Source organism: Peromyscus maniculatus, chromosome 10 (genome assembly GCF_049852395.1).
Source record: "Peromyscus maniculatus bairdii isolate BWxNUB_F1_BW_parent chromosome 10, HU_Pman_BW_mat_3.1, whole genome shotgun sequence".
Classification (NCBI taxonomy): domain Eukaryota; kingdom Metazoa; phylum Chordata; class Mammalia; order Rodentia; family Cricetidae; genus Peromyscus; species Peromyscus maniculatus.
This window is the reverse complement of record NC_134861.1, coordinates 48,916,492-48,988,363: the sequence shown is the minus strand read 5'-3', so window position 1 is coordinate 48,988,363 and position 71,872 is coordinate 48,916,492. Positions and strand designations below refer to the sequence as shown.

General features: G+C 42.7%; 1 protein-coding gene across 2 annotated transcripts; it reads left to right on the top strand.

Moving 5' to 3' along the window:
- The first annotated feature begins 32,625 nt into the window (after nt 1–32,625).
- Nucleotides 32,626–61,497, top strand: Sepsecs (Sep (O-phosphoserine) tRNA:Sec (selenocysteine) tRNA synthase). Of its 2 annotated transcripts, none has more exons than XM_006976090.4 (11): nt 32,626–32,787; nt 33,375–33,529; nt 36,202–36,320; nt 36,825–36,983; nt 38,625–38,778; nt 42,401–42,503; nt 47,181–47,310; nt 47,445–47,536; nt 55,517–55,610; nt 57,447–57,537; nt 60,869–61,497. In XM_006976090.4, exons 1-11 carry the CDS (start codon nt 32,674–32,676, stop codon nt 61,179–61,181), a joined length of 1,524 nt encoding a protein of 507 aa, XP_006976152.1. In that variant the 5' UTR covers nt 32,626–32,673; the 3' UTR covers nt 61,182–61,497. The 2 variants fall into 2 exon arrangements, with proteins under 2 accessions (XP_006976152.1, XP_042141926.1); XM_042285992.2 differs by lacking the exon at nt 32,626–32,787 and adding an exon at nt 32,806–33,209.
- Nucleotides 61,498–71,872: the final 10,375 nt, after the last annotated feature.

Genomic DNA, 71,872 nt, shown 5'->3' with positions numbered 1-71,872 from the left:
GTACCTGCTGTGCGCATTTGCTATGTTTCCTTATAAAAGGCAGGCCTTGTACACCTCCTGTCTCTCTCTCTCCTTTCTCTTTCCCTTCCTGGTCCCTAGGGACCAGTCCCTGTCCCCTTCTCTGCCCATAATAAACCTCCTACGTGGGCCCTGTTGTATGGTGTGACTCCTTCCCGCCATTTTTAAAATATGACTATCAATTCATACCTACAGTGCCTGCCTTAACTGCTGGCAGCATTTTAAACTTGGGTAAGTAATTCTCTCCTTTTGCAGCTTTCCCACCAGAAAACCAGAGACATTAACATTTGCTTTGAAGACTAGAGTCAGTATTAAGTGAAATGACTGAATGTGGGGGCACGTGATAGGGATCAGTAAATGCTAACACTCTTTCTTGGTACTCATCCTAGTCCCATGGTGCTCCATCTTCGTAGAAATTCCACTAAGAATCAAGTAAGCAAGAGGCCAGGGGGAAAAAAAGCAAAGAGAGACAGAGAATGCATTTCATGTTACAATACAAATCTGTGCAATTTATCAATGATGTGGGTGAAGAAATCAGAGTTTATTAGTCCAGGATGCCAGAGAGAATGTGGAAATTTGAGCCAGTTACAGGGAGATGGATAGCAGTTAACCAAATTGTGCGGCTCCACACATACATAAAAAATATGATCGGGCAAAGGATATCAGATACCAAATGGGTTTTATTTTTAACTGTTTGTTTTAATAGTTCATGAAAATATGGTGGTGCTTTTTATGGGTGTAATGAATTTTAGGCATGTGAGACTTCATGTAGCTTTCTAGTGCTAAATCTTTTTAGTGGAGCAATAGGAGACTTAGTGTACAGTTGTCTCTCTGTGTCTCCTGGCTGCTGATTCCTCCAGCTTCTAAACTCTGCAGGGTGTGGGTGTGGGTGGAAAGGTGATTAGTTCAGGACTTAAGACCTGGGGAATAGATCAATCCCTAATGAGTTTAATTTGCCTTCTTTGGATTGAGTCTCATTTCTTCTATACAAATCTTTCCCCTCTCCTGTGTAAGGCTCATGCGGCTATTTTGGTTTTTGGAGTGTTTCAGGGGCAGCTGCTAATATGTGGGTCACAGAGTAGGTGACTATTTAGAACTGGGAGCTAAGTCCTTTATATCCTAGGAAGACACAAATTTGAAAGGTTACAGGTCATTGATCTGGCTTATAGAGTGGAGTTTCACATGCTGGAAGTTTGGAGGTGATTGGCTCTTTAAGAAAGGCGTGGTGGGAGGCAGTTGGGTCATTGGAAACATTGCCTCTTAGGTTTCAATATCAGAAACTCAGCTTAACTTCTTGACTATAAAAAGAGAATTAATTGGTCCCAACAACTAAAAATGTCTAGGCCACACTGACTTCAGATATGGCTAGTTCTAGAACAGTGGTTCTCAACCTTCCTAATGCTGTGAGCCTTTGATACAGTTCCTCATGTTGTGGTGACCCCCAAACCATAAAAGTATTTCACTGCTACTTCATAACTGTAATTTTGCTACTGTTATGAATCATAATGTAAATAAATATTCGTGTTTTCTGATGGTCTTAGGTGACCCCTGTGAAAGCGTCGTTCAACCCCCAAAGGGGTCGCAACCCAGATTGAGAACCACTGATCTCGAAGGGTTAGTTTGCATGTCTCCTGTCTTGCCTGTTTTCCTCTATTTTGGCCTCAGATAAGGCAATCCCTAGTTCTGACAGGGTAACTGTCAGTACTTAGTCTTAGCAAATCCAGCAGGAATAAAACAAGCATAAACACAAACAAACACCATATTGGAACTTTCCCAGTATTTCCAGGGAAAGAGATCCACTCTAGATGAAAGCAGGAAGGACAAAGCTGATGCTGAGCCAGCCAGTGCCAGTGCAGAAGGACCATGATTGACAGTTGGCATCAGATTGGCAGTGCTACATCTCATACTTGCTATTTGGGGGGAAGAAGTGGCAAACGACTGATCCTGTTGGCTCTTTTGTAGAATCTTGTTCCCCTCATCTTTGTTTCCCTTCTTTGATGCTGGAAACTCTCATGTAGCATCTGGGTGAGAGGTGATATTGCTTGGGGGGGATGAGGTTGGTAGCACTGCTGAGATGAGCCCGTGCCTGAAGTGAGAGAGGAGAGCGTGTGACATTGCACGTTCTGTCTAGTCAGTGTTCATTTGTTAGAGGCCATGCTGAGTTGCTTGGATGTTTCTGTTTGAAAACTGAGGGAGCAAAGATGTCCCTGTGTGTCCTAAGTGAGAGAAGAGAATACTAATCAGGGTGACGGCGTTCAGTTTCACCCTGGAGGGAAGTCAGTGGAAGAGGTAAGGTGGTTCCCATGTCAAAAGAAAAGCCAGCCTCCAAGGTCTTCAGAAACAGACCTACAGGACACCAAGAATCTCCTTCTGGAAACACCCCCAAATCACTGGGTTGGGGGATCTCTGAATCGAGGGAAAGGTTTAGAAAACTTGTAAAGGCTGTTTGTATTCTGCTTAGAATTGAATGTTGATTCTGATATTTGCGCATTGCAATAAGTCTAAGGAAAACACAGCATTGTGGTCAGTGTGGAGGTGGTTAGGATGAACCTTAATATATCAGTATATAACTGATATGTCTGTGCTGTAGTTTGTTGTCTAAAGTCTCATGATGCTGGACGCCTTGCCTCTGGGGTAACAGTGGGTATTGACATCTTTAGGAAATGGTCTAAGTGGAGGGTATGTCAGTCAGGGGCTCTACCTTCAAGAAGAGAATGATGCTTTCTCATGGGACTGGGTCAGGCCTTGTGGGTCTGGATTTGTCACTGAGAGGATGGGCTGACAGTAAGCCTGGTACTCCCTAGGTCTTCTTACATGTGTCCCTGCTATGTGATGCTATCTTCCATGAGCTCCTCACCAGAGTCAAATAAATGTCGGGCCATGTTTCTTGGCCTCCAGATCCTTTCTTTAATAAAACACCTAGCCTCTGGTAGTTTGTTATAGCCAAATACCAATCAGGCTAACACGAAGTATTTGTAGAAAGAGAAAGATGTCTGTAACAAGTATGAAAATAAGGAGATTCATGATGTTAATTTGCTTGATTATAACAATTATTTTGCTATGTATATTTATTAAGACATTGCATTGTACATCTAAAACATTAACTCAAAAGGCTAAACATACTATATATTGCATATGAGCCCCAGGATAGCTGTAAATGTGACCCAACATAAAACTGTAAGCTTATTTAAAACTGATGTTTTGTTTTGCTGTTGTTTGTTTTGCAGTTCTTATGCATGAACTTTTTAGATGATGTTGTATTGTAATGTCAATAGGTTGGACACACCTCGTTTACTTCGAAAGGTACAAGTATTTACATAGGAAATGTTTCAATGGCTCTATATAAAGGATAATAACAGAGGATATTACTCATTGGGTAGTGTTTTCAAAGATACTTGTTTTTTCTCTATATATCATTTGATATTTGATACTTTTCAGCAATGGGTGTGTATTACTTTTATGAACAGAAGAAACAAACTGTCTTTAATGCTGTTTTGAAAGTATCCAGAAGTATCATCAGTCTCAGGAGATGGACTTTGGAGCCTGGCAGTAGGTTATCCATGACACAGGGAAGTCCTATAGCACAAAGGTTATCCCAGATAGCAGGACAACAGTGTTTACTTCCTGCCCCAGTTGACCTAGCTAGATGCTTGCTCTGGTGTCCTGTGTTATGTAGAAGTTAAGGGGCTTCCTAAGCTTGACTTGCCTATTGGATTGTTATGGGCTCAATCCCTCACCTGTAGCCCCATGCTTTCTTTAGAATGTGATTCTGTTTGGAGATAGATAATTGTGTGTGTGTGTGTGTGTGTGTGTGTGTGTGTGTGTGTGTGTGTGTGTAGGAGTCTGCAGAGATCAGGAGGGGAGATGAATCTCCCGAAAAGCTGGAGTTTAAGGCAGCTGTGAGCTGCCCAATGAGTCTTCTAGAAGAGCAGCAAATGCTTTTTGGCTTGTTTATTTTCTTCGTGTAGACCAGGCTAGCCTGGAACTCGGGGACGTGCTTGTCTCTGCCTCTCAAGTGCTTGGATTAAAGGCATGTGCTATCTTGCCTGGCTACAAATACTGTGAGCCATCTCTCCAGTCCAGGAGACAAACTTTTAAAGAGGTGTTAACTCATTAGAACAACACTCCAGTCAATCTGACAAGTGCTTCTATAAGAAATTCAGATAGACAGAAAGACCCAAAGTGTCCTCATATACAACAAAAGCCACTGGAGATCGTGAGGACAACACAAACATCTATAAGCCAAGAGAGAGGACATCAAACAGGCTGGCATCTTGACCTTGGCTCCCAAGCCTGGAGAACTGTAGGAAGTATATTTCTGTTGTTAAAGTCAGCTGGGCTGTGATATTTTGTTACAGTTGTTCTAGGACACAGGGCACCAGTACAAAGATATCCACTGTCTTCAGTGTTTGTCTCATGAAACATAGAAATATTTTAGCTAGTCACTGTCACATATGATCTCTCCTTCATTCTGAATACCTTTCTTCAACAAGTATTTCCTAGACAAAACTGTCTCCGTTTATGATCTCATGTAATTATATGCCTCCTCCATTTCACTCCATCCCATTTCAGAACATACATTTATTCAATTAAAAATAGGTGCTTAAGTCAATGATTCATCCTTGAAGTCGAGACATGCGGTAGCATCATGGCAACATTACCCCGTGTGCACTGTTAAAGAGCCCTCGGTTAATTTGTTTGGTATTTCCTGCAGCTATATTGGGCAAGCCTGGGCTTATTTATTTGATTTTTATTTTTTTGGATGATGCCTTGAGAATTTTAGGCAAGCACTATCCTACTGAGCTATATCACCAGGATAAAGTTTAAGTTTCCTTATTTACAGATCATGCTTCATTGACTATTTTGGCACTTTGTGTGTTGAGTTATTGATAGGAAGAGGCGTTCAATTCTATTACTTAACAGGAAAATGACAATTCAAATCCACAATATCACTATCCAGTAGAGTGGACAGGTCATAAAGATGAACACTACTAAATGTTGACGAGGGTATTATACAACTGGAATTTGTCATACATTGCTGGTGAGAATGCAGAAACTGCAGCGACTGGCAACCTGTATGACATTTTTGTTTTAGGGCTTGTGGATTGAACCCAGAGCCTCACATGTGGTAAAGCAAGAACTGAGCTACATCCCCAGCCCTTGACATTATCCTTCAAAATTAGATGTGTCGCTATCCAATCTGGAAATTCTACTTCCAGGTACCTAAGCAAGGGAGATGAAAACATAGGTCCAAACAAGAATGCATGCATAGCTGCTTTATCCTAACAGCCCCAAGTGGGAACACTCAAATGTCCATCACTGTTAAATGGGTAAACTGAGTATAACAGATCCATGCCACAGAAAACCACCCATCAGGAGCAGAGAACAGCTCAGTAGCTGAGCAGGAGCCTAGCAAATGCAAAGCCGAGCTCCATCAGCAGAAATGCAAATAAAATAACATCAAGAAGCCCTCCCAGCAGTAAATAAATATAAATAAAATAAGAGCTGTATTGACATAGATAAAATCAATACATCTCAAAGGTATGGTTTTAAGAGAAAAGTCAATCACGAAAACCTCCACACAAGATAAATCCATTTATATGCAAAATATAGTAGCTGGGTGTGATGGTGCATGCCTGGAATCCCAGTGTTTTGGAGACAGAGGCAGGAGAATCAGAAGTTAAAGGTCATTCTTTTTTTTTTTTTTTTTTTTTTTTGGTTTTTCAAGACAGGGTTTCTCCGTGTAGCTTTGCGCCTTTCCTGGAACTCACTCGGTAGACCAGGCTGGCCTCGAACTCACAGAGATCCGCCTGCCTCTGCCTCCCGAGCGCTGGGATTAAAGGCATGCACCACCACCGCCCGGCAAAGGTCATTCTTAGTGTGGTGATTTATATGTCATTGGCCCCCATAATCTCACAGGGAGTGGCACCATTAGGAGGTGTGGCCTTGTTGGAGTGGGTGTGGCCTTGTTGGAGGAAGTGTGTCACTGTGGGGGCAGGCTTTGAGGTTTGCTGTGCTCAGGATACCACCCAGTGTCTCAGTTGACTTCCTGTTGCCTGCAAGATGTAGGACTCTCAGCACATGTCTGCCTGCACGCCTGCATGCTCCCCACCATGATGATAATTGACTGAACCTCCAAAACTGTACTCGAGGCACCCCAATTAAATGTTTTCCTTATAAGTGTTGCCGAGGTCATGGTGTCTCTTCACAGCAATAAAAACCCTAAGACACTTAGCTACAGAGTAACTTTGAGGGTGGTCTGAGCTACAAAAGACCCTGTCTCAAAGTTAAATTAAGCCCGAAAACAAGCAAACAAAAACTTTATAATAACAAGAAGAAGATGAATGATTGTCCACAGCCAAAGTGAGGGAATTAAATATGTTCTAGTCAGGTGTATGTAGCAGGTGCCTGAACTAAATGAACTTATCAAGAGCAAACAGGCGGCTCATAGTATTGACGGGCCCAGTCCATGGTCAGCTGGCCCCATTACGTATGGCTGGGAAGCGAGAAAGAACAGAGATGAACTGAATGGTGGTGGCTCTCCCCACCTCCCCCGCCCCTTGACCTAAAACCTCTTACCAGGCTTCATATTTTAAAGGTTCCAAAGAAAATAAAAGGCCAAAAGTAAGAAGCAAAACCATCCATTCTCTGACCTTAACCAGACCTTAACAGCTGGAGCCCGACCCAGTGACTCGTGATGCCCTGTATGATCAATTAAAGCCTGACTTCCAATTGTCCCTAGTGCCTTGCCCCAAATGGCCAGTCTCGGGAAAGACAAATGGTGTCATAAAATTTACTACCTGACGAGATAGCGAGCTGCCCATATCTTCTCTCCTCAAATGAAAAGCCCAGGAGCCAATGACAGGTAACTTCATCTAACTGCTATAAAAAGGACCCCCTTCCCCTCCAGCAGGATCTCTTTCTCCTTCTCCCTCTCCTCTCCCTCTCAGTATTCTTCATTTCTCTCCACAGTGTCTATTCTTTCTTAAACCTTTTGTATCAGTTTTGGTCTGGTAAACACTCTTATTCCTGTGCCCTGAGCTTGTTCCCAGCACAAATTCTAGCACCTTCCAGTAGCTGGGGACCAAGCATTTAATACATGGACATTTGAGGGACTCTCTAGGCCCATATATATGCAAATGTGAGCAAAGTCTCTTCCTATTTTGATTTTTGCTGAAGTATTGCTCAAAAATTTGTGTGTGTGTGTAATGTGTGTGTATGTGTGTGTGTATGTGTGTGTATATGTGTGTGTGTGTGTGTGTGTATTATGTGTGTGTATATGTGTGTGTGTGTATGTATGTGTTGTTGTTGTGTGTGTATGTGTGTGTGCACAAATGTGTGGAGGTCAGAGGAACAGGTTTTCTCCTTCCACCATGTGGGTTTGGGAGATTAAGCTCAGGTGATCAGTCTTGGTGGCAGGTGACTTTACTGCTGAGCCATCTTGCTGACCCCAAAGTATACTTTTGTATGCAACATCATTGTTGTCAGAATAGTTTTTGATTCAGTTACTTTGTGCATGTATAAAAATATTTACAAATTTTGGCAAGTATAGTTTGTTTTGGGTAGCTAAAATTATGATTTTTTTGACAGAATGCAATTATGAGTTACGTACATTGTAGCTGAAGTTTTCCTGGTCCTGCCAGACTCCCACGGCCCTGCAGCTGCTTGGACCCAAGTAAACACACAGAGGCTTATATTAATTATAACTGCTTGGCCATTAGCTCAAGCTTATTACTGACTAGCTCTTACACTTAAATTAACCCATAATCCTTATTTATGTTTAGCCACATGGCTTGGTGCCTTTTCTCAGTTCTGTCTTCACATCTTGCTTCCTCTGTTTCTGGCTGGTGACTCCTGACTCAGCCTTCTTCTTCCCAGAATTCTCCTCTCTGCTTATCCTGCATATACTATACTTCCTGCCTGGCTACTGGCCAATCAGAGTTTTATTTATCAACCAAATCAGAGCAACACACATTTACAGCATATAGAAAGACATCCCCAGCAATATGGACCACATCCAATTGGAGACCTATCAAATAAAAACAAATTTTTCAAAATTTGTGTTTGTATTAGAATCATGAAAATCCTTCCTTTTTTTTCACTCTGGAAGTTTTAATTAATAATAGTGTGACAACCATAATTTAATCTTTGAGAAGATAAATTTCAAAAAAACTTCAATTCTATGGGCTGCGTGGGAAAACACAAACAGTGATTAAGGTGAGCTGGTTTTCTATCTGAAGCAAGTGACAGTGACATACAACGCTGATCTGTGAGGGTTTTTTGAGACAGGGTTTCTTTGTGCCTTTCCTGGAACTCACTCTGTAGACCAGGCTGTCCTCGAACTCACAGAGATCCGCCTGCCTCTGCCTCCCAAGTGCTGGGATTAAAGACATGTGCCACCACTGCCCGGCTGTTGTTCTTATTAAGATAGGATCTTGCTATGTGGCCTAGGTTGACTTTGAACTCATGATCTTTCTGCTCCTGCCTCCAAGTGCTGGCGTGCTTCATCGTGCTTACTAGGTTTTTCTTCTTCCCACAAACTATCACTTTTTCTGCACACCTGAGAGTAAAATGGGAGACAATAACAAAGACGTCTGTCACAGAATGATAAACAAGCTCTCCCTCTGCAGCCACCCATTCTGAGTGCCGTACTGGAGGTCTTTACATAGTCTGAGTACACGTCTTTGTTAGATATGTGTTACAATTTTTTCTCCCAGACTCTGGCTTCCTTTTCATTTCCTTGATTGTGTTTTTTACAGTAGAAGTGTAGAACAGTGATAAAGGTAAATATGTCAGGTTATTTTTACACTTACCACTTTTGGTGTCCTGTTTAAAAATGAGTTATTTTCTTTAAGAGAAATGTTTAGTGTGTGTGTGTGTGTGTGTGTGTGTGTGTGTGTGTGTGTGTGTGTGTGTGTGTGTTTGTGTGTGTGTAGGCCATAAGGTGCCCTGGAGTTACAGGTGGTTGTAGGCTGCCTGACATGGGTATTGGGCACTGAATTCAGGTCTTCTGGAAAGAGCAGTAACCATGCTTTGAGTTGTGTCTCAAGCCCCTAAAACAGGTCACTTTCTTTCTTTTCTTTTTTTTTTCCAGAGCTGAGGACCGAACCCAGGGCCTTGCACTTGCTAGGCAAGCGCTCTACCACTGAGCTAAATCCCCAACCCCAAGCAAGTCACTTTCTGAAAAGCACTTGGTGATAGGAATATTAATTTTGATGGAGTCTAGGGTATAATTTTTTCTTTTGAAGTGAGTGTTTTTGTGTTTCTGCTAAGAAATTTTGCCTACCCCAAGGCTAGAAAGTTATCGTTCTGTCTTCTTTTCTAAAAGTATTGTAATTCTAGCTTGTATGTTTGGTGTGTGATTAATCTCCAATTACTGATTGTAAATAATGTGAACCTATATTATACCAAGCAGCTTATTTAATAACTGTGTCTCATTTACTGTCTGCAAAGTATTAAAAGTCTGCCTCTGAGAGCAAACATTGAGTTAAATAAGTCAATAGAATTTGTCACATAGTAGGTGTTGAATTAGCAGTTCAATCAAGATCATTTTTTAATTTTTGTGCATCCCTGGAAAATGCTCCAAAATCATCCCCCTGCCCATTTTTCTCTTGTTCCCATTACTAGACAAGACCACCAATTAATATAAAGACAGATCCTAAAGCTTCCTCTGGCCGGGCGGTGGTGGCGCACCCCTTTAATACCAGCACTGGGGAGGCTGAGACAGGTGGATCACTGTGAGTTCAAGGCCAGGAACCAAAACTACACAGAGAACACTATCTCAAAAAACCAAACAAAGAAACAAAAAAACAAACAAACAAAAGCTGCCTTCTGTGTCACACGATAAACTTGGTATATGTTGTGAAACACCGTGAGAGAAGCCTTGGTGGGTTTGAGCGGAGGAGACATGCCATGTGGGCAGCGGCCAAGGGGACAAGGCAGAAACTTATACAGTGCAGGCACGGCATCCACGTGGGAAGTTTATTATTAAAGGGGGAGGGGAGAGGGAATAGATAGAAAGAGAGGGAGAGAGAGAAAGGAAAGCAGAGGTGAAGAGAGAGAGGGAAAAAGGAGGAGGGGGAGGGTTTTTTCCTCTTAAAGAGGGCTTTATGTCAGGCGCCGGGCTGGTCCCCAAGGGGCGGGCTAGAATGCCGACAGTATGCACTGCCCCAGCTTTTGGAGGCAGTACAGTCTATAGTTAAGATAAAGCTCAGCGGCAGTATAGGACTAACTTGCCCAATATGGTATCCAGCAAGTATTGAGACTTGGTTCCAAATTAGACCAAGTTCAATGCTCACATCCTTTCCTAACTTCATAGTTAGACTTGACATTTAAGCTGGACTTTTGGAGTCCTTTGGACATGCTATGATCGGTGCCTATCTCCACCTGGGTAGTGATGCTCTGTCTGGGGTGTGCTGAGCCTCAGGTCCCTCCCCTGATACCCCGAGCTCCTCAGTCACGTCATGTCTCACATTCCCCTTTGCTGTCCACTAGTGGTTCACACCTAGTGAAGTACAGTCCTCCGGGAGTATTTGAACATGCTGGGGTGGAGAGGTACAGTTTGCACCAACTGGTACTTGGTGGTCAAGACTCACTGAGGCTAAAAAATGTCACACAAGACCCTGGGGTAAATCCTCCAGCCCTGGGTGCCACGAGTTCTCCCTCCAAAATGCTGGCTGAATCCTGATTATGTCTACACCCATTTCCAACTCACCTCCTCTGCCAGGCTTTGTGCCCTACCCTCGAGCTCCCTCTCTGTCGCTGGCCCTCCTGCTTCCCTGCCTTCCTTCTCTTCGTGGTATAAAATCGTGTCAAGGAACATTGGAGGCACTCTGACCTCAGGAAGCAAGTCTGCTTAGTGAACTCCATCTAGCTCTCCCGGAGCAGCGCAATGTTTCATTGCTGAGCCACTCAGTCAAAAAAAAAAAAAAAAAAAAAAAAAAAAAAAAAAAAAAAAAAAAAAAAAGATTGCAAAAAGCTTCAATCAGTAGAGCTATCAGGATTTCTATAGAGGTCGTATTGAGAGAGACGTGAACAGTGGCTCTTCTGTTAGACCGAGTATAAATATGTATGGCCCAGATGCCTGTGAGAGAGCTGGGGACAGGGGAGGTGGGATGCGGCACTTCCCTGGTAGCTGCTCCTCGCCTGGGGCTCAGGATGGTGGTGGCAGAGTCAGGAGAGAGCAGAAACCAACCTCCGGTCAGCACTTTGTTCTGCTCTGGCAGTCACTGTGATTCATGGACCAGGCCATTAATCCGGTAAGAAGCCACTAAATGGGCAGATGAACAAAAACAGGAGGGCCCTCCGAGAGCTGTCAATCATCTCTCCTAGCACCTTTATGTACTTGAAAGTGAAGGGTATTCCAGGAGCGTGTGGAAAGTACCCAGAACCCCAGTCTCTAATAGGAACCTGGGAAATTTGATTCAACTGCTAATAAATTGAGGACTTATTTTATACAAGTGGCTGGGCAGGCACAGCGATAATAGAAAGAGTGGGGTTGATCTTTCAGGAGTTCAAAACGGGTGAGAAGTCTCAGGTTCTGCTTTTCCGTGCTTTGCTCTCAGGCAGCCCTAAGACGCAGCCCTCCTTCATGTGTCCTCCAGAGCTTCCTCATTCCCTGGCTGGTGCCTCTTTCCTGACACCGACAGATTGGCTGCATCGGCCTCTCACCTGCTTTCCCTCACTGGGCCTGTCCCAGTCTCTGTTTTTTAGCACTGGGCATGAACCCAGGACCTTACACACGCTGGGCATGCACTCTGCCACTGAGCTGCACCCCAGCTCTTCCTGTCCCATTCTTATCTGGAAGAGAACACCAGCATGTTCTCATTCCCTGAAAGCAGTATGATCCTATCACCTAACTGGCAAGAAGGCTTTCTCGAGCTCTCTCTTGTTTTAAGGAAGAAACTCAAGCTCCTTACCAAGGCCCTTCACCTTCCTTACCCTGTTGGCTCTCCCAGCCTGCCCATAGTGGAATTCTCTAATCCAGACATCCTCTTGTTGTTTTTCAGATGTCTTAGCTTCTGTTCCTGCTGCTGTGATAAAATACCCTAACAACCACAACTTAAGGGAGAAAGAGTCTATTCTGGCTCACAGTTCGAGGTCACAGTCCATCATGGTGGTGAAATCACAGCCACAGGAACTTGGGGCAGCTACTGTCATGACAAGAAGCAGAGAGCAATGAATGCTTGCGCTCAGCTCACCTCCCTTGTATACAGCTCAGGGAATGGCGCCACCTGCAGTGGCAGTGAGCAAATCTCATTTCAATTGCCCTAATCAAGATAATCCCCCACAGGCATGTTCGCCCATGTCCCAGGTGATTCCAGATCTCCTTAAGTTGACAATAGAGACGAAGACCACACCAGACCTCTATGTTCCAAGCAGCTGCTCTACAATATACCCCAAACCCTCATCCTGCTGGCCAAGCTTTCAAGACAGTCCCACCCCACCCCAATCTCCTCCTACTGCATCCCAGGTAAAGGTGTCTCCTTTCTCTGCTTTCTCCTTTATCACATGCACTACACCTGAGTCCTACTTGTCTGCTTTCTCCTTTATCACATGCACTACACCTGAGTCCTACTTGTCAACCATAACTGTCTCAGCACTGCAAGAACTCTGATTCCTCTTCGCTCACTCAGCACCTGGTAGAGTCCCAGGCACCTGCTAGATGCATAGTGTTTGCTGACTGTACTTGAATGAGTGCTTCTGCAAGGTCATCATAAACAAGACAGGAACGGCTTATTCAGGGACAACTGTAATGTGCATTTATCTCTGTGTCATCTCTGCGTTGCTTCTAATACTGCACTTAGAAAAATTGTCATGGGCAATTGAATGCCTCATTGTTCCTGACTGATGGTTGGGAGTGGTTTGTTCTCAGAAAGGAGACAAAGTTTATTATCTGTGAGGAAATCAAAACACAAGTCTTCAGTAGAACGCTGCCACTCTGAATGCTGGCTCAAATGGTCCATGTACAGAAGGTCCATGTGCTAGCAGGTTGAATATTTACATACGTGCTTGAGTTTGAAACTTTGTGATTTGATTAAACAATCCGCCTTACTTTGACTCTGTTTTACTTAACAGATTATACATCTTTTTCCAAGGTCTGTTATAAAAAATGCCACAAATTTGGTTAAGTTACACAAACCTGTTCTTTGGGGCTGCAGAGATGGCTCAGCATCAAGAGTGCCTGCTGTTCTTCCAGGGGATCTGAGTGCAGGTCCCAACACTCATGTGGAGCAGCTCACAATCACCTGCAGTTCCAGCTCTGGCGAATCCAACACCCTCTGGGCTCCGGGGGACCCATCCACATATAGTAGATGCTCACACATACACACACACATGTACCCACTCAAACAAAAACAAACCAGCCAACAGGCAAACTGTTCTTTCACAATTCCGGAGGCCAGAGAGCCAATATCAAGGTGCTGGCAAGCTGTCTTTCCCCATGGAGGGTCCAAGAGAGAAAGTTCCATTGCCTCTTCCGGTTTTGGTGGCTTGAGGCAGCCTTTGGCCTATGACTGCATCACCCCGGTATCTGACTATGTTTTTGCAGAACTTTCTCTTCCGCTTTTTACAGGGACACTTGGCATTGGACTAAGGCAATTATCTGAATAGTCCAGAGTGACCTCAGCTTGAGACACTTGCAAAGATTTTTTTTTCCTAGTGAGGTCACACTCACAGGAATTGGCATGTGAACATATTTTGAGGGCCACTCTACCAACAGTAGCCATTTTGTGTGTGTTTGTTTTGAGACGTGGCTCATAGCCAGGCTGACCTTGAACTCCCTGTGTGTCTGGGGATGACCTAAGTTTGTGACTCTCCTCTTTCTACTTCTCAGGTGCTGGAATTGCAGGTTATGCCACCCCACCTGGCAAACAAAAAAAAATTCACAATTTGTTTTGAATATTATACTTTCGTCGAGGCCACTGGGATGATGCCAGTTTGCCTTGTTATTTTACCTTAACTGGGAAGAACTACCTGACATTCTTGAGAGTGGTGGTCTTCTATTTGGAAGGGGCCACAAACTGGGAAATATAAATAATATAAATATTAAACGTAAATATAAATATTAAGTACAGTGCCACCTACTGGTTGGTAAGAGTACCACATGGCAGTGCTTAGAGGAGACTGAATGCAGAGACAGAGCAGCACAGAAAAACCTGAGCTTGTGGCACCGGCCAGCACACACAGCAGCACAAAGGGCTGTTCAGAATCAGCTCCTTTTCAGGGCTGAGCCTCAGCGTACTTACCTGTCAAAGTGGGGAAACCCACGCTTTCATTAATTCATCGAAACCCTTATTATTTGCTCCTCCTCTGGGTGATAGCAGCTGGGAATACAATGGCTGGCCCGCAGGACCACAGTCCCGTCCAGTTATTAACTCCCTTTTGTTGGATTGTTGTATGGGTAGAAGGCACTAATTCAAAGAAAGGGTCCCCTATGGTAGTTAGGACATTATTGCTAGCCTCACATTCGGTCAGATCCAAATGTCTAACTACAGCATGCTTGACGCTGTTCTTATCTGTTGGAGATCTCCAACTTGGAGGTGGCTGTGGGACAGTTCTTACAGTTCTGCTAGGTTTTCTGTCCTCATCTAGCTTAGGTAACTCTTCCCATTTGAACAATTACCAAGTCCCTGGATTTTCAAAGCAAAAAGAAGGAAGGGGTCCTAAATACACTCTTTCCTTTGTCCACCTCATTCTAGATGCCCCTTGGCTAGTGCATTCCAGGAGGGACTTTCCTGGTCTTGCCACTACTGAATATCATCTACACATTGGATAACGTACTTAATCTAGAATATTCAAAGACAGTGGACTGGTGTCCTTAAGACTCAAAGAAATTCCAAACTCTAATTCCAAAAATGGACCAGACAGACCTCAAACTCTCTTGGACAAGAGCTGTTCTTCATTGGGTGTGGAGGCACCATTGTCTAAGTCTCATGGTTTAAAATGTTTTTATATTATCTATTTTCCGTGTACGAGTGTTTTGCCTCTATGCCTGTATGGATGTGTACTACCTGTCTACCTGGGGGGGGGGGTCAGAAAAAGCCTCCAGGGGATGCTGCTGGAATTGAACTCCCCGGTCCCCTGCAAGAACAGCACACGCTCTTACCCACTGAGCCATCTCTTTAGCCTCAGGTCTCAGGAATTTTAAACCTAAACACAATTTCTTCTTCTTCTTTCAGCTAAGATCAAGCATCCTTCCTCTTCTTATTTGCTATGCCCTCTCTCCAAGGGCGGCATATTTGAAGGGCTAGAAAGACTTACCCTGATACAGATGTTACATAATGTTTCCCTGAGTACACAGTACCTGTAAATATACACTGTTCTGATGAAGAAGTTCAAAAAAATCCAAACTGCAACACAGTTTCACGTGGGCTTGGGAATGTTCTTTGATGCTTTGTCACCTGCCAATGAGCCTTTACCACATCCACTCTATTCCCCCTCACGCCGAGAGATGTTTCTAAGCTATAAAGAACTTGGAATGTATTTTTCCAAAGTACACTTTCCGACATTGAAGAAATTTCCTGAGCCTCGCCATTTGCCGAAGGGCAGATGATTTAAAGATCTCTCCTGTGATAGGTGAGTAACTGGAAAGCTGATGTAAGGACTCCACAGCATTGTTACCATAGAGCTGCTTCCGAGGAGGAAGCTGCTTGGGGGAATGTTTTCCTCCTGACATTTTACGCCTGCTGAAATAAGTCAAAACGCCCCGTGTTCTTTGTGTTCGAAGGTGACACTGGTACCAGCACGACTGTCAGCTGCTGTCAGTCCCCAGCTTTGGAAGCAATATCATCCGGCTTTTATTTTCGTTTGCTCAGCATGTCTTTGAAGCATCGCTCGGCTGTCTCTTCCGAAGCTCACTACTGTTCAGCCAAATGCACCATTTCAGCAGGAAGTCAGCTAAATACTTAAAAGCTCGTGGGACAGTCTTCCCCTTGTTGAAGGTTTAAGCCTGTGCTTTTCAAAGTGTTTCTCGGAGAGACAGCATAACATCCCCTGGGGGTCCCAGAGCGCTGTAGATTCCTGTACCTCATCTTCAGACCAATAGACCAATAGAACTGCATTTTAAACAATATCTCACGGGGACCCCTATATACTCATGGGTTTGTCGTCTGAGCTGAGGGGTTTTACACGCAGCACCCACGCTTGGTTGACTCCTCTGCCTTTGTTTACACATGGGTTGTCAACAATTTTCAGAAGCTGGTTCCCAGAGTGTCTCCACAGGGGAGGCACATCCATCTGATGTAAGCCTTTCTTTCAACCCCTTTAAATAAAATCCTGTACAGTCAGATAATGTCTTCTAAATGACCAGGTAGCTCCTGAACAAAGAAAACAACCAAATTTGTAGTGTAAATATATTCCGAAAGAAGACAAGTTTGAATAGTGGGAGCTGAATTACATGTAATCTTCAGCAGCAAGAGAAAAAGCCTCCAATTTGGAGGATAGATGGAACCCTTTCTGGTATATGCTAAGAAAATACAAACAATGACCCACTGGGATCTTCCTCCTGAGACAAGTCGGTTAGGTCCAGCCAGGACATGTTGCTCTGCCCTCTGGTTTCTTAGATACCATTCTGCTGGCTTAGAGCTCCACTCCCAGCCATAATTCTGTCCAACCAGTGGTGTGTGTGTGTGTGTGTGTGTGTGTGTGTGTGTGTGTGTGTACATGTGGAGGCCGGGAGACAATCTTGGCTGTCAATTTCCAGATGTGCTCTTGTGTTTTTGTTTGTTTTTTTGGACAGGACTTCTTGGCTGCTTAGCAATTCACCTGTCCCTGCCTCCGCAGTGTTGGAGCTTTATACCTGTGCTACCATGGCTAGCTTTTTATACAAATTCTGAGGGACTGAGCTAGGGCCTCCTGCCTGCAAAGCAAGCACTGTACTGACTGAACTGTCATTCTAGCACCCTCGGATGCTCTTTTTAGCTTCCAGTTTTGAGTGATTACAGACTTGCAGGGAATCTCTAAACAACAAAAGCTATAGCGTAGAGAGAGATTTCATATACCCTGCATCCATCTTCTTCAGCAGAAATCGGTGTGACCATAGTATAATGTCAGGAGTCAGGAAACGGATCCTGGTCATTAGAGCGATCCACAGGGCTTATGAGTTTTTACCAGTTTTGTGTACACTGTGGGTATGTGTGGTATGTTCTTTACTGTGCACTTTATCGAACAAAGGTGTGGATCAGGAGAGTCACGGAAAGGCCTCTCACAGTCATGCCCACCCTTCCCCACCCCTGTGCTTAGCCCTAGCAATGATAATCTATTTTCCATCCCTGTAACTTCACACAATCATTTTAATAGCATTTTAATAGCCTTGAGGCAAACTCCAACCAAGCAATGCTGCCTGCCTGGACCATCCAAGCATCTCTCAAGATGCCAATTACTGTTTTGGTTAACACTCGAGTTACAAAGCTGCATAAAATTTTAGTGGTCAAACTATAATCCTAATATTCCTAAAAGTGTTCTTTTTTAATGTATAATTTTGCTGAGTGTGTGGTTTTCAACAATATCAAGTCTGTGTCACGGGAGAAATATTTGCATAGCGGCTGAAATAATGGAAGTTTAGTTTTTACTCACAGAAGAGTTGAAGGAAAATGTTTAGTGAGCACTTTGTCTTTTTTAAGTCAGGATCTTATGTCACACTTGCTGTGTAGCTGAGGCTGGCCTTGAACTCCTGATTCTCCTGCTTCTATCTCCTATGTGCTGGATTCACAGGAGTGCACCACTGTGCCCAGCCATGGCAAGCATTTATCTTAAATTACTGTTCTTGCTCATAAACTTGCAGACATGTTCTCTGCTAGTGATGTAGTCCATTTTTGTTACAGTAACGGAGTATCAGAGACTGGGTGCCGTATGTGGAATGAGGTTTATTTTGGCTCCTGACTCTGGAGGCTGGGATGTCCAAGGCTGAGAAGCCATGTGTAGCAGGGACTGATGTTGACACACTGTCAAGTCCAGAGGTGGTAAACAGTATCATGTGGACAGTGGAATGCTTACAAGCGATAGAGAGGAGTAGGTCTTAAAAGAGATTCCCCCACACAGATAACCCATTACTCTTCAAATGGAATAATCCATTGATGGGGAGGCAGAACCCTCCCAACCTAATCCTCTCTTAATGGGTCCACCTCTTAATTCCTTAACAATAGGGATTACATTTTAAATATGAGTGATGGTTGGGCCATTTAGACCACAGCAGTTATCCTTAGCTTTATCACAAACCCTAATATTACTTTTAAACCTCGACAATCTGCAGTTTTCACTTCAGCAGAAGTTCACATCATGAATCTTCATTAAAGAGTGTTTCCAGTCCAGTGATGGTGGCACACGCCTTTAATCGGAGCACTTGGGAGGCAGAGGCAAGTGGATGTCTGTGAGTTCAAGGCCAGCCTGGTCTACAGAGTGAGTTCCAAGACAGCCAAGGCTACACGGAGAAACACTGTCTTGAAAAACAACCCTCCACCCACCCACCCCAAAAAAGGGGGGGGAGAGGGAGGGAGTTTATAAACAATGTGACTCCTAAGAAACTTCTTTCTAAGCAACAGTGATGACTGGATATTCCAGGATTCATCCCTCCCATTACTACTACCACTCACACATCTCTAACATCCTGGTACTTCTATTTAGTTATTTATTTTGGTGATGGAGATCAAGCCAGAGCCTAGTGCATACCGAGCACTGGGTACTGCTGAGCTACACAGTGCAGTCCCTAGAGTTTCCTGTGGTGTACATACAACTTCTCTCCCTCGATCTAGCCCCGCACTCACTTCTATCCTTTACCTAGCTGGACCTTTCTTTTCTCTGCCAGTGGGAAGGGGAGAGACTGCCTGGGGCAGCACTGATCATGGGCAAATCTGTCTAATTCCGGATCTTGCAGAGGAAGCCCATTTGGCCATGCCTCCAACAAATTATCTGATAAAGATAACATTGTGATCTACAGCTTCCTTATCCCAGAGTCTTCTGCAGCCCAAGCTGGCCTTGAATTGCAGCAGTTTGATTCTCAGCCTCCCAGAGTGCTGGGATTACAGGTCGAGGAGCCAGTTTAAAAATGGTTTTAGGCCAGGCAATGGTGGCACATGTCTTTAATCGCAGCACTTGGGAGGCAGAGGCAGGGGGATCTCTATGAGTTGAGGCAAGCCCTGTCTACAAAGCAAGTTCCAGGACAGCCAGAGCTAAGTGAAATCCTGTCTTGAACAACCAAAACAAACCCAAGCAACAACAACAACAACAACAACAACAACAACAAAGGCTTAGGGCAGCTTGTTGGCTAACATGCTGTCTGAGGATACAGGCCTGGCAAGCACAATTTGAGCCCCAGAACCCACCTAAAGATGGAAGGAGAGAGCCAAGAAAGCTACAAAGCTGTCCTCTGACTATGAGTTCTGTGGCATGGGCACCTCCCACCCTCACCCCCACAAAGAATGTGATTATTTGTTCAATTGCTTAAAAACCTGCACCGGGCAAGCAATTGTATTTGTTGGTTTCCATTAAAAGTTCCTAAGAAACAGACACACATTTTTTCAAAGAAAAGGTAACTATTTTGCTTCGTTTGTTTGTTTGTTTGTGACAAGGTCTCTCTGTGTAGCTCTGGCTGTCCTGAAGCTCTCTATGTAGACCAAGGTGGCCTTGAACTCACAGAGATCCTCCTGCCTCTGCCTCCTGCATGCTGGGATTAAAGATGTGCACTGCTATGTGCAGCTTTTTTTGTTTGCTTTTTGCTTTATTAAAAATTAAAATTATTGCCGGGCGGTGGTGGCGCACGCCTTTAATCCCAGCACTTGGGAGGCAGAGCCAGGCGGATCTCTGTGAGTTCAAGGCCAGCCTGGGCTACCAAGTGAGCTCCAGGAAAGGCGCAAAGCTACGCAGAGAAACCCTGTCTCGAAAAACAAAAAACAAAAAACAAAAAAAAAAAAAAAAAATTAAAATTATGGTCGGGCGGTGGTGGCGCATGCCTTTAATCCCAGCACTCGGGAGGCAGAGGCAGGCGGATCTCTGTGAGTTCGAGGCCAGCCTGGGCTACTAAGTGAGTTCCAGGAAAGGTGCAAAGCTACACAAGAAACCCTGTCTCGAAACCCCCCGCCCCAAAAAAAAATTAAAATTATGGTAGGAAGCAAGGGAGAAAGGGATACCTAAGCATCGAAGCAGAGAGGTCTCATGAGAAAAAGGATGAAGTTTGTACTCAATGTGGTACTGATGGTATTTCAGAGATTAAGTATTGCTTGTCAAGCTGTAATAATGGCAAAGAAATTCCTGAGATCATCACAGAAGAGGGAGGGGTTGAAAGACTGTGAGAGCCAGAGGGAGTGGATGTCTGTAGTGAAACAGTATTTGCTGAACGTAACAGCACAGTTGCACACATGAGCGCTCAGACTGCATACACAAGACTTGCACAAGATCAAGCCAACTAAAATCTCAGCTTAGATGGGCAAGGGGCTGGTGAAGTCCTACCCCTAACTGAGCAGCCATTGGTAGTTGATGAGGACTAGGAGAAAGAGTCACTTTCCTCAGGCTAAAGGCCCTGAGACACTACTGATGCTGTGGTAGATGGTCCTCACAACCATGTACATACATGGACTCAGTGGATATTAAATTTGAAAGACAAAGACAGAACACATGCACTTGGGAGGGAACAGTGTTGGTTATTTGCGGCGCTCTTACCCTGTGAGGAAACCTCACGAAACACGACAGAATCCACTAACAAGAATTTTATTAGGATAAGGTAAAGAAACAGAGGTGCACAGGCCTGTGGAAAGACACATGAGTAAAGATGGAGCTGGGAGTCATATAAAGGCTGGGCTACGCCTGCGCACACAGGCCCATGCGGCTATTCCAACGCATGCGCGTAGATCACACGGTTGCACTGCACACTTTACGCAACCTTGCAAAGCCACAGGGTCCTAGTCACCGGAGACGTTTTGACCAGGAAATGACTAGGCGGAAGTGACTAAGTTCTGCCGGACATGCGCAATCATGCCCAACTGTGGGGGCGTGTTGTGAGTCCATATCAAAAAGTATGGGGGAGAATAGGGAGGAATTGGAAGGTAGAGAATGAAGGATGGGATGGATCCAAACATATTCCATGCATGTGTGAATATTAAATAAACATTTAATAGAAATAATCACTGAGAATCCTCAGATCTGGAATGGGGCCCAGCTCCCACCTAAGTTCTTAGTGATGCAGATACCTTGAATAAAAAGGCTGAAATATCATGAATTCCTGTCGTTTGTTTTCAGTAATCACTTGTCAGCTTGTTTATTTTAAGGCAGATTTACACTGATAATGATTTTGATGAACCTAATATGATCCGTCTCAGGTTTCCGAAAGCCACAGACATCTGGATGGCATTTCACACTCGCTCCTGTTGCTCACCTGCCCACACCTATTAACAGTTCCCTGTTATTAGCAAGCTTCACCGGTGAGTGTGTCTGAGTGTGTTTGATGTACGTGTGTGTGTGTACATACTCATGTGTGGGTGCACTGTGTATGTAGGTGTATAAAGGTCAGGGGCCAAATCTGGGTGTCTTCCCCAATCGCTGCTACCTTACTTTGTTTTGAGAACCTGTGACTTTTCAATTAACTCATCCAGACCGGCTCTGGCCGGCAAGTCCTAGGGATTCCTGTCTCCACCGGCACAGCTCTGAGATTACAGAGGCTCGCCACCACACCCAACTTTTCAGCCAGAGATCTGAATTTAGGTCTCATGTTTGTCTGGCAAGCACTTGACAGATTTGAGCCATCACCCACACCCAGCCCTCAGCAAGCTTCCAACTTTTTCAAAAGGGTACCCTAACATAGAGTGGCTTAAAACGGCCACTATGAATTTTGATCATAGTTCTGGCTTGGGCTCAGCTGAGCGGCTTTTACTGTTCCTGACCAGGCTCAAACTAGGTTGCTGTGGGTGCTGGCTCTCAGGGTCACATGTTTCCCATCATCCAACGGTCTAGAGCAGGTGTGTTCCCATGGTAGCAGAAAGACGCCAAGTGGAAGGGCAGTGTCAGCCCTCAGGTGCAAGCTCTTTGTTCAACTCCACTTTCGTCCTGTTGGTCAGACCCCGTGGCGCGGCCAATGCCAGGGTCAGGGTGGGACAGGGAACGGGATTGCCTAAGGACACCGAAGCTGCAAGCAGGAAGCTTTTACTGGCGCTTTTGAAATCTGACCACACAAGTTCAAGCTGGCCTTTGAAGCTGGCCCAGAAAGGTCTCTCGGGTTGTTTTTATCACACACAATGGCTCTTTCACTTCCCTCTTCCTGGAACTTTCTTTTTCCCTGTCTTTGGCCAGAACCCTAGTGTGTTTCGAAATCCTTCCACCATACTGCATAAGGGGTTTTAGTCACGTGCCACAACTCTTTACTCTGGCCTGCATTTATTCTCCTGCAGGACACCAGCTATTTCTCAAGGGCTTTGCTCATTTTTGCCTATCTATAAGGTCAAGCAAATACTAATTACTGATATTTTATTTTTACTATTTTTATACAATATATTTCAATCAGGTTTTTCCACTTCTCCGACTCCTCCCAGAACTTCCTCATCTCCTTGCCCACACAACTTTATATCTTCTAGGTTTTTCCTTTTTTTTTTTTTCTTTCTTTTTTCAAGACAGGGTTTCTCTGTGTAACAGCTCTGGCTGTCCTGGAGCTTTGTAGAGCAGCCTGGCCTCCAATTCACAGATATCTGCCTTACCTCTTCCTCCTCTGTGCTGAGATTAAAGGTGAGCACCAGCACCGCCTGGCTTCTCTAGCTCTTTCCAAAAAAAAAAAAAAAAAAAAAAAAAAAAAAGGCAAAACAAGCAACCAGGTGTGGTGGTACACACCTTTAATCCCAGAACTTGGGAGACAGGAAGTTGGATCTCTGAGGTCGAGACCAGTATGGTCTACAGAAGGAGTTCTAGGAGCAAGGCTACACAGAGAAAGCCTGTCTCAGAAAAAACAAAACCAAAAACAAAAACCCAAGAGCAAAAATCAAGACAAACAAACAAAAAACCAGTAAGACAAGAAATGACAAAACAAAGCAGAAAGTCCACAAAACAACAACAACAACAACAAAACCACCATGGAGTTCATTTTGTGCTGGCCCTACTCCTGAGCATGGGGCCTGCCCTGTGGTTGAAGAAAATGGATTTTCTCTTGGCTAGCAGACGCCAATTACAAGTAGCATCTTGGTTAAGAGTGGGACTCCATGTCCATTTCCCTCTCTCTGCCGTGGACCCCGCAGGGCTTGTGCATGCTGCCACAGTCAGTCTCTGTGAGTTCGTAGGTGTACAGTCGCGCTGTGTCTGGAAGGCACTGTTTCCTTGGGGTCATCCATCACTTCTGGCTCTCACAGTCTTTCTGCCTCCTTCTCCACACGGATCCCTGAGCATCGAGGGGAGCAGCTTGATGAAGACATCCCCTTCAGGACCGAGTGCTCCAAAGTCTCTCACTCTCTGCACATTGTCGAGTTGTGGGCCTCTGTGTTAATTCCCCATCTACTGCAAGAAGCAGCTTCTCTGATGAGGGCTGAGTCAGGCACTGACCTGTGAGTGCAGCAGTATGTCATTAGGAGTCATTTGATTGCTATGTTCCTTAGCAGAATAATAGTACTAGGTTTTCCCCCAGGGCCTATGGCCTGTTTGGTCTTCGGTTCTTGGCCTGACGACTGTAAGGTCCCACTGCTGAAGCTAACACTTATTTAGGTCATCAAACATGGGGAAGTTGAGCTGGTGCCTAACTAGAATCTTCACTCCTATTGACTAATGTTCAGGGTGCCGGAGGGTCCTCTGCATGCTACCAGAGGAGGTGCATAATCATCAATGTCACCTAGCTGCAAAACCTGTGCCCTATATATAACAGGGACTGGCCTGCACGATATACTGGGACGACAGTGGCACAAATGTCACAGGAGTAACAGTGATGGCTAAAGAAACTTCCTCTTATTTTAAGCATCCATCTCGGTGCCCACTAGTCATTTGTCTTTGACTCAAGGCCCTGGAAGATAAGTTCCCAGGAACTCTGACTCTGTGACCTTCATACCCATGTACAGCTGTGACTATCTGCTTTTTATGTTATGACTAATTGCATTTTGGGCATCTGTAACTCGCTTACACAGACACCCAAAGTTTGTTTGGGGGGGGGGGTCACTTAACTTGGCAGAACAGATCAGTTTGGGCTTGCTTGCATAGACACTGAAGGTCTTCTTGTGGTTTTCCCCTTTAGAAATCTTTCCCTTACCCCTTTTCACAGCAATCTCAAATTTGGCTCAGAGATTGTTCATTCTGCTAGCAGCTAATCAATAAATCTTTTAATTATAATGGGATTGATTCTGTGGTCTTTTTCCAGGGGTCACAGACTCCGTAACAGTAACCAAACATTTTTAAACTTGGATTTAAGGCCCACCCCACAAGATGGAACCCTAACCTGACACCACCAAAGTAGTCAAGAACCAATTCCTACTATTTATTTAGGCCTGCTAGTTTATGCATTTTTTTTTTTTTTTTACCTGAGACAGGGTTTCTCTGTGTAGCTTTGCCTCTTTCCTGGAATTTGCTTTGGAGACCAGGCTGGCCTTGAACTCACAAAGATCCACCTGCCTCTGCCTCCCGAGTGCTGGGATTAAAGGTAAAGAAGGTATTCCCACGAATTCCTTTAAAGGACAGGGAACTGAAGCACAGAGAAGTGAAGTCAGTTGCCTGAGATCACAGAGCACATCAGGACATGCTTTGAACCCCCCACCTTTGATCTTGAGCCTGGCTGTTTCAGTTAGGCAACTATTTGAATGAAAATAACTGCTTTTGAATAAGCCCCATGCAGATAACTATGGCCAGGGAGTGTGCTTTTGTCCATGTTTTGACTGCACATCAGACTTTGTGGGAGTAGGAGGTCATTGGAGGGTTAGTGAATTCCCACCTCAACCTCAGATTTGGATTTAGATTTATGGTGTAATTCGGGTAAAGCAACAGGTTTGGGAGCTGGGAGAGGAGGCAGATTCTCAGAAAGGCAGCTGAACACTTTTCGGATGATAACACAAGCAGTTCTCAAACTTGGGCTGGGTGGGGGCGCATCTTGAATCTCAGCACTCAGGAGGCAGAGGCAGGTGTATCGCCGAGTTCCAGGACAGCCTGGTCTATATAGTGAATTCCAGGCCAGTTGAGAGTACCAAGTGAGACCCTGTCTGAGAAAGAAACAGGTGAACACACACACACACACCACCACCACCACCACCACCACCAACAACAACAACAGCAAACAAACAAACCCCAAAACGAAAAAAGGCACAGCTTAAGATTTTAAACTGGCCATGGAGCTAAAAGAGAAACAGATGGCAGCAAATCTGTGCCTTGCTGGCCAAGGCCACTGAAACTAAGAGCTCAAGTGCACAGCTCTCTTTTGTCAGACACAGCCCTGGTTTGCAGCCACAGGAAACAGCCTTCAGCTGAATGCAGCAGTAATAGAATGCAGGTAAAGTTTTCTTCCTGGGTTGATCGGAGAGGGCTGGGCATACTTTTTTTTTTTTTTTACCATTCTCCATCGTACAGTTTTAATAAATGCCTCAATGGACAAAGACTCACGGTGTTTTTTTTGTTTTTTTGTTTTTTTTTTTTTTTACATCTTTTAAGGTGGCTCAATTCTTAGTCCTTCCCCCAGCTCACCAGGTTGTCCCTTCTTGTTTGGTGCGCTACCATTTTCCCCAGCTTTGGTTTTATTAAAGGTTTCCTTGAACTTTCTTCTAGTTTCCCCGACACTTTGTACGGGAGGATTAACTAGGGCAGGTGTCCCTAGTCTTCAGCCACGTCACCCGAGGACTGCAGTGCTTTTCCAATTGTCAGGGGACAGATTCAGACATTTTCCTTGGGCACCTTAGAGGCCCGCAGGCTCAGTTGAATTGAATCTCTCCCACTGGCATTACAAAGGGCCCAGAAAGAAAATAGAGGGCTAACAATTAACGGAAGAAACAAAACAGAAACGGTCTATTTCCAATACCAACGGTGCCTCTGTAGACTTAAGTTTACCCGGTCCCTGGCCCCTCCCCTAGCTGGCGCCTGCCCTCTGCTCGGTTAGGTTAGCTCAAGTGGGGACGCGGCTCAGTGGTAGAGAGCTCATTGCTCTTGCAAAGAAACCTATTTGGGTTCCCAGCTCCCAACATTGTAGGTTCCCAGTTTCTTTTTTTTTTTTTTTTGGTTTTTGAGACAGGGTTTCTCTGTGTAGCTTTGCGCCTTTCCTGGAACTCACTTGGTAGCCCAGGCTGGCCTCGAACTCACAGAGATCCGCCTGGCTCTGCCTCCCGAGTGCTGGGATTAAAGGCGTGCGCCACCACCGCCCGGCTAGGTTCCCAATTTCTGTAACCCCACAGAGTCAACACATTCTTCTGGCCTCTGGGGCCACCGATACATACATGCCATACACAGACAAACACACATTCACACAAATAAAAATAATTACAAATAATAATTACAATAATAATTACAAATAAAAATAATGACTGAGCCTGCATGTCTGAGAGAGGGGGAGGGGATCTTATACCCTAGGATGATGGGGGGTTTGAGATAGGGCTACACTAGATGCTGGGTACGTACCCAGCCAATGGGGAAGAGAGAGAGCAGTTACTCTCATATATTACATCCTGACCATAATTTCCCCTTCCTCCAGTCCTCCCAGTCCTTCCCCCACCTCCCCAGATCCACTCCTCCTCCATTTACCATAACAAAAAAAAAAAAAGAAGAAGAACAAGAAGAAAAGAAAAAAAGAAAAGAACATGGTGCCTAACAAGATACAATAAGACTGGACACATGCCCTCATATCAAGGCTGGATGAGGCAATCCAGTAGGAAGAAAAGGGTCCCAAGTGCAGATAAAAACAACTCCCATTGTTGGGAGTCCCACAAGAACGGCAAGCTACACAACCATAAGGTGTATGTTGAGGACCTAGCTCAGACCCCATACAGGGTCCCTGTTTGTCGCTTCAGTCTCTGTGAGCCCCTATGAGCCCTGCTTAGTGATTCTGTGGACTGTGTTCTTGTGGTGTCCTTAACCCCTCTGGCTCCTACAATCCTCCTTCCTTTCCCCTCCCCCGCAGAAGTGGGGCATCTTATGTGATTGGTTTGCGGATGGGTGATCTTGAGATGGAGCAGAAGGAAAATACGTATGGACACATCTTGGAATATCATTCCTAAAGCACAAGAAGTATTAGTGTGAGGCAAATATGGTTAGGTGTCTGAGGAATGGGCACAGGACACACCAAGACCAAGTTCTCAGCACAAAGGAGACAGCAGAGGGACACATACAGGGGACAGAAGACAAGGCAGAGGGCAGAAGAGGGGCAAGAGGGAGAGGGAAGGGATACTTGTCCTGGGAGGGGCACAGGACTGCCTCTGAATAGAGAGGAGACAGAAGAGGCGTGTAGGCAAATGATGATTTATAAAGGGAAAAGAGTAAACCCCTGTGTTAGGATGAGTTGGTTAATTTTGATTGGATGGCCTGATGGCTGGACCTTGGTAGTCAGCCTCAGGAGGAGGAAGTGGCCAAATGAAAAGACCTTGGTGGCTACTTTTAGAATGAAATCTGACAGTTTAGCAAGGCAGAGAGAATGGGGGAGGGCAAGGCCAGCCAGAGCCATGTTTGCCACGCTTGTGCCTACTGGAGCCCTTCAGTGTCCTCTCCAAATGCAAGGTGGATTCAGATGGGGACACAGGGAGATACAGGGACAGGGGAAGTTGTGACTCACGACACAAGGTAGAAACCAAGGCTTTCTATTAGCTGGGATACATATTTGGATCTCAGCTAGTCACTTCCAGGTGGCCAGGATTTGGCCTATTACCCTATTAAGGTTGTTGAATTCAAATTCAGAAACTCTTGGTCTGATCAATTTTATAATGATCATCTTTTCTTTTCAGGGAGGGATGGACACAAGTAAAGTGATATGCTGAATCATTTATGATCACTTCTTCATGTAATTGCAAGCAGGAGCCCCAGTGGTTGAGATTCCCTCTGGTCTTGTTTAATGAGGTGGAAATTGCCTGGGTGTTTTAATCACTGGGGCTAGTGATAGATGGTCCATGTAGCATTCACTGTGAGTGAGGGAAGTGAATGGCATCAGAATAACTGTGTCCTGGCCTACACTAACACAAGAACAAAAAGAAAAGAGGCTAAAAGCCAGGGCCTGTCTAAAATGAGAAGGAAGTGAGCAGATCTTATAGCTAAAACAAGCAGATGGGGACCTTGGTTTAATGCCTGGAAAGGAGCCATGTACTCTGAGGTCATTGGCTTGTTCTGAAGGTCCTATCGCTTTAGAAGATGGGCTGTTTCCGAAAGATCTCTTTAAAATCCTGTTTGAAGTATCTTGTCGGGTTAACTTTTCATTCTGACTCAGTTCTGATCTGCTTTCTTTTATAAGTTAAAAAAAAAAAACATGTGAGTACACAGAGAAGTGGGTTTCATTCTGGTATTTCCACACATACTTTGCTCTTGAACCCCCTTTCTCTCTCCTTTCCCTCTCAGTGTTCCTTACCTTCCCCAAAAAGCCTTGTTTGCTTCATATTGCATGCGTTCTGCTACCCTCTTTATACCTCCGTGACAGGGCAAGAGTGTAGAGGTTCCTCCATCTCCTACTCTTGCTGAGGCCATTTTGACTAGAATTTGGTCTCCTTGATGGGAAATCCTATGGAAAATTACCCGAGTCTATTCTAGGTACTTGAGGCCAAGATGCCCCAGCTAATTCATCTTGACTTCTGTTAAACTACCTGCTTGTGCAAAACCTCCCCCTCCAGCTAACTGCTTGCTTGCACAAAACCTCCCACTGCAGCTGCCCACCAAAATAACACAATGTGGTTTTTGCCTTTAAAAGCTGTCTGCTCTATGCACTTGGGTCCAATATACCTGAGTGTAACCCCAGCCAAAGACTTTCAATTGGCTATAAACTGTATCTGAGTGGTCTTCTCTAGTAGTCTCCCCATAAACACCTCCCCTCTTAAGATTTCTTTTTCATGATCCCTTTCTTTGTTCCATATCTACCCCCTCCATAATATATATATAAAGTTAAAGTCTATGATCTAAATATGAGAGAAAACATGCCATATTTGTCATTCTGAATCTGGCTTTTTTTCCTGAATATTAGTTTTCAATTCTGTCCATCTTCATGAAAATGTTATGATTTAGCTTTTTCTTCATGCCTGCATAAAATTCTACTGGTTATATATGCTCCATTATTTTTTCCATTCATTTCTTGATGGACATATATATATAAACTGGTTTTTTTTGCTTTTGGTTTTTTGAGACAGGGCTTCTCTATATAGTTTTGGTGCCTGTCCTGGATCTCGCTCTGTAGACCAGGCTGGCCTTGAACTCACAGGGATCCACCTGGCTCTGCCTCCGGAGTGCTGGAATTAAAGGCGTGCACCACCACTGCCCAGCATTAACTGGTTTTTAATTTCTTAAATATTATGACTAGTGCAGCTATAAATGTGGATGTGCAGGTATCTTTGTGGCAGGTCTATAGTACTACTTTGAAGGCTTTTTTTGTTTTTTGTAGCTGAGGATCGAACCCAGGGCCTTGTGCTTGTTAGGCAAGCACTCTACCACTGAGCTAAATCCCCAACCCCACTTTTTTTTTTTTTTTTTTTTTTTTTTTTGAGATAGGATTTCACCACATAGCCCTGGCTATCTGGAATTTACTACACAGGACCAGGATAGTTTTGAACTCACAGTGCCTTCAAGTGCTGGGAATCAAAGACCCGTGCTCCTTGGCCCAGCCTCTATTTTGAAGTTTTTGAGAAACCTTTCTGCTGACTTCTGTACTGGCTGCTCCACATTGCTTCTCTAGTTGTGAAATGTGAGCCTAAAGACTGACTCTCTGGAATTTCACGGCTGTGTTTGATGTTAACTGTACCAAAGAAGATTCCTTCCAGCGAGGGTCAAGAAGAGTCTCTTCTGTCTCTTCCAAGAGATGAACGTTCCTTGTTGAGATCACAATGAAGAGGCTGCTTGGGAATGTAGCTAGAGTGTTCTTGCTTTGCCCACAGTCAGGACAAATCTCTGTCACCCGCCAGTCCCACAGCCGCTCAGACCCAACCAAGTAAACACAGAGACTTATATTGCTTACAAACTGTATGGCCATGGCAGGCTTCTTGTTAACTGTTCTTATAGCTTAAATGAATCCATTTCCATAAATCTATACCTTGCCACGTGGCTTGTGGCTTACCGGTGTCTTCACATGTGGCTTGTCATGGTGGCGGCTGACAGTGTCTCTCTACCTCAGCCTTCCACTTCCCAGAATTCTCCTCTCTCCTTGTCCCACCTACTTCCTGCCTGGCCACTGGCCAATCAGTGTTTTATTTATTGACCAATCAGAGCAATTTGACATACAGACCCTCCCATAGCAGGGAAGATGCTGTGGACCTACTAGGATAGCACTAGGCTAGGTCTAGGTATTGAACATGGATCCTGTGCCATATTTTGTTATATCTATGTGTGGTAGGGCAGATTCTATTACTAGAGGTGAAATTTCTAATTCATGGGCCCTCCAGCTAATGATTTATAGGAAAACCTATGTATCCCTAGAGTAATAGAGTACACAGTCATACAGATTTGTGGGAGTGGAAACACCTTTGGCCAAGGAAGCTTAAGGATGTCTTAAAGTTTTGCTAATTTAAATGTGAGGATGTTATTGGTCCTTTCAATTCATCAAAAAGAATTGCAAGGGCAGTGTAGTTTTCAGTAAAGATTATACATTCTTCAGAATTACAATTGAGTAAGGAGTAATACCTTACAGTAGTAGTTGCATAGGTATGTGCCTTGGTCACTATTTACATTTTTTTTTTTTTAGCTGAGGATCGAACCCAGGGCCTTGCACTCTACCACTGAGCTAAATCCCCAACCCTTGTTTTGTTTTTTATAAGACAAGGTTTCTCTGTGTGTAGCCCTGGCTGTCCTGAAACTCACTCTGTAGATCAGGCTGGTCTCAAACTCATAGGTATCTGCCTGCCACTGCCCTCCTGAGTGCTGGGATTAAAGGTGTATACCACCACCACCCAGCAGGATTTTATTTTCTTTCCTTTTCTTCTCTTCACTCCTCCCCTCTCCTTTCTTCTTCTTGTTCTTCTTCTTTGTCTCTGTCTCTCTCTCTTTCTCTCTCTCAACCCAGGTTAAAACAAAATCAAATAACTTTCAGTGACTGCAAAGGCTGTAGCTTTTGGCAAGGAAATAGTGTAGACCATACTGAAAACAGACATACATACAATATCTAAAAGGTATTTAAAAAATAAATCTAAAACTGGTGAAAAGGTCATGGCTCAGTCCACTATTTAGATTTTTCCTAGACTATGTTGTAGGCAGGTTACACATGATTCTCAGTTAACCGCAGTGATATTTGTAAAGTTTCACAGCTAATGTTGACTTGGGAGAGTAACCAGCTTGTCTATGAGTGGCTTCATAGAGACAAGTGATATCCTTTGAAGATATCTGATAGCCCCAAGCCACTGTCCTGGGAGGCCCAGAGATTAACTCAGTAAAAGGTCCAACCACATTTCCTCCACTCTTTCTTTTCAAAGGCAAGGAACGAAACACTGGTCTTGTACAATGGAGTCTTTGAATGGCAGAAGAGCTGTGACCTTTATATGGTCAAGGATTAATGGATAAGAGTTCTAGCTTGGCACAGTGATCTCTCAGAACATTGTCGTTATTTTCCACATATCCTTTCTTTTCATATGAGCCTTTATTTTTCTTTGGCTACCAACCTAAAAAGTAGGAGTGCATCACAGAATCCCTCAGCTTCTCGTCCATTTTGGTTGTGGGTTCCAACAGAGATGAGGAACTTTTCTCCCCTCAAACGTCTCATAGTCGTGTAGAATTTGCAGGCCGTGTTTGCTCTCTTGCTGACATGCAAGTACATATGTTTGACCGTGGGTGAATTCTTCCATTGGGTAGAGTACTACATTCTAAAGAGGCACTATTCATGAACAAGAAATATTAGTACAAGGTTCTCAAAGGAATTCTGTACATCTAAATGAAGTCCAGAAAGCTCCAGGACTCAGGTAAGACACTCCTTAGGCTCCTCTTCCAATAGTAGGGTGATGGACTCAGTTACTGCATAACTTGAAATGAAAAAAGTATCACGAGATAAATCCCACAGGAGTAGGGCTCTATCCTTTCCTAAGGTTGTCGGGCAGCTGTACATGTTGAAACACATCAAGGTATGAATGTAAGGTTCTGGAATCTGACGCCGTCTGGGGAAGACTGAGACAACATGCCTGGAGCAGATCAGAAATCTTCATTTCGGGAGAAGCCCACACAATGGCACTTCTGCTTTCTCAGCTTTCTCCTGGAAGTCCTGGAGTTCCTGCTGCTATAAGAGGGTTTACCTAGCCCAAGTTAACGCCTCTTCCCCCCAGCCTGCTAAACTTGCCAACTCCCTTAGGAATGCTCAAGGCCTCTACCCTCTTCCCAGGCGATGGTGGTGGTGGTAATGTGTGTGTGTGTGTGTGTGAGGGGTGTGTGTGTGTGGTGGGGAGGCGTGTATGGAGGCGGGGGGGGGGGGGGGGCGGGGGAGAAGAAGAGTACGGGCCGCCGGCTCTGCGCATGCGCGGAAGCGGAAGCCGGCGGCCTGGGGTGTTTTGGGTCCACGGCCGCCCCGTACCGTCCAGGCGGCGCGCTGCATCCTGGGCCCCGGCGTGTGTTTGGCTTGCGGGCGTCGTCATGAACCCCGAGTGCTTCGCGGCGGGCGAGCGGCGAGTTTCGGCGGCCTACGTGAGGCAGGGCTGCGAGGCTCGGCGTGCGCACGAGCACCTCATCCAGCTGCTTCTGGAGCAGGTACTCCCCGGCCTCGGTGCCCGGGTTCTGCGTCTTCGGGGAGGGGAGGGGCAGCGCGCTCCTCGGGGTGCGCGGAGCGGCCGAAGTCCAGGTCTTCGGCCGGCCTGGGCCACCCGGGGACGCGTGTGGCGGGCACAGCAGCTCCCGGAGGCAGCTTCCCGCCCGAGCCCTCAGGCTGGCCTCGCTCCTGACAGCAGCCCTGAACTTGAGTGCCCCCCAAGTTTGACAACTCCGCCTCGAGGGCATTGCCTCTTCCGTCACCCTAACTTCACGGGGATTTAAGAATCCTAGCAGGCTTAAGTGTCTGTATTACATCTAACTTCACGGAGATTTAAGAATCCTAGCAGGCTTAAGTGTCTGTATTACATCTATTCGGAATCTCTACGTTGTGGTCAAGTAGCATACGAACGAACGAACATTGGGTCAGTGGGCAGTGTCTCCATAATTGCTGAGTTTATTTCTGATTTGAGGAACCAAGGGGCATAACACAAAACACACTTGAAAAATTCAAGCACGTTGGCGTGGGGGTTTAGGGAACGATAATTTTTTTTCTGAATATCAAGTATCACTACTATTTTATTTTTAAGGGCAAGTGTCCAGAGGATGGCTGGGATGACAGCACACTTGAACTCTTTCTGCATGAGCTTGCAATCATGGATAGCAACAATTTCTTGGGTAATTGTGGTGTGGGAGAAAGGGAAGGGAGAGTGGCCTCTGCTTTGGTTGCTCGTCGCCATTACAGGTATGTTCCTTAAATTAGTTCTGAAAACATTTGGGCTTCCCCCCCTCCCCCCTCAGGTGGAGTGGGAGGAGCTTAAAATAACGATGATGGTGTTCCTACTGAATTTTAAAGTTTCTACTCTCAAATAATTTCTTCCCTTTTCAAATGGGCTTGGAAACCAAGTGGAGCTGGGAGATGAGAACACTCTGAGCAGGTGCTTTTCCTGACAGACTTATAGTTCTAATATGGGGTAGTTTCCCCTTTAGATACTTCATGATCAGCAGCTCTGTGTCTTGATAATATTTAACCAAGTAAATCTATTTGGTTCTAAAAGCTTAATGTTGTCAATACAAAAAACACAGTTGACTTCAAAAGGAGTAAGAGTACCTCTAGTTATATGTATGTGACAGGTGACACCAAATGTCATGTTCTGATGTAACAGTTTCATAAAATGTTTATACTAAAATGGTCACAGAACAGAAAATCATAGACCCTTTTAAAATACACTAGTAGAAATATGGAGATAGGCCAGTTACAGCAAAGCAAGGAAATCCTGTCGTAAGCCTCGGTAGCCTTTGGGTAGGTGAAGTCCATTCCAGGGTCTCTGTCCTTTCCAGAAGGATTTACCTAGTAGTAATGGAGGTAAGTCACACACAGGAAAGATATTTTGGTTCTGGACCTGCAATTTGCCAACTTACCACAATCATAGAAGTTCAGACAGCCTTGTAGAATGTTTAATGTGGGTATGGCTTTTTTTTAAATATATATATTTCAGTTGACATACATCATAGTTATCTTTCTTTCTTTCTTTTTTTAGTTTTTAGGGCAGAATCTCACTGTGTAACTGTGCCATCCTGGAACTCACTATGTAGATCATGCTGGCCTGGGATTTATAGATATTCACCTGTCCCTTCCTCCTGAATGGCAGGATTAAAGGCGTGTGCTACCACACCCAGCCATATTTCCTTTTGAAATTGCAGATTTTATTGGAGAAGAATGAACTTGAAAGCATGCTTTATCAGCATCTGAATCCCATTTTATTATTTTATTTTTTGGGTTTTTCGAGACAGGGCTTTTATGTGTAGTTTTGGTTCCTGTCCTAGATCTTGGTCTGTAGACCAGGCTGGCCTCGAACTCACAGAGATCTGCCTGGCTTTGCCTCCCGAGTGCTGGGATCAAAGGTTTGTGCCACTGCCAGCCATTTTATAAGTGCTTCTTTTTGTTGCAATAGATGGAGGAACAGGGTTATTAGATGATTACATTATTTGCATTGGTTTTGAAAGCTTTTTTAAAAAAATCCATTTTGAAAGTGCTTTATTTATTTATTTTCTTCAAGACCTGCTTCTGTGTCCTAAGTGCTAGGATTAAAGGCATGAGCCACCACTGCCTGGCAAAAATGATTTAATTATGATGTGCTTTTAGATATGAATGCTTATTTTCATCTTCTACCCTTTCTGTGAGAAATGTGAACTCCTAAAAAACCTTCTTGATTTTTAAATCAAGGTGCAGTTTTTGAGGCATACTAAAATTTTATTTTAATAAGAGCATTTGCAGAATGAACTGATAAAGAGTATGGATGTAGGTTTCCTGTCTAACAGTGCCCTGGTAACATGGTTCTCATATAATATATGTAGAAGGCTTATACATACCGTGTGCTTGTGAGGAAGTACAGGACTGGTTCTCTGATACTCTCCTTATCCACAGTTTCTGGTCTAGTGGGAGGAAGAGATTGAGTTTACAGAAGGATCATTTTTATTTAAAAGAGCATTCAGAGGCATCCGTAAGTGAATAGGGCCATCGAAGACAAGTGGATTTGTGTACTCATTTTCAAGAAACATAATTTTTAAAAAATTAGGGCAGTTTTTGCCAGGTGTGGTAGAACTGCCTGGAATCCCAGCACTTAGCAGAAATGGGGGAGGGAGCAGAAATAGTGAGATCCCAGCTCAAAAGACCACTGCCACCAGCAGCAGGTCAGGACATTCAGTTTCTTCAGTTTAGAATCTGTCCCACTGCTGTGGTTGTAGAAGGAAAGAGGGAATAGAATGTTCTCTGTACATGGTTTTAAACAGAGCACTCCAAGGTTAATGGTCACTATTTCATTTCTCCAGTTCTGTGTTAACTGAGCTCAGCAGCTGAGCGTTTGGGTTTCTGGTGCAGTTGTCAAATGTCAGCTAAGAGTGTAGTTTGTTGACTGTTAGAGTCAGCAGTCTATAACGATGACTTGGGTTACGTGGCTGAGGGCTTAGCCTGCCTCTTCCTGTGATGTGAGCTCCTCGCAATATGGCAGCTGGATCTTGAGAGGCAATATATACTAGCAAACTCTCCAATGAAGACTTCAGTGCTTCTTATGACCTTCTAGAACTTAGAGGCTCCAGACAATTGCTTTTGATATTTTTCCCAGTCAAGCAAGTTAGGACACCCCCACATAGGGATTTAGATATGTGAGAGAATTAGACTATCTCTTGGTGTGGACCAACAGGAGAAGAGAAATTGATATGGTTGTCTCTGGAGATTAGCTACCATAACACAGTGAAACTTTCACTTAAGGTATTTCCACATTAGTCATTTATGAAATGCATGTAGAATAGTGGAAGTCTGCCTCTGCTAGTGTTTGGTTATTTATTTGTAAGCCTATGTATTGATTACTGAACACTGAATGTATTTGTACAGTTTTTGGTCCATTTTTTGCTTAGGTTCATCCATGGAATTGGACGATCCGGTGATATTTCTGCTGTGCAACCAAAAGCTGCAGGCTCTAGTCTCTTGAACAAAATTACCAATTCTTTGGTGCTTAATGTCATAAAGCTGGCCGGTATGTATCCTGTCACTCATAATGTGACTTGTGAATAGACAGCACACTAGTTTCTTGCATTTATAGCTCTTCAAAAACAATATGAGTAGTTTTTAAAGGGCACACATGTAAACCTGTTTCAGAACAAGACAGAAAATAACCCTAGAAATGGCTTTTTTTTTTTTTTTTTTTTTTTTTTTTTGGTTTTTCGAGACAGGGTTTCTCTGTATAGCTTTGCGCCTTTCCTGGAACTCACTTGGTAGCCCAGGCTGGCCTCGAACTCACAGAGATCCGCCTGCCTCTGCCTCCCGAGTGCTGGGATTAAAGGCGTGCGCCACCACCGCCCGGCTTAGAAATGGCTTTTAATAATTAGTTTCATGAGAGCAAATGGGAAAGAAAAACACTAGGGTTACAGTCCATGTTATTTTATAAAAGAAACTTTATCATTTCTTCCAGAAGGATGTTGGCTTTTAGTTTTTTTTTTTTTTAAATGGGATAATAAATTGCTTTATTTCTTATTTGTAGGTGTTCATTCAGTGGCCAATTGCTTTGTAGTTCCTATGGCAACCGGCATGAGTCTAACCTTGTGTTTCTTAACATTACGACACAAAAGACCAAAGGCCAAGTATATCATATGGCCACGGATAGACCAGAAGTCCTGCTTTAAGTCCATGGTCACTGCAGGTAAAAGACATGCAGCATATGTAATGTTTAAACATCCATTGGGAAAACTCAGATTTTTATATAGAGATAGGTAAATGAAAAATTAAATGTGCTCCATATTTATGCTTTAAAGAAGTTGTAGTTAAGTGTTCATAAAATTTAGCATTTATTTTGTTTTAGCAACTTGTAAGCTTATATATACTTACACTTACCATTAAAGTTTGCATAATTATTCATGGGGTGATCTTTAATTATGTGCTAGTTAAGTGCAATATTTCAATTAAAAATCTGAAGGACTCTTGGGCCATGAGATGGATCAGTGATCTCCAGGTGACTGAAATTAATAGTTTTCTTTAGTGGTAAAACATAAAGTTTATGGGTGTGATTTATTTCAGTACTTGAATCTTATTATTAGTTATAGCTATCTCTGAAATAAAGTAAACTCAACTGGAACTGATATGTTCCTAGAGAATTGAGTAGGCTTCATTTTATTTGACAGAACTTGAACTGGACTAGTAGTCTTTTTGGTTACCAACACCTGAACAGTTAACCTCTGTAGACCTCTGGTTAACATGTGCTTTCCTTACTTTATAGAATCCCTTCCCTGTCATTTTAAAGTGCTAAAGATCCAGGCTGGTTGTTGAGTTGTCCTTCACACCCTTTGACTTGTTTCTGATTAATGCCAGTTCTTGTTTTAGTCAGGGTTTCTATTGCTGTGTAGAGACACCATGACCACAGCAACTCTCCTAAAGGAAAGACATTTAATTAGGGGTGTGTTGTTGGAGGGTTTTGCTCTTTTGGGAATGGGGGCTCTCAAGTAAATTACACATGGGGGCTTATTCTTACTTATGAATGCCTGGCTGTAGCTTGGCTTGTTTCTTGCCTGCTTTCCTTAACTTAAATTATCCCATCTACCTTTAGCCTCTGGGCTTTCCTGTTCTCTTACTTCCGTAAATCTCACTCTTACTCCGTGGCTTGCTGGTTGTGTAGCTGGGTGGCTGGCCCCTGATGTCCTCTTCCTTCTTGGGCTGCTAGATCTCTCCTCCCAGATTTTTCCCTCTATATATTCTCTCTACCTGCCAGCCCTGCCTATCCTTTCTCATGCCTTGCTATTGGCCAGTTCTTTATTAGACCATCATGTGTTTTACACAGGCAAAGTAACACAGCTTCACAGAGTTAAGCAAATGCAACATGAACAAAAGTAACACACCTTAAAACATTCTACTACAGGGGTGCTTACATTTTCAGAGGTTTAGTCCATATCATCATGGTGCAACATGGTGGTGTGCAGGCAGACATGGTGCTGGAAAGTAGCTGAGAGTACTATATCTTGATGCTCAAGCAACTGGAAGTGGTCTGAGACACTGGACAAGGCTTGAGTATAAATGAGACCTCAAAGCCCACCCCCACAGTGACACACTTCCTCCAAGAAGGCCATACCTACTCCAATAAAGCCACACCTCCTAATAGTGCCACTCCCTATGAATTTATGGCTGCCAGTTACATTCAAACTATGATATGAGCCACTGTTTATTACTAGAGGAAAAGCTTGCTAGTTGAATAAATAGAGTTCTAGTGTGCAATTGCATTGCTTCTTAGAGTTCTAGATTCATCTTGCATTTAATTGATACTAATGCTTAGATTTCTGGTTGACTTGGTTAGGTTTTAAACCAGTGGTGATAGAAAATGTTTTGGAAGGCGACGAGCTGCGCACTGACCTGAATGCAGTGGAGGCTAAAGTCCAGGAACTCGGGCCTGATCGTATTCTGTGCATTCATTCTACTACGTCCTGCTTTGCTCCAAGGGTGCCCGATAGGTAACTGCCTTGTGAATATTGGTCTGTAGATGCTCGCTCACCAGTCTTTTGAATACATTTTGTCCAATAATTCTCAAGCATGTCGAGATAACATTTGGTAGTTAATAGTGAGTATACTGCCCTAAGAGAATAGGTGACTCCTTGGGAGAATTATTGTTGAGAAGTTTGATGCTGAAGGAAAAACAGCTGATGTGGAGGTGGAAATCCGCTTTTCCAAACCTTAGTCCGTCTTATTTGTCTGCTTTCCTGCTCCTGCCAGTTTAAGTCTCTCAGAGTCATTTTCCATTGCTTAAAGCTTTTCCAAGTGAACTGCTGACTTAGTGCTTTTCCGCACATCTCTGTTTCTTTGGTTTTGCGATTCATTTGCTAAGTAGGAACTATCGTCCTAACAGATTATAAATAACATAGTTTAGGATTACTTACGTTTCTTTGATTGGGAGATTAAGCTAGGTGTGTACAGTGGTTGTACACATTTTGAAGATAATATAAATTAGAAAATTAAAACCATAGGGGTGGCAGATGTTCACTGTTACAAAGGATAGCCATAAGTTTTTTATTTTGAAAATGTCATAGGGCTGAAGTTTATTAACAGAAATTTCTGTTTTTGCCAGAAGCTCTGGTTTGGTCTCATTTCAACATCTTTAACAGAAGTGCTAATAATTAATAAGAATCGTGTTGACTTTGGACTCTGGTTGCTAAGCTTTTGTGTTTGTAGACTCATTGTTTGGCAGTAATGATCACATGTTAGCTTTTATTATCTTACAGGCAGATTTTAGAAGATCATAATGACGCCATGCTCTTGAAAATTTGCCTTGGATTACTTATGAGCCTATGAATTCTATTTTAAAATTACATTTCATATGCTGTAGTAGTTTATTAATGACCAGTCATTTTAAATTTCTATTGAAATATTAAAGAAATGGTATTCTTTGATAATGTTGATATCTAAAAAATTTTAATGGAATAGAATAAACCTCAGTTCCCAAACAGCAAGCACGTGGGTGTTTGTATTGGTTGAATTACTTTTCTCTGGGGAGTTTTGCTTCATTTTGAGCCCTGTTTTCAGTGTGTGTAGTGTTGCATTGTTTTACACATAGACCTGTTAGAAGAAGGGTCAGGAGGATTTAATAGCAAGTTGTCATTTGGTACTTTTTAGTTGTATGATGTAATGAATGCTTTTGATGAGTCAGGTTTATGAAAATGGCGGTGTAAAGTTAGTAGTATATTTTATTTTCTGATTTTATAGTCTTAATTTTAGTGGTGTGCCATTTGTTTTTGTTTTTATTGGTCAGTTATTAGGGAATATTGAATAGGAAATCCATGTAAAAGAAAATTAAAAGAATGTCATTTCTATTGGCTATTAAAATTAGCTTTTGATTTAGAATACAATGGGATTCACACAGAAAATCTGTTTTCTGATTTTCTTTGCCTTTCATTTAATACCTTTTTTATGTCTTGTTAACACATCTGATTAATTTAGATCATTTAAAAGTTACAAGTTTGTTTGTTTTTTAAATAACTTTAATATTGTGGTACCTTATTTTCAAGGAAGTTATCAGAGTATTCTTTCACTAGTGCACACACATGAAAAAAGTGCCTTTTATCTTCTGAAGAATATATGTGTGTGTGTTCCAAGTTTATTTTGTTAGTAACAGAAGAAATTTTGGTATTGATTGTGAGGCAGGGGTGTGTGTATACATGCATACTTGTGTGTGTGTGCCCCAATGGTTGATTTTGGGTGTCTTCCTCTATCATTCTCCACTTTATTTTTTGAGACAGGGTCTGTCACTGAACCTGGAGCTCCCTGTTTCACTTAGAATGTCTAGCCTCAAGCCCCAGAGATTGCCCTGTCTCTGCCTGCTTGGTGCTGGGATTAGAGGCACATACTGCCATGCCTGATGTTTTTAATGTGGGTTCTGAGGAACTGAATTCCTATGCTTGCAAGGCAAGCACTTTACTGACTGATCGATCCATCTCTCCAGCCCTAAAAATTAGGTTTTATTCATGGCTTAATCAGTGTTCTATTGCTGTGAAGAGACACTATGACTTCGGCAGCTCTTATAAAAGAAAACATTTATCTCATAATAATTAAAAAAAGAAACCATTTAATTGGGGCTTGCTTACAGTTTCAGAGGTTTAGTCCCTTTTCATCATGGCAGGGAACATGCTGGCATACAGCTAGACCTGGTGCTGGAGCAGTAGCTGGGAGTTCTAGATCCAGATCTGTAGGCAAGAAGAGACACTGGCCTGGCTTGCACTTGTGAAACCTCAGAGCCCACCCCCAGTGACACATCTCCAACAAGGCTATACCTCAAGTAATGCAACTCCTTGATGACTAAGCATTCAAATTTATGAGTGTATGGGGGCCATTATTATCCAAACCACAATTCATTATACTTAAAGGAAGCAAATTGAAAGTTTCTACAAATAGACATAATCTTATTCCCATTTATAGTTTTAAAACATACTTGTTCACATCTAGAAAAAAAAAAGATGTCGTGCGTACTACTCATTTATTTACTTATTTGAGAACAGGGTCTTGCTGTGTACCTCTGACTGGCCTGGAATTTACTATATATAATTACTATATAGAATTAGGCTGGCCTTGAGCTCAGAGATCTGTTTGCTTCTGCCTTACTGTGCCATGTATTTGAAATACCTCCTTTTGGAAAGAAGCATAACAATGCTTTACTCCCAAGTTCTGTTTGTGAAACAATTTTTTTTTTTTTTTAAAAATCAGTTTAATTGCATCATAGGATTTAGTTATAGTATTGCAGTGTGCTGACATTTTTTTAAGGTGACTTTAGTCAGAAGTAGTATTGGGTTTTGAGAAGGAACCTCTGCTGTGTTGTGGTTCATTACCATACTTACCATAAATTAGACTTTCACACTGCCTTTATATGAGAGGTGTCAAATGAAAGAGTGAAGAAGGGGAGATTTTTAAGCCAGCAACTTTTTAGAGGATGTATCCAAGTTATTAGGCAGTGTCAGTGAGTTTTGGTACAGGAATGTTGTAAACCTGCCCCCCCTCCCTTTTTTTAAATTAAGGTCCACTTGGAAGTGCATCTTTTAAAAATTTGTGAGGTTCGTAAGGTTTGCAGCTATGCTTGGTATTTTGTCCATGCTAGCCTCAGTGTGGTGAGCAGTCGGAGCAGTAAGAAGGGGGTCGCAGCGCTTTGTGAGGTGTCATCTAATCTCTGTGCTTTGTCTGAAGACGTTTGGAAATCATTTAAAAGTTGCTGTCAGAAATTTTGTTGTTGTTGTTGTTTTCTTTGAGACAGGGTCTTACTATGTAGCCTGGCTTGCCTGGAACTCTCTATGTAGACTCGGCTGGCCTCAGACTCACAGAGATCCTCCTGCCTCTGCCTGCCAAGTCATAAGCTTTTGTAAATATTTTTTTTCTCATTTATTGGTAACATTAAAAGATTTTCTAGGTTTTTCTAAAGTGCTATGTATTTCCAGGCTGATGAATTACATGCGAAGATACTACAGAGGAAATAGTTCAGTTTGTCATCCCCTCTTCCTTTCCCTGATATACCTTAAGACTATTAATAAAAATTTTCCGTAATTATTTATAAAGCACAGTATGAGTATGTCTTTCTGTAAATGTTTATGTTTGTAGATTAGAAGAACTGGCTGTGATTTGTGCTAATTATGACATTCCGCATGTAGTCAACAACGCTTATGGATTACAGTCTTCCAAGTGCATGCATCTCATTCAGCAGGTGAATTATTATATTAATATTATATACTATAGGATTATGACTTTTTTCCTTCAACCTAATACAGTGAAAATTATTCAGCTCTCTCTACTTTGGAGAGCATTAGAAACTTGTATCCAGTATTCTTTTAGTAAAAGTCATTATTTCTAGGAAGTATGATGGTAATTGGATAGTAGCTTTTAAATATTTATTTGTTTATGCTTATATTTTATGTGTATACGTGTGTCTGTGAGTGTATGCATACCTATGTATTTGCGCGCATGTGCGTTTATGTGTGTGTGTGTATGTGCATGCGCATGCTTGTTTGTGCAGTTGGGGGCGTGTATATGTGTGTGTGTGTGTGTGTGCGCATGCTTGTTTGTGCAGTTGGGGGCGTGTGTATGTGTGTGTGTGTGTGTGTGTGTGTGCGCATGCTTGTTTGTGCAGTTGGGGGCATGTGTGTGTGTGTGTGTGTGTGGGCGCATGCTTGTTTGTGCAGTTGGGGGCGTGTGTGTGTGTGTGTGTGTGTGTGTGTGTGTGTGTGTATGTGTATGTGTGTATGTGTGGGCGCATGCTTGTTTGTGCAGTTGGGGGCCAGGAGAGGGTGTTGCGTGTCTTTCTCTTGTTCTCCTATTCCACTGAGGCAGAGTCTCTTCTGAACTTGTGGGTTGAATTTTCTCAGGTAGGCTGGAAGCCAGCATGCTCCAGTGGTCCTCCTATCCTCACCCTTTCTGAGCTAGGGTTTTAGGTGTGTGTGAAACATCTCACTTGTTATGTGGGGTCTGGATCCAAACTCTGGTCCTCATGGTTACACACCAAGTGTTCTTAGGGGATGAGCCGTTCTCCTGCCTCTGGGAAATAGCTTTGATGGCCCCAAATCAACACAGAAATACTTCAGTAGCATCCTTAACTTCCTGAGAATTTTTTTTAAACCCAGGATATTCATTTTTCTAATGTATTGAATTACAGTATTTCAAAAACTATATTGGTGATCATGTATTATATAGAAGAAAAAGAAAACAGGAAGAGTAAGAATGAACCATGTAAATACATAAACATATTTTTCAAATCTTAAAAAAATACAAAATTTTTAAATATTTTCCAGGATCTAAAGAGTCTTTTAGTCGCTGTTGCTCTGTGATCTTTACTCACTCTTACCTTTTCTTTGGTGTCTTCTCATCATTCCTTAACTTTTCAAGGCTGCTTCACAGGTGTAGATGGATCATGTATGATGCGCATGGAGTAGAAGAAAGGTGTATACAGTGTTTTATGCTGGAACTTGGGAAAACACACGGACGACTCACTTTTATTGCCCCTCCTGTCCTTCTGTTCTTCTCTTTCATTTCTATTACTTAAAAAGTACTACATTTATTTGTATGTGTGTTCATGTGTGTGACATGTGTGCCCTAGCATGCATATGGAGGTCAGAGGACAGCATGTAGGAGTCAATTCTTTCCTTCAACCACATGGGTTGTGGAGATTGAACTCGGGATATCAGGGTTGTGGCGAGGGCCTTTAACCACAGAGTCATCTCACTGCCCCTCCCCCTTTTTTGTATTTTTAATGCTTTCAAAATTCAAATGCATCAGCATCTAAAAGTTTATAAAAGGAAGGAGCAGGTGATCATAGCAGTCTTATAAGTACCTCTAATCATTTATAATGAACATTTTTCTGTTTCTGTGAATGTTCTGTTTTCACATAATTGTAGTCATTGTGTACATTTAATGGAATACTTAGGCCTTGTTACATGTTTATACTTTCTATATGCCTATACTGTTTTCGCATACATCATTTTGAAGGTTTATTTTGACTTATTTATTTAGTGTGTGTGAGAGCGTGAGAGAGAGATGGCCTGAGGAGGCAGAAGAGGCATTGCATCCCTTGGAGCTGGAGTTAAAGATGTTTTTGAGCTGCCATAGGTGGGTGCTGGGATCAGAATTCTGGTCTTCATGACAGAGCACCAGTTTCTCTAATTGCTGAGCTATCTCTGCAGCTCCATATGAGTCATTTCTCTAGACATTATTCCCTAGTTGAGAAGTACTTGGGGTTCTGGGCTCACAACATACTTCTGAATACTTGAAAAATGGGGTGGTATGCTTCCAGAGAGCAAGACTAAGGGAAGCAGTTGTGGAGCTGATGTGAAAGGTGTCCTTGGGGCTGCTCTTCCTGGTACCCTGCTTTGTCATCCATGTGTGTGTGAGATGTTTCTCAAATGCAGATGTTGTCTTATAGGTATTCTATTACCTTCTAAAATCGACTTGTCTTTAAGGAGTAAATAAATATTTCTGCAGACTGACCTATATAAGGAGAGGTCATTGCACTGTTGGTTTAAACAACATAAACACATAGGTCTTGTTGAGTTCTGACTGCTATTTCATGACATTCTAAATAGAGTTAACTTTCACTCATAGCTGTGATAGATAATGCAATTTACCAAGGACTCATCATGTGTGTTAGGCATCTGGTCAGGCTGTTAAGGTTTTTAAACTAATCCTAATATGTTAAGGTGTACTTTTCATTGTTCCTGTTTGTATATGAGGAGACATGCTCAGTGGTTTATGTGATTGGCCTGAGGTCTCATAGCTGTAGAATAACTTGTATAGCACAGTCTCACACCAGGGCCCCAGATTTCCCTAAACCAGAGCACACTAAAACCACAAGTTCCGAGAAAGCAGGATCACGGTAGCCATGTAATTAGTGAAGAAAACAGTTGGAGATGAAATGTCTTCGGATCTTCAAAAGATGCCCTGGAATGACTTGGTTCTGAGCAGATAAGATATACTCTGTTATGTTTGTGAAGTCTCAAGAAGTACACTTGTGCTTCTGTTTACTGAAATGCCTAATTTGAGATGTTGGGACAGGTTAATAGAGAGGCACATGGTAGAGCTATGAAAATGTGTGGGATGGACTGTTTAGAATGGAGTGTGAAGTTCCAAAGTGTGGGAAGCAGCGACTTCACTTGTTAAGAATTGGAGCAAAGTGGGTGTTACTGCTTCTTAGCCACATGCCTGATTGTTATTTCATTCAGTAGATTTTCTGAGTTCCCAGTAGTGTGTGAGCTACCAAAATATGTGCTAGGGACACAGCATTGCAGCCTAGTGCCCGCCAGCCTCCGTCCTGCTAGATGCTTCATTTCCTTCCTTAGTGGCAGCTTTTTGTTTGTGGGGAGTGCGGCCCTTGACCATTCCTGGAGTGTGCAGTCTCGTGGTGAGAGGGTGGGTGTAGCAGTCTGGAGCACTGATTCTTCATGCTCTCAGTCCTCCCACTCCCAGGTCAGGTTCCTGTTCCTCTCCGAAAGCCTGGACTGTGTTTGTGGCCACTTCTACCCTTTTCATTTGTTCTGCTCCCTCTTCCTGGTGAGCTGGCTTTCCTTCTCTTCCTGGTTTGTGAGGAAACAAGAATAAGGCTGAAACAGCCAGCTGATGGTCTCTGAGCGGTCTGCTCCCTCCCCGGCTTCTGCTGCCTCTACCTGTTGCCTACATCTGGTCTGTCAGATTAGGCCGGCTATCTGCGATTTCCATTCTCCCTGAGATACAGAAGTGGGGAGGAAGTGTGAAACTGAAGGTCAAGTGTGCTTATAATATTAATAGGACTGTAGATTGTGAATGCAGATTGAAAATCTGCGACTGCAGATAAAGAAAGAAACTGTGGGAGTGGAAATTTAGATGGTATCTCCATTTTTAAGAGCAGAAAATTGCAGCACATTAGACAGAAGGTCATAGCTGTGTCGGATGGGAAACAGAACTTGGTTCCACATTTCTAGTAGGTCTGTGTTCAGCTCTGTGCTGGGATATTAGACTTCCATTTGAAGTTCATTTGCAGTGGAATGAGAGCATCTAAGATCACAATGTTAAGGAGTTATGGAAAAGCATTGATTTTGGAACTGCCAGGAATGTACAGATGAAATTGCTATTGGTTGATGATAAACATAAAATTTGGCTTTTCTCTTTTGTGGTCAGAGCCATCATGGAAGCAGAGCTTGTTTAAAGCCTGGGCTTGGAGCTTTATGCTTGGCATGCACAATGCCCTGGGTCAGTCTCCAGCACTGTAAAGCAAACAGACAAACCTAAAAGAGAAAAAAGTCAGTAGATTGCCCTAACTGTGGGAGAGAGGCACTTACTTTGCTAGCTGCTTGGTTGGCACTGTGGGCAGCTGTGGTTTATAGATTATGGTGCTAGTATTTAAACTCTAATCACCGTAGACCTTATTGTCAAATAAAAGTCACAGGTGTGGCCATGGGAGAAGTGCTTTGTCTCTCACTCGGTTTTGGACAAAAAGATGTTGCAGAGGAGTTCCCTCTTACAGTGATAATGAACCCCCACCTGCTTCATGGAGGTTATGAGTTCACTGGTCGGTATGTGCAAGCCACCGTGCCCTGCAGGGTGCCTGCGGGTGGTGTGCATATATAGATAGTGAGCACCGCCCAAAGCTGTGCTTCAGTTTGGTTAACCTGGACTTGGACTGCTACAAAGAAAATTACAGCCCTTCACCGGCTTTTGAAAGAATGTCTATGTATTGTTTTAGGGGTACTCATTTTTACTTTTTAATTAAGGTAAAATTAGTGTTTGTAAATGTGGGAATGAAATTAAATTGTGTGTATCATTTTGTCAACAGCCTTTTTTGTCGTGGCCTTTACTTGTTAGTAGTAGTTGTTGTCTGTCCTAGTGACTAACATGTGACTCACATGTTATTTGATTCTAGGGGGCTCGGGTTGGTAGAATCGATGTTTTCGTTCAGAGCTTGGACAAAAATTTTATGGTTCCAGTAGGTGGTGCTATAATTGCTGGCTTTAATGAGTCCTTCATTCAGGAAATCAGCAAGATGTATCCAGGTAAATAGATAATTTGTTTTTCGGAAAATAGCTAATGGACAAAAGTGCATGTGCATATAGCCTGCTGTGATGAGTTAATTTCCGGAGCCTCCCCCGTCAGCCCCCCTTCATGTGCCCTGTCCATCTGCTTCCAGGTAGAGCGTCAGCTTCGCCGTCCTTAGACGTCCTTATCACCTTGTTGTCCCTTGGCTGCAATGGCTACAAGAAGCTGTTAAAGGAGAGAAAGGTGAGTCTCCTCCCTGTTGAGTGCGGCTCTTCTAGCCTGTCTGTCACTCATAGAAGCCACTGTTGGGCTTTTTCATCTCGGATTTGTCCTGTAGAAGCTGATCATCCTGTCTGTCCTCCAGACATGCTGAGGAATAGTTCAGATGCCTTACTTTACTATTAGTATTTCTTATTTAGAAACATCTGTATTGGGAATTATGTGTTCATTTATCACCTAAAGGTAGAGTGGGACTCGCCTCTTATGTTACTAATTTTTATTAAATGATTTTCTTTTGTGGTCATGTGCATGTGCCATGGAGCATGTGTGGAGGTCGGGGACAATCTGGGAGCAGGGATTGAACTCAGGTCCTCAGGAGTGAGAGCAGGTGCCTTGCCTTTTTACCTGCTTTGCACTCTTACCAGCTCTGCTTTTTTTTTTTTTTTTTTTAAGGACAGGGTCTTGCTGTGTGTCCCTGACTGGCCTGGAATTTGCTTATGTATACAAGGCAGGCCTCAAACAGTGGGCAGTTCTCATGCCTCTGTTTCCTGAGTGTTAGGCCTATAGGTATCCATACCACTTCTGGCATAGAAGTTCTTGAAAGACTAATGGAAAAGTTTTCTTTTGAGTGGTTTGGAAACCTGAAGGCTTTTTGTGGTGTGAAGGGCGGCTAGTCCCAGGTGGAAAAACCAGTAGGAGTCAGCCACCTTCTTATACTAAGATAATAATAGTTGCAGCTACTCAGGAGACTGAGGCAGGAGGATCACTGGAGCCCAGGAATTTGTGGCCACATAGTGAGACCCAGTCTTTTAAAACAGACTAACATAGAAAAGCTTCATTCAGGACAGTTCCATAATTGTTGATGGGTCAGGTCAGATTAAAGAGTTTATCCATCTCCTATATAGGAATGCTAGAGGCTCCTGGCATGGAATTTGTGTCTGTGTAGCCTTATGGCACCAACTGGCAATTGTAATCCTTTGGGTGTACTTCACGTATTTTAAAGCATGAACATAACTATTATCATAGATACTCTAACAGTCTTACTCCTCAAATAGATTTGATGTTTAACATTTTGTGGCATTTTACTCCAATCTTTCTTTCCCTATTAATTTAATCCGTGGAAAAGTAGTTTACTTTTTAAATTGTGAGACTATTTCTTGAGATTTACATGTACATTCATTAGAGAAATGCAAATTAAAACCACGGTGATCAGCCATTATACACTTAGTAGAAATGGCTAGTGCAAAAACAAAAACACAACTAAAACAACAAAAACCTGACAACACTGGGTCCTGTCAAAGACCTGGAGCAGGGTGAACCCTTAGACACGGCTGTAGGAGTGTAAAATGCAACACAGCTTTGGTGGGGTCTTTTGTTTGTTTGTTTTTCCGAGACACGGTTTCTCTGTGTGGTTTTGATGCCTGTCCTGGATCTCGCTCTGTAGACCGGGCTGGCCTTGAACTCACAGAGATCCACCTGGCTCTGCCTCCCGAGTGCTGGGATTAAAGGCGTGCGCCACCACCGCCCGACGCAACACAGCTTTGGAACATACTGTGGCAACTTCCTAAAAGTTAGACATGACTCACACGAAGCAGCTATTCTGCTTCTCGCGGTTTGCTCAAGATTGAAAGCTTGAGTTAGTATAAAAATCTGTAGCTGAGTGCTTATCATGATTCAGTTCATAAAAAATTGTCCAAACCAGAAGCAAGTGTCCAACATTTGATGGACAGAAGAACACACTGGTGCATCTATCCTTAGCAGTAGACAGATCCAACTACAGATGCACAACAAACGGTGACCTAAGTGCAAATAATAAATGACATCATCCCGACTCAGAAGACTCACGTGCTCTTCATCTGTATGCCACCTTGGGAGAGGTAGATGAGACAGGGACAGAAAACAGATGAGTTCCGGAGGCTAGGGTGGGGAGGTACCTTTCTGGGGTGGTGAGATGTCTTACAGTTATGTCTTTAGTTGAAGTGGTTTTGTGGCTGTTCAAAATCAGAGATGTGAGCATTTGGAAAGTGGACACTTGAAGTTTTACCATGTATAAATTGTACTTTGCTAAACCAGACAACAAACTTTTTTAAAGATTTATTTATTCGTGTATTTTATATATACACCAGAATAAGGAATCTGATCCCATTACAGGTGGTTGTGAGCCACCATGTGGTTGCTGGGAATTGAACTCAGGACCTCTGGAAGAGCAATCAATGCTCTTAACTGCTGAGCCATCTCTCCAGCCCGACAACAAACTTTTATATGGTAGGAATAAAACTATAGTTTTATACTTCCATGAAGGTAGTCACTGTCATAGATTGTTATGGCTAAGGGAAGCCAAGTCTTTAGAGAAACCTTATTCATATAATCAGGATCCTAAGGTGATGGGCTCTGCTTGTGGGGGTTAGAGGACAACTCTCAGGAGTTGGTTCTCACCTTGCACTGTGAGTTTCGGGGATTGAACTCAGGTTGTCAGGCTTGTGTAGCCTGCTAAGCCATGTCGCTGGTCCTCTGCTAGGTTCATTATATCCGTTCTGTGATGTGGTATTCATCAAGTTCATGTGTAGGGATTGTCTCCATTTCTCGTATGAAATTGTGATCTGGGAAGATGAGCTTGCTCAAGGACTGGCTGGCCACTTTCAAGTCCCAGGACTGCTGTTGAAGGCTGAGTGAGTGCTGCTCAGACCCTGTGTCTTACCACTGCCTTCTCATGTTCGCAGTTACTCATACAGAACTGAGGGAGTGATCGATCCTTTTCGATAGGCATTTGAGCCATAAAGATGATGATTGATCCTAAGACCCTCCCATTCTATCTAGTGGAGGCATTTAAAACCCCAGAGGCTCTCAAATGCACTAATTGATTTTATTTAAAATTCTTTGTATAGAATTACTTAGAACAAAGGCTGTCTAATGGAGTAATTTCCAGAATACTAAAATGCTGGTCTGAGAACTCTGACATTGTTCTTTAGTGTCTTCACCCAGTAGGTCTTCTTGCTGAAAATGTGGATGTCCTCCATAACTACAATTGTGTATATGTGGCATAAATTTTTTTATTGGATTTGGTGCAGAAATGTAGCCTTTTTTGTCTAAATGGACTTCTCTCTGCTGTGAACATTTCATCATGGTAGTTTATTGGTTCAGCTGTGGAGAAGCTGAGGCAAAGCTATTTTGTGCCAGCCAGAGCTATTTATAAACCATCACTGAGAGCGTCTTTTTATGTTATTGCTGTTATGTGAACTAAAAAAAGGAGTGTTAAAGGAAAACTTGCTTGCTTTTTCTTCTGTGCCCTTATTCCCCACAATGGTATTTTTAGAGGTTATTTCTTCCAGCTCTCTCTTCAGAAAAGGCTTACCTTTGTCATATAGAGGCAGACAAGAACTCAGCTTGAAGCCATTCCTTTTCTCAGGCTTTCCGTTTTGAAGGGGGAAAGGATCAGAGCGTGGAACTTGGCGTGTGAAGTGAGCCTCTGCCCTTAGCCCTTCCTGATCGGTGCATCTGCTGCATAGAGGGAAGAGTGACTGGCAGTTTAACGAAGAGGCCTTGAAGAAGAGAGGTCAAAATAAATACAGGAGACTCTTTCTTTGAGGGTTTTTTTTTTTTTTTTTTTATGCAAAAAGAAAGATCAGCCTTAGAAGTTTGTCCTCACTTCTGCCTTGCTTCCAGAGAAGCTGATTATTCTGCCCAGCTCTCCTTATAGAAGAATGCTTTGCTGACCAGGGTGGCAGACAGTCATTTAGTGTTGCAAGTATCTGCTGAATTGGACAAGTACAGAAGAGGAATGTAGTAGAATGGCTGTCCTGGGGCTAGAACCATGTTCTAGAAGAACACTAGATTTGTAACTTCAGTGGCTTATGACAGAGTGAAATTTGGAAGTAGTAGTACATTTGTGCCCTAAATGGAATTCTTGAATCTCTTGCCAATGTCCAATTTGGGGCCTGGATGTGAGGCTTCAGCACTGGAAAGCAGTGTTTTTGCCACTGAGGCAAGCCTTGTTGAATGTGTATTGGTCCTTGGTGGCAGCCACAGTGGGGACCAATATTTAGTACCATTTTCTTCTACGGACATCTGTGTATGTGGATATATATCCATGTTGTTGTCCATCTTTCCATGCTTTGGTTCCTTTACCTTCTGAGACAGATATGGAACACCATTTTCTCCTCCCCACCCCATCACATGATGCAGCTTGTTTCACAGTTTGAACTGTGCACATCTGGATTCTAGTGAGGGTTAGTCTGGATGTTGGGTTTCATGACTGCAGATCATTTTGCAATCCAAAGACCATACAAAAGATAATTCTTAATATAATTCAGCTCCTTTTCCATTAAAAGTATAAGGTTTTGTGTTTTTATTCTAGAAATATAGCTGACATTAGCATTCAGGTATACAGTTCCGTTTATCTGTAGTGAGAGTCTTTTAAAATTAAGTTAAATACAGTACAAAGGACATAGAAAATCAATATTATTTCATTTCTTGTAAGTAAGATCTTTCTATACACATTTGCTTGGGCTGCTTATAAATTTCTCCCGTTACAGAAGTATTTTATAATAAATGTCAGTTATAGATTTAACTGTAGCAGAAAATAGTACAAGTTCTGTAGCATCTTCATGCATCAGGGAAAAACTGCTTAGCTCAGTGTTAGTGTAGGATCGCCATACAGTCTCCTGAAAGATACCTTCAAAGTGTGGTGATATTAATAGGACATTTAGTACTCTAATACCTGGACTGTGTAGAGTTTGATATATTGCACTTGAGGATTAGTTTACCTATTACAACCTCTACACTCAGTAAAGAATCTGTAAATATTTGTTGTTGAATATGAACTTCATTCAAAAATAATTTTTAAAAATTGAGTTACTTTAACACTAATGATACATGAGATTTAGTTACCTTATGATTATAACATAAAGATTTCTCTCCCTATGTTACTTACAGTTAAAACTGAATTCTGGCTAGTGTAGAGATATGTGCCTGTAATTCCAGTACTCAGAAGGGCAAGGCAGTGTAGGCTTCATGGTGAGACCAGGTCTTGACAAATAAATCTGAACCTCTAAATTTTGCCGGCATTAGCCAGTGATTGATAGAGCTGGTTGAAAGTACTTTATTTTAACGGATTAGAATTGAATATGCACAAATTCAGTTTTCTGATAACCATATATGCATGGTTACATTTGCAGGTGCCCTCTAGGTAACTTTTCAGAAAAAGTTAACTCAGGTACAAATGAAGTACTCATTAGGTTCCACTCTACAGATGTGACAGCCACACTAGATAGAAGGTTATTTTAAATTTGGCTTCAGCACTGAAGTACATAAACTGAAGAACTCTGTTTCTTTAATATATCCTTAACAATAAATGAAAGGCGAAGGTAGCCTTTTGCTATGGGGACATAGGAATCCATAAAGGGCATTTCCTGGCTGTTATTGAGAGTTTGGAAGCGTTATACCTACTGATGAAAGTTGGGATTTTAGTAAATAGTATAGATAGCTAGACATTAGCATCTCATATCTATGTGGAAATAAGGGACTGTTTTTTAAAAAGTGCAGAGCATGCAAAATTAGCAACTTGTATACTTTGTAGTAGATGAAAATACACACACAACCCATGAATTCTATTTTAGGGACCGATGCAGTAGGAAGAGAGTGTGAATTGTTCCAATTGTCGTACACTTCTTGGTATTTTTACTTTCATTTGTTCTTATGTGTGCTACTTTTTGAAGGAGTGTGAGAATATTGGTTTGAGGATGATCTGGTAAAATCTGTACAAAATGTCCAGAAATGATAACTTTCCACATAACTTTTCCATCCCATTTCTGAAAATGACCAGAGTTGTCTTAAATATTTTTCAATTTTTATTCAAATTATGTTTAATTATAGTTTTAATGAAGTTATAAATTACACAGGAAAAAAGATGTAAACACAAACATTTTTGCGATAAACTTTTGGCAGTCTATATAAAGTAGAATACTCATCTTTCAATACTAGGCAGATTTTTGGGGGTTGTATATAACAATTGTTGGTGTCATTATCAAGCATAGCTTGCACATAGGGGTGTATTTTTTTTTTTTTTTTTTGTTTTTTTCGAGACAGGGTTTCTTTGTGTAGCTTTGCGCTTTTCCTGGAACTCACTCTGTAGCCCAGGCTGGCCTCGAACTCACAGAGATCCGCCTGCCTCTGCCTCCCAAGTGCTGGGATTAAAGGCGTGTGCCACCACCACCCGGCTTTTTTTTTTTTTTTTTTTTTTTTTAGTTTATAGGGGTGTATTTTGAGATACAGGCAAATATTGAATGTTAATAAATGTGATCAGAAAAAATAGTCTATTAAAAATATTATTTGCTAAATGAGTTACTGCTCTACACAGCTCTGAAAATGTAGGTGCTGTTGAAAGTAAACTAAAGAATAGAGAAACTTGAAAATAAGGACTGAAGAGATGCTCTTCCAGAGGACCTGGGTTCGATTCCAAGTACTCCCATGGCAGCTCACAATCATCTGAAACTTCAGTTTTAGGGGATTCAGCAGCTTCCTCTGGCCTCCACAGGCACCAGGCACACAGGCATACACGCAGGCAAAACACCCATGTACAACATTGTAAAAAATATTTGAAAATAATTTATATTTTCAAGAGCTTATGATCATGATTATGTATATTATATAAAATATATGTATATATAATAAATTTACATATATATTTATGACAAGAGGACGTCTTATATCTAACAGATAGAAATTGTGTTTTTTTAACTTTTTAGTTATAAAAAGAACTAATTTAGTTATCTAATATTTCATGATTCTGACATGCTAAGAATTGTTCTTATAAAATAATATTCTAAAATTTAAGAATGGTTATTAGTATAACATTTTAGGTGAGAATATAAATATGTAGTCATCAAGGGTTAAGGCCTTTGTAGCTGTAAGGAAACTGGACAGCATTCTCCCTCCTCTCTTAGTCTTTCTCTGGTACCAGATAGAGTTGCTCATCTATGGACTTGAGACTTGAAAAGCTGCTCTGAGAGAGCTGCCTTAGGGAGAAAGCAGCAGCTTTTGTGGCCTTTGAACTTGAGAAGTGTCGTTTCCTCTGTTAGCCTTGGCGTCTCTTTAGAATTTATGTTTGACCATGGATGGAGGTCAGTCCAACTGCAGGTGGACTTGAGTAGGTTTTCACTTTTGCACCGTTTCAAAAGCAGGAGCAGAAGAAACTAACTTTTCAGTTTAAATAGCTGCTGACTCAGTTATTCTGCTTTGTCTGTAGTGTGACATTTGAGACTTAGAAACATTTATTACCTTTTCTGCTATTGGCAAAGTAACACAAGTTTAGTTTTAGTTATTGTAGTCTTTGAATTGAGTTAAGAGAATTGTTAATTTTAGCTGTGTGTACCTTAAACAATCAATTTGAGGCTAGGGATAGAGCTGACAGGTAGAGCACGTAACCTAGCACACACAAGTCCCCTAATTGGACCTGGGGATGTACACATGAGTGCAAACACACAGGCAGTACACTTTTTAAACTTGCACTTGCTGTGTAACTTGTGTACTAAATGGATACATCTTAGCGTTGAAGAGAGGGAGCACTATGGTGTGGAGGAACCTCTGTGCAGAACAGTGCAGGGGGCTGAAGACTTGGAAGGGAAGCCATCTGCTGTGCTGTCCAGAAATGGATGGCTGTTGGGTAGAGGGCGTGCTCTTGCCAGATGTGTGGGTACATGTTTAAATCCCAGCTGTTGGGGAGCTAAGGCTGGAGGAACAGCAGTTTCTCTAGCCTGGGTAACATAACAGTATGCTGCCCTTCCCATCAGTAATTCTCAAGTATTAACGCTGAAAGCCCAAGACCAGAAGGGGGCTGGACTGCCTTTCCCCCAGTCTGCTGTTTGCAGGGGCTCTGAATCTCACTGTACTGTAGCAAAGGAGAGACATGGGAGGTGGTAAAGAGCATACAGTTCATACCAGTCAGATTGTGTAACAAGGTCGAGTTGTATTTATTTGACTTTTAAATGTGATATTTTGTTATTTCAGGAAATGTTTGTATATTTGTCCACCCAGCTGAAGAAATTGGCAGAGACCTACGATGAAAGATTGCTGCAGACACCTCACAACCCTATATCTTTAGGTAATTTTCTTTCTTAATAAAAGAGAATATTTCTGAGATATTTTTAGGAGGAAGTTGTTATTTATGGAAACAGTGAACTTGTTTTGATTATGCTGATATTTCTAAATCCATCCCAGTATTAACTGATAACTTGAAGTTTACTTAGCCTTTAGAATTGCTGTAATGTTTCTCTAAGGTAAAACCTATCTAATGAAGGAATCAGAGTCCACAGGAAATATAATGAACATACTGATGGTAATTGGGGCTTGCTTCTCCTAATGGAAATTGCTCCATTGACAAAGCACCAGCATAGCGTTTTCAGTGCCTTTGCTTACTTCCTCAGTCTCTACCTGCTGTGGAGAGCTGGGTCATGAGTTGATCTGCTGATTTCCGCACTAATAGTTCTGTCACGTAGTTCAGGGACTGTTGAAGTGAATATAGTGGGCTAGAGGAATGACTGGTGGTTAAGAATGCTCTTCCAGAGAATTTGAGTTCCTTTCTCAGCTCTGAAAAGGTCAGCTCACAACTGCCTTTAACTCCAGCTCTACAGAATCCAACACCCTCTCTGGATTTTGAAGCACCTAAACACACATGCACATGCCCACAAACAAACATAAATAAAAAACATTTTTGAAAAGTGAATAATTGACTTTTATATGCGACAATTTTTTTTTTTTGAGCTGAGGATCAAACCCAGGGCCTTGTGCTTGCTAGGCAAGCGCTCTACCACTGAGCTAAATCCCCAACCCAACAATTATTTTATATTTTATATTTTACAATTAGTTTGTGAATATATGAAGTGCAGTATGTTTTATATTTTCCATCCAGTTGAGCAAAGTGAATCATTTATGACTGTATCCTTTTTGGAATGTGCATTCATGGAGACCATGTGGATACCAACACCTAATACAAAGCCCCTAATCCTTTGCCCACAGAGCAGGTGGGCACATCACCTCTACCTTGTTTTAGTTGCCAATCCCTTTTCCCTATCTCTAAGGTAGAGGTAACAATCTATCATGCAAAATTACTTAGGAATGGTTGAGACAGTTATCTTAGGGTTTCTGTTGCTGCAACGAACACCATGGCCAGAAAGCAAGTTGAGGAGGAGATGGCTTATTTGGCTTACACTTTGGCATTGCTGTTCATCACTCAAGGAAGTCAAGGCAGGAACTCAAACAGGGCAGGATCCTGGAGGCAGGAGCTGATGCAAAGGCCATTGGAGGGGAGCCGCTATCTTATAGAACCCAGGACCAGCGGCCCAGGGAGGGCACCACCCACCATGGGCTAGGTATTCCTCCAATGATCACTAATTGAGAAAATGTCTTACAGCTGGATCTCATGGAGACATTTCCTCAATTGAGGCTCCTTCCCTGCTGACGACTCTAGCTTGTATCAGGTTGACATACAAAACAATGTACAACAATGTTTGTAAAGTGTCTAGCTTGGCAAGCCGGTCTTCAATAAATAATGGCTATGGCAGTGGTGGGGTACCAAGGATGCAGTTTACCACAAGGTCTCAGAATGGCGATTATACATTTGTGTATGCAGAAGTTGATCTTGGTCTTATATGTACTGAGATACACATATAATATTTATACATATTGTTTAAGTTCTTCCAACTTGGTTGGATTTAGTTAGCCGCTCCAGTGATCATAGTGATATGGAAATTTTGTCCATGATTTGTGAACCTGTTTGCTTAGAATTGTGTTTGTCTGATATGGAAACAATCCTTGCTATAATTTATCAAGTACACTAAAGAACAATGGATGAAAGTAGTTTCTTTATCATTATTTGTCTTGAGTGCTTTTTGTTTTTTGTAATCCAAAAGCTTGTTGAATTGTTTTTGTTTCCTCCTAGCTATGACACTTAGGACACTAGATGGACACCATGAGAAAGCTGTCACTCAACTTGGCTCAATGCTTTTTACCAGACAAGTTTCTGGAGCCAGGTGAGTAGATTTAAGAGATGAATTTATTTGTTTTTGATGTCACCTCTAGGACATGATATGTGTCTGTCTCTCAGCCAGCAGGGACATCTGTACTTTTATAATCTGTTTTGGTTTCATCCTATGGTTTTTCTAGTGGATTTTTCAAAACTTTTGTAATCTTAATAACTTTGAAGCCCTACTTCCTAAATTTTAAGAACTTGAAAGTTCAAATGGCAGGTACTGTTTATATGCATGCCAACAAGTTAAAGCCCAATGATATGAATGTTGTCCAAGACAATGATGCTGTTGTTTTGGCCTTAGTGCCTTCTGGGTTTGGTGCTTGGCTCTCTGATGATTCCAGTTTTTGGCTTTTCCTTCTTCAGCTCTTCTTGTCCTTTTCTATCCTGTGTGGTGATTTGGTGAGATAAATATTCTTTTGTCTGACTCCTTAGCCCCAGCCCACACCACATAATGAGTTTCAGGTTTTACTGCAATGAAAGCACTTATGTTGGCTTTTCTTTTCAAAAAAAAAAGTTGAGTCAAGGACTTCTCATCAGTAGCCCTTCTCTAAATACTGAGCCATGCCTGAGAATTCACTGTGGCCAGAGAGCAAGAAGGTAATGGGCTGTGAGGCTGTTAACCCTCGCCTGGACTGTGTGGTCAGAACCGGAAGCCAGGAGTCTTGTTTGCTTTAGTGCCTCTCTGGATGCCTTGGTGTTGTTGCAGCTGCTGCAGCTGCTGCAGTTTTAGGGATTGAACCTAGGGCCCAAGGCATGCAGGGTCCACACCTGACCACCAATGCATCCCCAACTCTCTCTTTATTTTCAGACAGGCTAACACTAAGTTTCCAGGCTGAACTTGAACTTACTATGTGGCCCAGGCAGGTGTAGAACTTGCAAGGCCCAGCTTCTGTGTGGATTTTTGTCTTAATTCTTCCTTAGATGATCTTCAGTATTGTCATATTATAACGGTAGACCGGTAGACCAGAAATAAGTCATCTTTGCTATCAATTTCAAGTGGAAAAGTTGCTTTTTTTTTTTTTTTAAGTGTTTATTTAGCTTTTACTCCAGGTCATAGTCCATCATTGGACTTTGGATCCAATGGAGTCAGGGTAGCACCTGAGGCGGGAACTGAAGTAGTAACCATTGAGGAAAGATGCTTTATGGCTCATTCATTCACCTGTGTTCAGCTTCCTTTCTTAAATAGTCCAGGACCACCTGCCTAGGGATAGTACTGCCCACTGTGAGCTGGGCCCTCCTACATTAATTAGCAGTCATGATACTATCCCATAGATAAGCCTGGAGGCCAATCTGATCTGAGGTTTTCTCTTCCAGTTGACTTTAGGTTGTGTTAGGTTGGCAATAAAAACTAACCAGCAGTGGTGGCGGACGCCTTTAATCCCAGCACTCGGGAGGCAGAGCCAGGCAGACCTCTGTGAGTTCGAGGCCAGCCTGGGCTACAGAGTGAGTTCCAGGAAAGGCGCAAAGCTACACAGAGAAACCCTGTCTTGAAAAACCAAAAAAAAAAAAAAAAAAGAAAAAAAAAGAAAAGAAAACCTAACCAGAACACTAAACTAAGATAATTATGCCTTTCTTGACCAAGAGTTATCTCAGAAGTGTACTTTCTGCTCATATGTATGTGGGCATCAAAACCAGCTATTTTACATTAGAGAAAAATGATGTATTTTGCTTTAAATGCTTTCCATCACATCTTTATGAAAGCATTTTACTTTGACTACCTCTCTTAGTGAGTGTTCTATTGCTGTGAAGAGACACTATGACCATGACTGTTCTTACAAAGGAAGGCATTTAATTTGGGCTTGTTTACAGTTTCAGAGGTTTAGTCCATTTTCATCATGGGGGAGAGCATGGTGACAGGCAGGCAGACATGGTGCTGGAGAAGTAGCCAAGAGTTCTACATCCGGACCTTCAGGCAGCAGAAAGGGAGAGAGAGCCACTGGGCCTGGCTTGGGCTTCTGAAACCTCAAAAATCCATCCCCAGTGACATACTTTCTCCTACAAGGCCGCACCCACTCTTAGTAAGACCAGACCCAATCCTTCTAAGTAAATTCTTCTAAGTAGTGTCACTTTCTGATGACAAGCATTCAAATATATGAGCCTGTGAGGACTATTCTTATTCAAACCACTTGCAGAGGATGAAATGCCTGTGTTAAAGGACTTAGTTTTCATTTGTGCTTTGATTGGATCTTCTTGGAGCTGGAGTCATAGGCAGGTTGTGAGCTAGCTGATGTGGATGCTGGTAATGGAATTTGGATCCTCTGAGTCTTCTGCAAGAAGAGTATGAATTCTTAACCACTGAGCCATCCCTCTGGCTCCATTGTTTTGTTTTGAGCTAGTGTCTTGTTATGTACCCTGGCTGGCCTCAGGATCCTCCTGTCTCTCTTCCAGTGTTAACCACAGCTGGCTAAATGACAGCTTGTTCAAAGAAAAAAAAATCTTAGATCAATTGAGCTTTTAACTTGAGAAACTGTATGCTGTATAGTTTTGATGCTTTTAAAATGGTTTTGTTAAGAGGCCACTATGTGTCTTTATGTGTGGGTTGATCTTAATTGGTTCTCCCTCCCTCCCTCCCTCCCTCCCTCCCTCCCTCCCTTTTTCTTTTTTGGTTTATTGAGACAGAGTTTCTTTGCAAAATAGCCCTGGCTGTCCTGTAACTCACTCTGTAGACCAGGTTGGCCTCCAACTCACAGAGATCACCTTGCCTCTGCCTCCTGAGTGCTGGGATTAAAGCTGTGTGCGCCACCACCTCCTGGCCTTTAATTGGTTTCTTAAAAAGTAAAAGATTAGAAATCTGCTTGTGTCTAAGGATGCAATGGAAGTCAGCCTCAAATAATGCGTATGCTGTTGGTGGGCTGTTGCTGTTTGCCGACCTCCACCCACCGAAGCAGTTACACAGTTCCTAGATCTCACTGTGAGCTCGTTCACTACACAGTGCTGGTTGCATGATCGGAAATCTCATTTGTTGATGGCGAGGTAACAATAAACCAAAGCAGTTTGGCTTACACAGTTGAAGTCAGATGCTAGATTTGGCACAAACTAAATTTCTTATTACTTGTTACTTCTTTGGAGAAGATGTGAAAACAGTGGAATTGCTTGAGCCTCTTGCTATCTATTATAGAAAGTGAGTAATGGTCATTACTAGGCAGGACTTTTCAGTTGTATTTTACACTTTCATTTTAAGCTGACACTTTGTTTGCATAGGTCATGATTTGTGCTGTTTCTTAGCTTCTTAATCGGTGGTTATATGGCCCAGTGAGACAGGGGCCTTGTTTTTGGGTGACATTTATTAACATCACCAGACACATCAGGTTGATAAATCTTTTCCCTTTCAGGGCTGTGCCTCTTGGATCTGTGCAAACTGTGAGTGGCCATACTTTCCAAGGCTTCATGTCCCACACAGATAATTACCCTTGTGCTTACCTCAATGCGGCGGCAGCCATCGGGATGAAGACACAGGATGTGGACTTGTTCATAAAGAGACTTGAGAAGTGCTTAAACACAATAAGAAAAGAACAACAAAAAGCAAATGTTGTGGTTGTGTCTGGAGTTGATGATTGTAACAGAGCTCGAGATGTGGACGTTGAGGAAATGACTTTGAAACTAGATAGTGTCCTTGGTGACAAGGACCAACCACCTTCTTCATGACACAGGTTTTTTTTTTTTTTTTTTGCTACAGTTCATACAAGCACTTTAAAGGATATATGTAAAGTTTTTGAATCGAGAATTTATAGAGAATGTTCCTTCCAGGAAGAGAATGGTCTGAGGGTAGCCATTGGTGATTGCTGTTTTTTATCCTTAGAATACCTCAGTCCTTATGATTGTTAACAAGTTATAACATGCAGTTGCAGTTAATGTTTTCTGATTGTTATATTACTTAAGCAACACAATTCAGATGATTCTTACTAATATAAACTGTAAAGTTACATGTAATTCTCATTGAAATACAGAGTGCTTCTTCTTAGCCATTCTCCAGCATTCAAAGATTTCTTTTTTTCTGATGATACAGAATTGAGAAGGATATTTCTAGTGCTGCTAAATCCTAGGTGTTTGTTTAGCTGTCTCTATGCCTATAAAGGGAGTCCTTAAGGAAGCAGAGCTAAGACATAGCTTACTGTAAACTTCAGGGCAGTTGTTCTCACCCAGACGGGCTCGATTATACACAAGCAACATGGAAAGACCCCAAGTGGATGCCAGTGACCTTAACTGGTAGAAGTCAAAGGTTCTGCTCAACATCTTACCTACTGCCCAACACATGGTTTCCACAGAAGAATTCTCCAAATGTCAGTAGTGATGCGGGTCAAGGAAGTGAGCCACTCAGCAAAGTTGCTTTGTGCAGCAGTTTGGTCATGTGCTGCCTCATGGCATTGCTGTTCGTGGTGGGCTGCAGAGAAGGCAATAGTCCCACGAAGTACAGTGCGTAGCGATGTGATGACTCTCCAGGTTTGTTAAGGATGTGTCATGCTGTTCACAGATGTATGAAATCAGCTAATTATATGTTTTTTAGACCATAGCTGAGTGAAATGTGGCTGCATGTCAAAAAAAAGATAGCTCTGTGAATGTTACCAATTCTACGGCATAGAGACTCTTGGGTAACAACCAGAATCACTAGTTCTAAATAAGTTGTTATAAATTGTTTTATATAATACCTGCTCATTTTTCCATTTGGGCAACTGAAAACTATTCCCCAACTGTCTTGACTTTAAGCAGCCTTTGTGAACTGACTAGTTCACTCAGGGATTGTGCACAGCCACCATCAGGACCAGCTAATATGCCTGGCTTTGAACATGTTCTTGCTAAGGAGGTCAGAATTATACAGGACAGCAAACCTATGTTTTATGTATGGGCAGAAAGAGAATATATAGGTTTGTAATACTCTGTGAGTGTGTGTGTGTGTGTGTGTGTGTGTGTGTGTGTGTGAGAGAGAGAGAGAGAGAGAGAGAGAGAGAGAGAGAGAGAGAGAGAGAGAGAGAAATTCCAGGCCCAATAGCTTTAACAGTGATTTTTGTTAATTTAAAATGAACAGACTGGAGAATTAGTGAAGCCTCCTGAAAACACCACCATGCCAAAGTTGTATGTCTCAGACCTGCTCTGTGGAGTGTCATTCCACCCAAGACAAGACATGGGGAAAGTGGTCCATGGAGAAACAATTTAGGAAAATGCCTTTGTAAATATGCTCAGTGTATTAAACGCTTCAAGAGGATTCCTTTAGTAAAGGTTGGCCTGCTTTTCCAAAGAGGAGCCAGTTCTCGGAAGTGAAACACTCATTGCTGTCTCCTCAGTCATACTCTTCCAACACAATAGGCCAAATGCATTGACCTCTGGATTCTATTGCTTGTATTAGTTGGCACTGAGCTGTGTGTGAAAAGGGGTCTTTCTTGTGGGCTATCTTAGAGGGTTTATAAAGGTGAGTTCAGCCAGATGCTGAGTGTGTAAATTAGGCTAGGCGAGCCACTAATGCCTGTGGAAGTCAAGGCTGGCTGGAGATAAAGAACTCACTTGCAGATGTCTAGGTGATTTGTAAGTATATTCTACACTCTGTGGACCAGACACTGAAATGGCTCTTGAGTAGCTACAGTGACTCATTACACGGGAGCAGATCCTGGATTGAAAAGGTATGTGCTTTTTTCTTTTCTTTTCTTTCTTTTTTTTTTTTTTTTTTTTTTGGTTTTTTCGAAACAGGGTTTCTCTGTGTAGCTTTGTGCCTTTCCTGGGACTCACTTGGTAGCCCAGGCTGGCCTCGAACTCACAGAGATCCACCTGGCTCTGCCTCCCGAGTGCTGGGATTAAAGACGTGCCCCACTACCGCCCGAATCATGTGCTTTTTTCTTGGTGGATTCGGGACTGCACTGTAGACCTGATGAAGCTACAGAAGCCCAGTCTCCAGGAGCCACGGAGGTCAGATGCTGCTGCTGACGGAAATGCTGGCAGTGCAGCTTCCTATGCATCAGGCCAAAATGGTTTTCTAGAACAACTCATCTATATGGTGTGATCATCAATTTGCTTAAGAAAGGCCAGAGTCCAGAGACTGAAGATGCTTCCTCATCTGCCGAGTATCAGCAGTTCTTGGGCTTCAGCTGCTGAATGGATAATAATTCTAATTGAAGATAAATTACATGAGCTCACATGTGAATGATAGATATGGTATAACAGTTATTCCTGGTGCATAAAATCTGCTGCAGTTTTGGTTTTTAACCCTTTTCTTTTTAAGTAGTTTAAATTCTAGCTCTGTTCCTCCTGGCTCCAAGCTTGACCCTAAGGTCACAGAACTCAGTTTTCTAAAAGAAGAAAACGGTCATTTGCCATCCTTGCCCCCCCCCCAACCCTGTATAACTTACCCAGTTCCCTCATATGCACATATATATATATATATATGCTAAAAGACTACATCCACGTGTCTGCTGTGAGGCACTTAGACTGCGTGGGTGCTTCGTGATCTGCCTTTGCTGCCCTCAGACTGTGACCCAGCTCCTCTATGAATAAGGCCATAGGTAGATTTTGGAGATTGGTGTTTGGAGTCACTGGGCTGGAGTAGTCTGCAGAGAAGAGAACCGAGTCACAGAATGTTTGGTCACTAATGCGGCCTACTCACACTGCAGGGAGAAGTCCCTGCTGATGTGTTCTCACTGTCAGGGAAAGATGTAAGACAAATCTTAAATGGTCTTATAAATAAAAAACCTGGAGCCAGGTACTGGGTGAAAACCGAGAGATCAGAGGACTAGAACAAGCCACAGCCACCAGCGATTACCTCACCAACTCCATGAATCTTCTGACTGAAATCCTCAGCCTCCAAGAGAGCCACTTCCTGTATACGTATGCCTATATACCTTCCTGTGCCCTGCCATCTTACTTCCTCTCTCCGCCCAGCTACATCACTTCCTCTTTCTGCCCAGCTCTATCACTTTCTGCTTGTCTGTACAGCCCTCCAGCCCTCCATGGTTAACTAGTGCTGGGATTAAAGGCATGTGCCACAATGCCTGGCTCTGTTCCCAATGTGGCCTTGGGAACTCACAGAGATCTGAATGAATCTCTGCCTCCCGAATGCTAGGGTTAAAGGCATGTGCTACCATTGCCTGACCTCTATGTTTAATATAGTGGCTGGCTTTTTCCTTTGATTCCCAGATAAGTTTTATTGGGGTGCACAAATAAAATATCACCACAGAAAGATGTGACAGCAGCCTTGTAATCCAGTGTTAATTATGAAGCCTCCTATTGGCCTATGGTAATAGTTGAGCTAAGTTATACAAGATGAGTTATGTAATGCAGTTCTGTTCCACCCATAGGCCCTTGATATACAAATGTTAAATTTAAATATGATTTAAATTAATTTTTTCTGCTATCTTGGCCCCGGATGTAATTATTCGGTGATTCCCTTTCTTTAACCACAGGACAGTAAGAACTGTCAGGGAGGCCCTAGCTATAGAACATGTCTGTGCCAATGCTTCCTTCCTTAGGTTTTAGTGGAACTTACGCAAGTGTACTTACTTTTTGATATTGAATTTGTGACCTCATCCTGACAAGTTCAACTTTATATCTTTTCACTGAAGTAGGTGATCAACAATTGAAAAACAACAAAAAACATTGATGAATCTCATTCATATTGTTCTCAGACAAAAAATTTAAATATATACATATTTGGTACCTATAAAAATTGGATCTAAAATGCACTAATGTCTGCTAAGCCCAGAATGGTTTTATGTTTTACATTGATGAGATTGACCTTATATTGAGTTGAAAAACACTTGATTGACCTTATATTGAGTTTTATATGTGTAGAAGTTGGTTAATTTCAGAAATTTCATAATCTCTGAATAATTTGGAAAGAACCAATTAGACATGTTAGTAACAGAAGTGTGTGTGTGTGTGTGTGTGTGTGTGTGTGTGTGTGTGTGTGTGTGTTAAGAGTCATCCAGACAGGTGTCTGTTGGTTCTGCTCTTTGGACAGCCTTAGTGCACAGCTCTGACTTGCTACCTCCTTTAGTAAATTGCCTTACATTTTACTTTCATTTTGGCCTCATGGTCTATGTGACATAAGATAATGATTTTACAGCTAATGAAAATGTCTTTGTAATTTATCTGCTAATATTCTGCAGTTCAAGCTAAGGCCTTGGACAAAGCCAGACTGTGTTTATACCGCCTTTTTGTTTTTTAAACAAGTGATGCCACCAAGAGCTTTTGGAGAAAGGTGAAAGAAGGTTGAGTTTAACTGTGTAACTGAGGGGGTTGGGACTGGGTTGGAGCTGTGAGACTATGGTGCGGACCTGTGTATTACCAAAAGGGAGAAATACTTCCACAAATATTTTTGGTATAGACTGTTTACAAATAAAAATAAATTGTATAATTTATTACATGAAATAAATTTTTAATAAATCACTGACAGTACCTTTATATTATTTCACTGAAGCATTACTCCAGATAAAATCTGAAAGTACAAATAATCTGTACTCAATTCTTGCCCTCTTTTTAATTCCGTCATCATTATAAGCTTGCCCAGAAGTCAGTAAGACAAGTCTGACTTGGGATAGGAATCATGTGTCATGGCTATTGACTGTAGAAAGTTGGCACTTAACAGTATTAATCAAAGACCGACAAGATGGCCCAGTGGGTAAAGGCACTTTGCACCCAGCCTTACAGCCCTAGTGACTGACCCACATGACAGTTCTTCAGAAAGAACTGACTTCTGCAAGTTGTCTTTTGGCCACATACACACACAATCATGCATGTACACACACAAAAACTGATAAATTTTTTTAAGAATTCATTTATTTGAAAGAGATTCCTATCAACTTCAGATTTTATTGTTGACCTGTGGTGTTTTTTTTTTTACTTTTTTTACTTTTTTTTTTTTTTTTTTTTTTTTTTGGTTTTTCGAGACAGGGTTTCTCTGTGTAGCTTTGCGCCTTTCCTGGAACTCACTTGGTAGCCTAGGCTGGCCTCGAACTCACAGAGATCCGCCTGCCTCTGCCTCCCAAGTGCTGGGATTAAAGGTGTGCGCCACCACCGCCCGGCGGTGTTTTTTTTTTTTAATTATGTACTTTACATGAATTGGGAGTTTAAGTCGCCCTGTTACTTCCCTGTGAACTTATGACATAACCTGTCCAAATCTTGTTAACATCAGAAGTGGAATGGAGACCAACCTAGAGACTGAGGATCAATGGATAATAAATGCAAATAATATTAACAAATGTTTCAGGGCCTGAAACAGCTTGAACTGTAAGTAAATACCAACATTCTGGATGAAGCTATATTGTATTAAATTGTGCTAGATTTCAATGAAAATATTCTGAGGTGAGTTATTGGGGAATTTACCCATTCTCTAGTGGGAAATAACAAAAAAACGAATTTGATTTTAGATGACTTTTGGTCATCTATTTTGGTTTTTAATGAGTTTCCTTTGGTTTTGCAGTTACATTTGAGAACTGGAAAACATATTAAGGTGTATTGACTATTTTTTGCACCAGAGTTACATATTATAACCCGGGGAAGAATGTAGTTGTCTGATTTTTTTTTAACTCTTTGTGGGGGGCACCACCCAGCTCCCAAATAAATCACAGAGGCTTATTATTAGTTATAAAAGCCTTAGCTTGACTTTTTTCTAGCCATCTTTTCTGAAATTATCCCATCTACCCTGCCTCTAGGCTTTATCTTTATCCTGTATACCTTTCTTTACCTCTTACTCCATGGCTTGCTATGTAGTTGGGTGGCTGGCTCCTGGAATCCTCCTCTTTCTCTTGCTCCTAGATATTTTTTCTCTCTTTTTCTCCTTCTATTTATTCTCTCTGCCTGCCAGCCCTGCCCATCCTTTCTCCTGCCTTGCTATTGACTGTTCAGCTCTTTATTAGACCAGTCAGATGTTTTAGACAAGCAAAGTAGCACAGCTTCACAAAGTTAAACAAATGCAACATAAAAGAATGCAACACATCTTTGCATCACTAAACAAATGTTCCATAACATAAACATATGTAACATCTTAAAATAATATTCTACAACAGGAGACAGAGCAAGTTCATGTCCTGGTGACTTCTGCAGAGATGTGTTTAGATAGAGGCAGCAGGCTTGTGCAGTACAGCCAGCCTGTTTCTATATGACCTCACTGTGGAAGGCAGTTGGACATGGTTCCTACATTTACACCTGCCACAGGCCTTTCAGGACCCAACTCTAGCACATATCTTTTTGATAGTTAGTAGTTCTTTTAAGGCAATTCTTGGCTCTTTCTCCTCAAAATATGCTCACCCGCAGCCTTCCCACTCAGTTATTCACACTCCTTCCCACTGTGTAGGCCAAAAGTGGGAAGCTAACCCCTCAAATTCTGTATTTGCATCAAGAAGTCATGTAAAACTGGGCATGGTCGCACATTCCTGCAACCCTAGTAATCAGGAGATTGAGGAGTATTGTGAGTTCAAGACCACCCTGGGCAACAAAGTGATGTGACTCTGCCAGTTAAATAAATAAGATATATATATATATATAACATATATATGTAATATATATATCTTATTTATATATATGTAATATATATTACATATTATATATGTAATATATATTATATATATGTAATAGTCATATTGTAGCTAAATAAATAAGTCATATTGTAGCTACTTAAAAATCCCCCCAGAATCAAGCCTATGTCCTCTGTCACATGTTTGTGTGTTGATAATGTGTTCCCAAATATATTGTGCACCCTAATAAACTTGTCTGGGGTCAGAGAACAGAACAGCCACTAGACAGACATAGAGGCCAGAAAATGGTGGCACTCACATCTTTAATCCTAGCATTCCAGAGGCAGAGATCCATCCGGATCTCTGTGAGTTCTAAGCCACACTGGAAACAACCAGGCATGGTGACACACACCTTTCAATCCCAGGAAGTGATGGCAGGAAGCAGAAAGGTATATAAGGCGTGAGGACCAGGAACTAGCCTGGTTAAGCTTTTAGGCTTTTGAGCAGCAGTTCAGCTGAGATCCATTTGGATGAGGACTCAGAAGCTTCCAGTTTAAGGAAACAGGATCAGCTGAGGAATTGGCAAGGTGAGGTGGCTGTGGCTTGTTCTGTTTCTCTGATCTTCCAGTGCTGACCCGAGTACCTGGCTCCAGGTTTGTTTTTATTAATAAGACCTTCTAAGATTCGTGCTACAGGTTTGAACGGTCAGGGTTTGCTTATGTTGTTACAGGATCGACTTCCTGCTCCCCTCAAGAGGCTTCTTCCTTGACTCGGCTCTACAGTCTTCACAGTACAACAGCCAGCCCGTGTGACCCTTTAGAAGCATACTGTGTCACTCACGGCTCAGGCTTTTGCAGCAATTCCCTGTATGATTTAGAGAGTAAACTCAAGTACCCACTGTCCACAGAGACCCTACCACATCTAACCATCCTGTCCCCATCCCTCCATTTTTCTAACTCTCTTCCCCTTTGTCCATGTCACTCACTGTCCAGCCAGACTGGTTAGCTTGCTGCTGTTCAGTCCCCCAGAATGCCTTGCCTCAGAGCTTTGCCTCTGGCTCCTCTCTCTGCCTGGGACTGTCAACCCAGGCTCCTGGTTAACTCACTTTCCTCATGGTTTTATTAAATCCACTTCTCAGAGAGAAGTCACACGAGCGTTTAAGAGCTGTAGCTGTCTTCTCTACCTTGTCTTCAAGTGTACGGATTCTGTGTCGGTGTCCTGCGAGCCACCTGGAGTTCTGGGTATGGCGGATTCTGATTCCGTAGGTCGGGGCTTGTGCTGTGTGTAGCATAAACCTGTGATAGCTGTCCTAGTGGTCCTCGCCTGTTGGTCATGCCTCACGCTGAGGAGCAGAGGTCTAACACAGCATGTAATTTACAGGTTTGTGAAAGCCTGTTTCCCCTCTGCCCCTGGCCAGGCCATCAGCCCCACCAGAACAGCATTCTCTTCACTCATATTCTAAGCACCTAAGCAGCAGCTGCCACACGACATCCAGCTATTTATTGTATAAAAGATTGAAGAGAGATTAAATATTTATGCAGCTGTGAATCCCATCTTGTCTGATTGAAACTCTCCAATAGTTCCATCTCTAATACATTCCAGAAGCTTTCCTTGAGGTGCAGATGCAGGGGTCCTTCTCGGCTCTCCTTGTGCAAGGGGAGACTCACACCCTCTCCCCTCACCTGACCAGCCTCCTTGCTGTTACAAGATCGGCTTTAGCCTGTCAAATCACAGTCACCGTCATCAGCCGGTGTCTGCACATGGCAGTGCCACAAGGCCACCGCTGCTGTGTCCTCTCCCAGGCAGCAGCAGACTTTGCCTGGGGACTTCCACCTAGCTGGCAAGCACACCATATCTGTCTAATGATTCCTCTGCCTTGGCCTGCTCTCTCTGTGTCTCTCTGCCTCTCCTCTCCTCTCTTCTCCTTTCCTCCCCCCTTCCTCCCTCTCTCCCTCTCTCTTCAATCCTCGCTCCCCTCTCCTTTCTCAACAGGCATTGCTCCCCAGTAAACCTTTTCTAGCATGGCCACCTCATCATCTCCTAGGGGCTGACCTACAGTACTGTGGGCCCCACTCTTCTGCTTGCCGTTCTTTCTTGTCCTTCTTCTTTGCTCTAAACCAACCCTAGGGTACACTGCTTATAGTATTCATTTATTGCTCACCTATATAGTTCTTTAGCTGAATGAGTCTCATTTGGTAGCCACTGCAGACATGACTGACACTCTCTCTCTCTCTCTCTCTCCTCTGTGTGTGTGTGTGTGTGTGTGTGTGTGTGTGTGTGTGTGTGTATGGGGGGGCACATTCACTTGTGTGCATGTGTGCAAGCTAGAGATTGACTTTGGATCTCTTCATCTCTCTCTCTCCCCTATGTTTTGAGACAGGGCTTCTCACTGAATCTGTAACTTGCTATTTTGACTGGACTGGTTGGCCAGGAAGCCCTTGGTGTCCTTGCCTATCCTCCTGCCTCAGTGCTGCCATGCCCCATTTTCATGTGGATTCTGGGGCTCCGAACTCAGGTCCTCACGCTCGCACAGCAAACACCGTACCCACTGAACCACCTCCCACCCCCTAGACTGGCTTCATTTTCTAAGTTATGATTTTAAAATCCCAACTACTGTTTTTAAACTTGTGTCCAAGACTTGAGATTTAGCACATTTTTGATAAGTGACCCATAGACGCTGAATGAATGGTAAATCATCCAATGAAGACTCTCCAGAAAGACGACTTTCTGTCATGGTCAAATAATGACTACAAAGTGAGAGATCATCTTCAGCCTTACCCTGCCACAAATGACAAAGTGGCCCGGTTAGGTTTTTATTGTCAACTCGGTACACCTTTAATTGTAGAATTGCCTCCATCAGATTGGCATGTGGCCATTTCTGTGAGGAACTGTCTTGAGAGATGATTGATGTTGCAGGGTCCAGGCCAGTGTGGGTAGCACCATCCCTAGGCGGGTGGGCCTGGGCTGTATTAGAAATTAGCAGAGAGTGAGCAAGTAACCACCATTCCTCTGTAGTTTTTACCTCAGTTCCTGCCCTGTCTGCCCTGCATGATAGACTGAGGTCTGGAAGTGTAAGATGAAATCAACTCTTCCTCTGCATTGCTTTAGCCAGGGTGTTTTATCACCGCAGCAGAAAAGCAAACTGGAACACTGGCCGACCTGACCTTCCGTAAGCTAACTTTGACTCCTCGGAAAGGATAACAAGACCTCCTGGGACTGAGATAAACATCCAGTGAGATTGTATGTGTGTGAAGTAGCTAGGGGAGGATGGATCTGTAGCCCTTGGTCCGATGGTAGCTGTTTCTGAATGGTTGTTAGCACAACACACCGCAATGGAAAAGCTCTTTAATGAAATGGCGTCGGAAATGGGCTTTATGCAGTGCAGCTGTGTTGGCTTGGCATTTATCACGTCCTATCTGTCCCAATAAAATCAGAGACTGCGGCTATGGGAGATGAGCCCCAGTCTCGGAGCTGGCCTTCCTCCTGCTTCTTGCCTCCTGCTGCTGGATTCTCTTCTTTGTCTTCCGGCATTTTTGTGCTGTTAGAAACACAGATGCCTCCGGAAATAGCTAACTGTTTACCCTTATCAGTTAAGGACTTCTTAGTTGAGGAGAGTTTATCAGATGTTCCTGAAGAATAGGCTTTTTAAAAAGTAAAATAACAACCCAAACTTTAGTGTGGAAACTTTGGATCTCCCAGCAAGCGGTCCAGCGCCTACCACTCAGAGTGCCCACCAGCACGTCCTAGCCATGTGATGGGCACTTACCAAGTCCCATTTTGTTTCACTGGCCCCACTAGCCACACCTCTCTGGTTTGTGGGTGAGGCTCATAGGCCCGCCCACACAGGCCCAAATGAGGGACTAGTGCCCACCCCCTCCATACTGGAGGCTGAACCTGGGG

Bases quoted from the DNA above. Each gene is read 5' to 3' on its own strand.
- Sepsecs (XM_006976090.4), top strand. From the start codon at position 32,674: ATGAACCCCGAGTGCTTCGCGGCGGGCGAGCGGCGAGTTTCGGCGGCC. The intron at 47,537-55,516 runs GTGAGTCTCCTC...TTGTTATTTCAG, and splicing joins AGCTGTTAAAGGAGAGAAAG to GAAATGTTTGTATATTTGTC. The intron at 57,538-60,868 runs GTGAGTAGATTT...TTTCCCTTTCAG, and splicing joins AGACAAGTTTCTGGAGCCAG to GGCTGTGCCTCTTGGATCTG.